Genomic DNA, 72089 nt, shown 5'->3' with positions numbered 1-72089 from the left:
TACCGGTATGCAGTATGTCAGATGGGACATAATTACTGAGTTGAAGTAAAGTTTGGCTGTTTCCATGTTGAGGCAGTCTCGGATGTATTTAAAGTTGGCTATGTAAAATGTTACGGCCTGTGTGACTTTTTTTACCTGTTTTTTGAAGGTGAGGTTTGAGTCCAAGGTTATTCTGAGGTATTTAAAATCTTTGACTACTTCAAGCCTCTCTTTTGCTGCAAACACGTCTGGGTCAGGTGTTACAGATGATCTTTTTTTGAAGAACATGCAGACTGTTTTCTTTGCGTTGACGTGGAGAACGTTTTCTGAGAGCCATTTTACTATGCGTGGCATTATTGCGTTCAGTTTGTGTGCTGCCTGGGTTTTGTTGTTTGCATGCATGTGAATGAATGAATGAATGAAAACTTTATTTAACAGATTGCAGAATGGGTACAATACAGTACGGCTCAATACATACAATTGTTAAGGGGATGCAGACCTGAGAAAGACGTTTGTCTTGTTTCCATCAGGGTCCCCCATTTTCAATTCATATAGACATATATGACATACATGACATACAGATAGTCAGTACTGCTACATCTATACATTTATGACATACCAGATTTGCAAATACAGTACTGTTTGTGATACAGAAGGAGTCAAGAAAAGGGAGTATATACATTTGACGTAGAAACTGTACATTGGAGGAGGTTGGGTGGGGGGGGTTGGGTACATTGGGATATTGACAACCATACTGGGTAATTTACATTGGAGGTGGTAACACTGTACATTGAGGGGGGGGGGGAGGAGACACTGTACAAACAAACACAATTGTACATTGAACTATTGACAAAACCATACTAGGTAAATGACTGTACATTGGAGGGGGTTGGGTTAGGATATTTACAGGGGCCAGTGTTGAATTGCAGTCTCCCGTAGGTGTCCCTTGAGAGAGGTTTTGAAAGTGGGTAGTGATCCACATTCCTTTACAGCTTTGGGTAGGGCGTTCCACATTGATGTGGCATAATTGCGAAACGTGTTTAGTCCCTTATTTGAGCCGAATCTGGGTTTAACATGATTTGTGGAGCTCCCTCTGGTGTTGTGATCGTGGTATTCACTGACCTTTGGGAAGTATTTTGACATGTACATGTAAACCACTGTGTCGTCTGCATACATCTGTATCTGGGCTGTTGTGCCAGCAAAGACCGAGGGCAAGCCATTTATGAACAGACTGAACAACAAAGGTCCCAGGATCGATCCTTGAGGCACCCCGACATCATATTTCAAGGGGGGTGATGTTGTTAATCCTGACACGTTGTGTCCTACTCTCGAGATATGACATCATCCCTTTTATTGCAGTGGGTGAAAAGTTGAACCTGGAAAGCTTCGTGGTAAGTAGGTCATGGCTGATGGTGTCAAAGGCCTTTCTCAGGTCAAGGAACACCACTCCGACCACGCCACACTTAATGGACTCCAGAAAAAAGCAGTTTGCTGTTTCGGTTGAGTGCTTCGCTCGAAACCCGTTGCATGGGGTGGAGTGAGAAAGGAGTGTTATTAACTCTTTCTCTGCCATGCTGGGAACGGGATATGGCTATGTGCTGCCACGCATTAAACCAATGGGGTCGGTCACCTTGTTTGCAGGGCTATAACTATATTCTATATTATACTGTAGCTATGGATGCAAAACTATGGCCCATTTGACATAGAGTATTTATCGTTCAAGATGTGAAAAAGAAATAATTTTTCCATCCATACATTCCCGTTTTATACTGTGGTGAATATAAGTATGGTTTTAGACCGGTTTAGGGTAATTCCTGGGAGGCTAGTAATAGCCCGTATTATATTAAATCCATTGGCATTCCTACACAGGCTACACTTAAAAATTTAAATGCATATGATCTGTAGGGCTGTCCCCGACTAAGGATTTGGATAGTCGACTATGATTGGACGAAATTTGCTGTTAGTCGACTATTAGTCGACCAAAAAGAAAAAAAAGAAAAAAAAAATATATATATATATTTTTTTTTTATCATTCCATTTGGGCTGTGGGGGGTGCTTAATGTCTGAAGGAGTCGACTGAAGGCTTCTTGTCCTCTGCAAAAGCATGCAATTGGTCCACTGATGGATACATCTTGATATTTGTCTAGTCTAGTGTGTTCATTAGATGGGTGAAATCCTCTTTCAGTGCCTCTGTGCCTGTTTTCTTAGGCAGTTAGCCTCTGGTATGCGTGGCATTCTAGGCCTCTTTTCTTTTGGAAAGAATGATTTAAAAAAATATATATATATATTATAATTTTTTATTTATTTATTTTTTACTAAGAGGTTGGCAGTCGACTACGGCTCCTTTCGACCGATAGTCGAATCGACTAATAGGGGTCAGTCCCAATGATCTGTATTATGTTCCATCATGAATGCATGAAAGGGGGGGGGGGGGTCATTTCTGATTAATTGATTGTCAATAACGGCATTCGTTAGTACAACCCCATACACTGATCAGGGCGATGGCTATGAAAACAAGGCACAATCAAGCTGAAATGTATGTTAAATTGCTCTTACCTGTGGCCGGTGGGATTCCAAAAAGAATATTCCAATAATTTTATTGCCATCTGGTAGATCATATGTCCATTTGGCTCACGACATAACCCACCACATAATAAATCGGGGGTCCCGAAAACTATTCAATGCGATCGGGTGAAGCCCTTGATCCAGGTTACTAGAAAAGTCCACTCGGAGGAATTTCATCTACGCACAGCCCCATACACAGAGTCTCAAAGGAAGTGCAACATCAGCCGCATACCACCAGGCAGCGGTATTGGACTTTTGCGATCTCAGACTCATTCCCTATGGTAACACAGGCTGCCTGGATGGATAACGAATGGAAATAGCGAATAAAAGAAATAATTATCAAATAACGTATATATACATGGTTGGCGTTCAACGATTTGCGGACAAACACGCATATAAAATCGTTTTTGGCAGGGAATGAGTTAAGGTGAGTGATGAGTTGTTCTGCTATGCACTTCTCTGTTATCTTTGATACTACTGGAAGAACGCTAACAGGTCGGTAATTGCTAACCTCTGTAGCATCCCCTGCCTTGAAAATCGGAGTGATAATGGCTGATTTCCAGGCCTGTGGGAACATGGCGTCTCGAATGGATTGGTGATGGGGCTCACTAGAGACTCTCTGCTTGAGGAAGGAGGAATCCAACCCAAACACATCTTTAGCTAATGAGCTTTTGACTGCTCCTAGAATTCGGAGCACCTGGGGTTCTGAGACTTCCTTCATGGAGAAGACGGGTTGTGTTTTATCAACTGGTGTTGTGTGTAGAACATCAGTGGGCGGGGAACTGGCTAGTGTTTTTACTGACTCAACAAAGTAGGTGTTAAAAGCTGTCATTACTTGTTCGAGGTCTTGTGTTACACAACCGTTTATTTTATGTTGTAATATTTTTCCAGTGTTTTTTCGGTCTTTCCTTGTCAGTTTCTTTATGTTATTCCATATCATCTTATTATTTCTTATTATCACCTTAGGAGAGTGGATTGTTGGTGTCTGTAGCACACACAGTTTTTCCTGTCACATCAGATGGGATGACAACATTGTGAAAGATCTCTATAGAGTTCTCAAATGGGAAAGAGACAAAAAGAGAGATAAAGTGGTTTTATTTACACTAGCAACTTTGCTTTAGCTATGCTACCTGCTCACACAGTTACACCCTCTCACACCTGGGAGCTACCTACTCTCTACTGTTGCCCACTGGAACAGTTCCATTGGAGCAGTTAGCGCCTTGCTCAATGGCACTGCATTGGTACACTGTAAAAGAAAACGTTTTTAAGTTACATCTTTGCATTGGCTTTTCTGTTGTTGAATCAAGTAACTATGAGTGATGTAAGCTTGATATTTAATATAAGGATACTGTTAGAGTCCCTGTGATCATAAATCACAAAAGCTCAAGTTAAAAGGATGTGTATCAGTGATAATCAAACCGTAAACAAAGAGGCCTATTAAGATGTTAGATCCTAATATGAAACACTAGGTGATTTAATGTTCTATTTATTTCTTTATTTCTTTATTTCAGATCCCCATTAGTCACTGCCTCAGCAGCGACTATTCTTCCTGGGGTCTGAATCCAAACATATAAAATTAAACAAGAATAATCAATAAAACAACATAAAAACAAAACAAATATCAATAAAACACCAATAAAATATACAAACAATTATAGAACATTAAACCAATCAAAATCAGACATACAAACAAATATGTATGGGACATTTTCTAACCCTTTCACTGCCACGCTTATGTACATCCTTATACCATCCTCTGCCAGCTCTATTTGTCTATGGAGAAGTTCCCCTTTTTTGCAGGGCTATAACTTTTTAAATTGTATTGCTAAATTGACATTACTATGGCCCATTCAACGTCAATTATCTCGTTCAGGATGTAGGAACGTTATTCTTTTTCATTCACATATTCATACTAAAATACGGTCTAAAGTATGAATATGTTTTTATCGTTTTCTGCAGCATTCTGCAGAACGTGATTTATAGCCCTAAATGCATTATATTGATGATCAAATACAGTTTGATAGCGATCGGCGCGAGATAAAAAAATTCAAATGGACGTGCTTCTAGAAGTTACTACTTATCATCTGATGTTGACCGGATGGGGGGGGGGTCGTTTATAATTCCGTGGCCAACGTTAGATGATTCATCTAGTGTGGGTGATATGATCATTAGAGCAGTTTGTATCGAACACGGTAAAAAAAAACACTGAAACTTACCCCAGTCTCCTCGGGCCGTTGGGCGATGAGCGTGGAGCAAAAATATTCCTATTATGGGATGTTGAAATATGCGATCCATCTCCAGGTTGTATAATAGTATATACGTCCAAATCATGTTGTTTATCGAGTTATTGGTAACGGATCGCTATCCATTGTGTCGAGCTCGAGTCCCGGGACATATAGCGAGTGGTCGGACCGAATTAGGATGAGCACCAGTTTCCGTTTCCGGTTTCCGGTTTGGGCGGTCCGCCGATCGGCCACCAGATGGCGCTCTTGAACCGTTGGAGAGTTGAGAGGGGATCAACAGTAGATCTCAAGTCTCTGCGGGAGAAATATGATTGCGATCACAGATTTTTGAAATATTGATCTCAATGACGTGTTACGCCGTCATTGGCAGAATTAGCATGGCGGGGAATGACGTGTTAAGGCGTCCTTGGCGATTATAGTGCTAATATAGAACAATAACAAATATCACTAAAACAACCAATATCGGTAGCACTTTATAATAACACCCTGTTATAATACATTTATAAGGTATTAGTGGATAATGAACTAATCATGAACAAACCATTTATATACATTCATAAATTATTATTAAATCATTTATAACTATATTTGTATACCATTTACAAAGTATTTATAACGCATTAGTGGATAATGAACTAATCAATCTCTTCTTTCTTGTTTTGCCATTTTCCCCGAAACACAGGATGGCTGGGGCCTGGAGAACATATAAGGAGAGGTGTGGAGACTCAGAGGTGTGGAGACTCAGGGGGAACCGCACAGAGCAGTCACTTGAAGACCACCTGGCATCATTGAGTGGCTTGCTAGAAAACATCGTCATGGTCCCCTAGGCCGAATACTTCATGACATCAGAAAAGTAAAATACAGATAGTCAGAAGAGAATAGTCTACACAGGAGAGAAACCATGTCAATATGAGGACTGTTACAAAGCATTTAGTCTTTTAGTTAGTCATAAAATAATCCACACAGTAGAGAAAGTGTCAAAAGATGTGAGGAGTGTCAAAAGATACACATTTTCTTTTAAATAAATAATAAATAAACAATGTGTATTGGTATTTTGTTTTGCTTTGTTTGTGTTAATACAATTGCATTTATCTATAGTCCTAATTCTGTCACTGTTTGATGTCACAAAGAAGGGTGGATCCGAAAGCTGTCTAGAACATTTATAACATGTGATGAAAAAGTCAACAAATAATGAACAAACTGTATTACACATTTGTTAATGATGAATAGTGTTCACTTTAGATTAGGGCACACAATAGCATCTGCAAATGATTTATAGATGTTTCATGAATGTCTAAAAAATCATTTGTTAAACATGAAAAGACAAGTCTGGTCTTTGCCTCGTGTCTATATTCATAAAAGCCAGATCGTTCATAACAGGTGAGTTGAAAGTCAACAAATAATAAACAAACTGTATTACACATTTGTTAATGATGAATAGTGTTCACTTTAGATTAGGGCACACAATAGCATCTGCAAATGATTTATAGATCTTTTATGAATGTCTAACAAATCATTTGTTGAACATGAACAAATAAATGGAGGTATAGTCGTTTTTTCATATCCATTTTTCAAAGCATCTACAAATGTGTTACTACCAGTGCATGTGAGCGGATCGGAGCGTGAGCGGCGCGGGGCGCGGAGCGGCCGGTTTTGACGTGAGCGAGGAGTGGGTTTTAAAATGAGTCGGCGCGACGTCCGGAGCGAGAGTTCTCCTCCGCTCCAATCCACTCCAGGCCGCTCACAGTGGTTTAACACTGATGTAATATATACATGCAGTACAATGCCAAAGCAACAGATGGCGATGTACAAACATGAAGGCCATTTTCAACCAATGAGAAGGGTGAACCTGTGATAGGCTGTTCGTTCAGGCTTTGTCACTGTAGAGACGCCCACACTCACTCCAGTTAGAATTCGACGCCATTGTTGTTGACGTTAGCTTACATGCTAACGTTAATGGCAGCGACCATAGCATTGTGGCTCGGCTAGCCTATCATCGCTTAATAGAGATAGTGAATGGATAAACAACGTTATTTAACATTGCAGAATGGCTACAATTACAATGCGGCTCAATACAAACAATTGTTAAGGGGCCCAGGGGGTGTAGACTGTTGTAGTTTGAGCTCATTTACACCATGCTCCAAAAAAAGAAGAAAAAAAACTGCCGAGCGATCTGGCGCGGGGAGCGGGGAGCGCTCGATTCAAGGTGAGCGGGGAGCGAGCGGAGAGCGACTTGGGGGCGGGGTCAACATGAGTGATTAGCGGAGCGGACCAAGCTTTAAAGAGCGAAGAGCGGATTTCTCGGCCGCGCCGATCCGCTCACGTGGTCTGGTTACTACACATTAGATATCATTATTAAATGTTGCACTAATAATGAACAAATAAGGTTGATCATGTGGAAACAAGTTACCAACAGATCGAATTTTAAACGAGTACATTTACAAATGATGTACTAATCAGTTGTAAATGGTTTTGTTCATGATTAGTTCATTATCCACTAATGCATTATAAATACTTTGTAAATGGTATACAAATATAGTTATAAATTATTTAATAATCATTTATGAATGTATATAAATGGTTTGTTCATGATTAGTTCATTATCTACAAATACCTTATAAATGTATTATAACAGGGTGTTATTATAAAGTGCTTCCCAAATATCAATAAAACAACAAACAAAGACATCTCAGAGGAAACTAAAACGTGCTCAAAAACAGCACGACATTCCATACACTCATACTCTAATACTCCTCATAACCACTAGACCAGGGGTCGGCAACCTGCGGCTCTTTAGCCAATCAGCTGCGGCTCCCCTTTTTAATAAATTTTTTGTTCTCTTATTTTGGAGATCGATGTCATACTGTGACACTGAAATGAAAAAATATTTCATCAACTAAAACATTTAGTCAACAAAAATATTTCATCAACTAAAATATACTCTCCCTGCCGTCTGCAAGTAGCTAATCTTGAGTTTCCGACCCCCCAGTAAGCTAACCATGGATAAATCCAAAAAAAGGAAAGTCTGAGGAAAATAGAGGGTTTAATTCAGCGTGGACAGATTAATTTGCTTTCACGACTAACGATGCAGGCTTACCTGTATGCCTGATATGTTGTGCGAAATTTGCGAACAACGAAAAATGTACTTGTTATGGTTTGTAAATCGCACAACACAAGACAGGTATGAGAGTAAGCCAAAACAGGGCATTTATTCATTACATAACAAAAAGCGGCACTGTCCCTTTAAGGGAGAACACAAAAACACTGGAGTCAAAGAAAACAGGGAAAATGCGGCACTGTGCCTTTAAGAGGCGAACAGGCTAAGGGACTAAGGCTAAGGGACAGGGCCAGGGCAAAATGTCAAGGACCAGGACCAGGGGCACTGGAGAGGGGGACAGGGACAGAGGCCCGGAGAGGCGGGCTGGAGACAGGGACAGAGAACAGGGTTAAGGCCTTGGACAGGGCGAGGGCCAGAGCTGCTTACAGGGATGAGGAAAGGGTTCCGACGGCGGAGGCCTGGCATGGGAACCAGGGGCCCGACGGCGGAGGCCTGGCACAGAGATCTTCCTCGGATGCTGCAGATGGGCAGCGCAGAACACAGGGGAAGGATTCCGACGGCGGAGGCCTGGCATGGGAACCAGGGGCCCGACGGCGGAGGCCTGGCACGGAGATCTTCCTCGGATGCTGCAGACGGGCAGCGCAGAACACAGGGGTCCCAGGGGACCGGGGCGAAGAGACGCATCCTCCCGTGGAACTAGGAAGCGATGCGCGCCGGCTTGACGTCTGGAGTGGGGGCGCGCCGGCTTGACGTCTGGAGTGGGAGCGCGCCGGCTTGACGTCTGGAGTGGGAACACCACTCCAGGCCTGGCACGGAGATCCGCCTCGGAAGCTGTAGACAGGCAGCGCAGAACACCGGGGTCCCAGGGGACCGGGGCGAAGAGACGCATCCTCCCGTGGAAATAGGAAGCGATGCGCGCCGGCTTGACGTCTGGAGTGGGAACACTGGAAAACCTCCCGTAGAGAATTAGAGAGCGCAGACGGTGTCCCACTCCAGGCAAACGGCGACAGGTGGTGATGGCTGGCACGTCGTCTCACGCCGGAGACGTGGCAGGTGATGGTAACGTCCAGGACTCCATGAACACTGAACACAGATAAAGATACAGAGTCCAGAACACAGAACCAGCATACAGAACGACCCGACAAGGACTGGAGGGGAGGTCCAGGTATTTAAAGCCCTCTGGGGCGCTAATCATAAACTATCACAGCTGTGAAAGGTAGTCCAAGGGTGGGGGCTGGTGAAGAGTAGAGGAGAGTAAAACATCGCAAGGGTGGGGGCTGTTGAGGAGAGTAGACAGGGAAAGTCCAAAGGTGGGGGCTGGTGAGGTGAGGAGACAGGGAACAAAGGTCCAGGGAACAGGCGAATCCTCACAGTACTTTTTATTTGATAGATTTTCCACAAATAAGGGAAGGACTCAAATAGAGCTGCATAGTTCAGGGTTTTATTTCAAAGTAGGTCTACAGATGCCAGTGTTTTTTCTACTTTTCTGTGTTTTATTTCAAAGTAGGTCTACACATGGTAGTCTTTTTTCAAAGTGGACTACTTTTTATTTTATAAATGTTCCACAAATAAGGGAAGGACTCAAATATACCTGAATAGTTCAGGGTTTTATTTCAAAGTCAGTCTACAGACACCAGTGTTTTGTCTCCTCTTCTGTGTTTTATTTAAAAATAGGTCTACACAGCCAAATTTTTCTTTTTGTTGCTTTATAATTCCATTAATGCAACAAACTGTGTGCTATAAGTATAAAGTATGATAAATCGCAAATTACTTTGGGTATGCAATTGTCAGGCGTTTTATGCTAAATGTGGGGTATGCTTGGGGATATATAAAACGTTATACACTGTGTTATCTTCATTTTAAGGGTAAATAGGTTGTGCGGCTCCCTGAGCATTTTATTTTGTGGGAGGGGGGAAAAGTGGCTCTTTTGATAGTAAAGGTTGCTAACCCCTGCACTATAGACAAAGACATTCCAAATCAACACATAACCCAACACAAGAACCCATTCATTAGACACAGATTAGACCCAACCAAAATCAATCTCTTTCTGCATTACAGCCACTCTTAGTCTCCTCTTGAATCCCACCTTACTGGTAATTGAAACCAAATATTGTGGAAGTCTATTCCAGTAGGACATTGCCCTGTACATTACAGTTTTCTTTAAGGCTTCAGTTCTGGGTCTCGGCAGGGCGAACCGACCCCTCAAGGCTTGTCTAGTGCCATAGCCATGACCATCACTAATAAGCACCAGCTGCAAAAAGAGGCACACAGGTTTATGTAAAGTATAAATATTTCTCATAAACAAAATAAGACTACACACTAGTCTCTCATTGACTCTCATCCATGACAGTTCCTTGTGCATTTTTTCAACACTGTTTCTAATTGAGCTATGCAATGCAAGTCTTGCAGCTCTATTTTGAGTAAGCTGTATTTTATTTAAGTCTTGTTTGGATGCATTTGACCAGATTGCTGGACAGTAGTCCAGATGTGACAAAACTAGTGATTGTATGGCTTGCTTGGTAGCTGTGTCAGTTAAAAAATAGGCATTCCGTCTAATAATTGAAATACTTCTGCTCATTTTTGTTACAATATTGTGAGTTGACCAAGAGAGTGTTTCATCTATTATAACTCCAAGCAATCTGGCCTCCTTAACTTGTTCAATATCTGCACCCTGCAAAGAAATATTTAATCTGTGATTCTCTCTCTGAGCATGCTTTGAACAAATAATTAGACATTTTGTTTTGGATGCATTTAGTTGTTCTATGCCTTACATTGACTCTGTCTGCTATATATTTTATACTTATTTTATGTCTGCACTTTTTTGTAAATGTTGTGTTCATTTTATGCCAATTTTGTGCTCATTTTATGCCTGTCTTTTCTTTACTGCTGTGAAGCAAATTGGCAATGCATCGAGAGTCGGTCACCAACCCCATAGCGTACAACCTCCCAGGTGTGAGATATGTTCTGTGAATAAAATTACAAACACAAATTTTAAATAAAAACATCCACAGAGCTTTTAGAAAGATGCAGAATAAAAGTATTGATTTCCCCCCCCAAAAAATATTGATTAACCTCTTAAGCCCTAGCCATATTTTCAGAAAATGTGCCTAAAAGTACCCAAGTAAATGGAAGATTGCTCCACTTCTACAAGGTCCATTTGCATGTTCTTGGTATCTAGGGACATATATGGATCTCAGGGAATGTATTCCCACTGTCAGAAATACTGTGTCTGTTACTATGCTTGAGTAAATTGTAATAAACCAAAGGAGAATATACATCTATGGGTCGGGCCAAATCTCCTCTTTCCAGAGTTCAATCTGGATTTAGTACCACCAGGCGCCCGGTATAGGGCAGCAAAGACCTTGAATGAAATCTACTGTAAGTACAGTTACTTTTTTATAATGTGAATAGCATTTTTCATCAGATTGAGACACCTTTTTTTTTTCTAGATGTTCACAGAAAGGTAAAGAAACAATCTATATTGTATTGTATGGCATTAACATTCAGGTTTGTTCGACCCGTGAGATATAATCACGAAAATAACGTCAGAATGAAATGATATTTTCAGCAGCTTTCACAGAGGCTGGTGTGAGCCGGGTAGTGTAGTTTTATGAAATTTCGATGTCCATTGAAAGTCCTGCGTCTCCTCTGTCTTAGGACTACAACGGTTTCCTGACCCGTTATTTCCTCGCGTCTAATTCATCCAGTTTCCGCCTGGGATGCGCCAAGATATTTCTAAACTCTAAATATTTTTGTAATAACACGTCATCATTGATAAACAAAGGGTAGTGCTGAAAATATACACTTTGACTGCTGTTTTGATAAGGTTAGGCGTTAGGGTCTTTAGGCTACATTTGAAGAAAAAAACACAACATTAATTAATACGGACTGTATTAATCTATTTATGACGTGATATTAATTTCGGCCCTGTACCGGGCACGTCAGGCTTAAGGGATTAAAGAATTTATCATGTACAAAAAAAAATTGCCGTTTCCAAGATGAATGTTGTTCATGTTGTATGCATATACTTCCCATTCCCCCACATGGAATGCACTTGATTGGATAAATTACATGCTGGCGCACTGGTGTGACATCTAGTGGCTGAATGTTATCTAAAGCAGATAATAAAATACATCAAGTCACACACACACACACGCACACACACATTCATACATACTGACACAAGCATAGTATGCCTATTCTGAAACAGCATTTACCTTTATTTATTGGCCTACAGCAGGGGTTCACAAACCGTTTTATACCAGATTATTTTTAATACACTTTAATACTTTTTTAATACACTTAATGTATCACGTAATTTCAACGTGGAATTAAGGAATATCAAAATAAAGGCACACGTTGTTGAACTTGATCATGCATATTTATTAGACATTTGTATTACAGCACTATGTTATCAATACACATTTATAAAACGAGGCATATTTAGCCAAAATATGTTGCCAGAACATAAAAAAAAGTAATGCTTTGCAAGAGCAGACCTGCTCTGAATGGTTTCCATATAAAACAAATACAATTAAGAGATTGCAGGATTGTGACGCTGCATTAATTTAATGGTGAATTAATGTCCATTTATTACCGTGACATTGGCATTTGTTAAATCAATTCAGAATGCAAAAAAAATTCAAAGAATTGCATTGTGTGATGTATTAAACAAATATTGTAACTCAAACATGGTTTGATGAGGTTGTTATGATTAATAGGGGTGAAAATCACCTGCAATCTGAGAGTCCTGTTTGACTCCCCAAGCCCCTTCTAGACACACACACACACACACACACACACACACACACACACACACAGCAGGGGGAGAGGGAGTGAGAACACATGATTTCCCATACATTTGCAACCTCCAGAAAATGGTCAGCGCATGCCTCAGCGTAGTGTCGCTCCTCTGTTTTACTCACAGTTAACGCAAATGACTGCAGAGTCCACTTACAGGTTTAGTTATTTGCCCACGAGCACCACACTCCAGCAGCGTAGATTGGCGAGGCCCCGTGGAGGTGTTTTGCTTTGAGATGATACGCCAAAGACATACTACTTCTATTTGCTATTTAATATTAAAAAATTGTTTTACTAGTATTCTTATGCTGACCCGCCTGGCATTTTCATCCAGCCCGCTGCCTCACCGAGGAGCAATTCACATGGCCTGTGATGGAAATCAAGTGCACCTCGCGACCGGCAAACGCAGAGCATTATCTGCACCGGCATCGTGTTTTTGTAGTTGAATACGGCTTTGCAAAGTGCGCAAATTACTTTACATTTCTCCAACGAGCCGCCTGGCAACTTTTTAAAGTGAAACTTTCCGCCTAAAAGTCCGCTTTTGTCCATCTTCACAGGTTAACCCTTTACTATCACACAACCGACGGTCGCCATGTGGCAGTGAAAGGGTTAACCAGCTGTTGTGTGGCAGTGAGAGGGTTAACCTTCTGTGAATTGTCGCAGTGAAAGGGTTAACTGTTTTCGTAGTCCGGCGGTGAAAGGGTTAACGGCATTAAATATTTTTTTACGTGTTATATAATTTTAATTCATCTCAAAAGTTAAAGCGTTAATTTTGACAGCACTAATATTTATACCTCCTCATACTATACTTGTCATCTGTACTTGTCTCTCTCTCTTTATTCTTTTTTAGCTGCTAGAAACTGGAGGCGTGGCCACTGTGCATGTGGCTTTGGTGTAGTTGAGTGGGCACTTGAGACAGGTTTTTCTGTTAAATACCAGCTTTTTCTCTGTTGAAATCATTCTGATGACAGACAGCAGAGAGGGTAGGATCATTTAACTGAATAATACTTGTGTACATCATTTTGAAGTGTGTGACTAAGAATTGTGTTGTGGAAATTGTTAATTGTAAAGTAGTTTCACCCAGCTGATAGAAACTGGAGGCGTGGCCACTGTGCATGGGCCTTTTGCTGCAGTTATATTTCGTATGGCTTATCGCGTCCCGCTCAAGCCTATTGAGATACCCCTTATCTCCTGTACCTACTGTACTCCACCACGAAACAACTTGTACACCCACACCTGACCGGGTCCCGCCTCTATGGAGGCGTAGCCTATAAGACCATGGCCCTGGTCACCAAACACCCTTCCTCTATTTTCGTTCCATCATATTGGATGCTGTGCACCGTATGTAACTAGTAGTATGAAAAGATTAGAGAAAGTTCGTAATGTTGAAGAAAGCTTACCGGAGGTTTGCTTTTCCCTGGCATCTTCGGAGCATGTTTCAGCGACACATTGGGCCTGTGCTGATGTTTCCTCGGCTGACGGCGGCAGACCGAGGGGCAGCGTACAAGGTTTGGCTATCAAGTCGGCTTGTACAAAGGTAAGACCTGTGTCATTAGGCATCAATGTCAGTATTGGTAATGCTGTGGAGTATGTTTCGGCGCCAGGGCCGGGGCGGCTTGGTGATCGTTCCACTGCAGTGGACGTTTTCCTGGCAATCCTGGAGCACGCTGCTAACGTTAATGCTACTACTGCTACTTCTGCTAATGCTAACGTTGACGCTGAAATGGGTCGTTGTTCTAATAATCCCCGCCGCGGGATACCGCTTTTCGCTCCTCTTACCAGCTTCATTGATGAAGGTCAGTCGGTGGTTGATGTGGGGGGTTTCGCTGAGTCCTATTTACCTTTTTTACAGGTGAACGGGCTAACAACAGGGTGCAGGCCGGGTGTAACGTGGCTAAGTAGCCAGGTAGTGTTGTTCCTGTGCCCCGGCGGGGATGAACGACGTCCCGCCCGGCCGATGCTTGATAGCGAATCGGCTCGGAGGGTGGCAGTATGGACGGATGAGTTGTATACTGCTACAGGATGGTATTTGGCGGCGGCCAGTGTTATGGCTCAGCTGGCTAGTTTCCTATCCACATTGGCGTCGGGTAGTAGGACTTTGTGTCCAGCCGACATTGTAAACATGGTTCATGTTTGTGGTGTTATGGAGATCTTGACTCAGTCGCAAGCTATAACTGCGGGGAGGATTAGGATGCTATCAACGTTGGTTGTTAGGCATGTTTGGTTGGAGCAATCTCCTCTTGGGGAAGAGGATAGGTTTTCTCTCCTCACGACTCCTTTTTCCACAGATAGTCTTTTTGGGCATTCTGTGGAGGCGCAGGCGGTTGTTGATCTGGGTCCTACACCGCCTCACGCTGTGCAGCCAGAGGTGGGAGCACGGTCTCGTCAACGACTGTGGCGAGATCCTCGACAGGCGGCCATGTTTCCCCCGCCAGTGGTGCCCTGGGTGGAGAGTAAGGGTACCACAAGGCCGACAGCCTTGGCGGCCGAGGGATCGGCCATTTTGGGTGAATTCGACCTATACTGGATCTGTCCGCGTTCAATCGGTTGATTGTAGCGAGACCGTTCAGAATGTTGACCGTCAAACTCCTTCTGCTTTCTGTCAGGAGGGGAGACTGGTTCACCTCCATAGACCTGAAGGATGCGTATTTTCACATCCCCATTTACCCTCCTCACAGGAAGTTCCTACGGTTCCTGTTTCAGGGCGTAGCGTACGAGTACCAGAGGATGCCGTTCGGTTATTCTCTGGCTCCCCGCACATTCACCAAGTGCGTGGCGACTGCGCTGGAGCCCTTACGTCGTCGGGGGTTACAAGTTCTATTCTATCTCGATGACATTCTACTCCTCAGTCGTTCGGAGGAGGTTGCCAGGTCTCATACCAGGCTGGTGGTGGAATTCCTCACCAGCCTGGGTTTTGCTGTGAATTGGAAGAAGAGTACCCCTCTTCCCAGTCAACAGGTGGAGTACTTGGGCTTGACGTTGAGGTCAAGGCCCATGATTGCAACCCTCTCGGAGCAGCATCGGGTGGTTCTCCGTCACGCGCTCGGGGGTTTCCGTCTGGGAGGGACGGTCACGGTGCTGCAAGTGATGCGTCTGCTAGGCATTATGGCATCTGCTCACACGATGGTTCCTCTTGGCCTCCTCTTCATGAGGAGGATACAGAGGTGGTTTCTCTCTATGAGAATATATCCGGTGAGGGACAAAGGGAAACGGTTGACGGTTCCTTTGTCAATATGGGGAGATCTCGCCCACTGGAGGAGGCTGGGTATCCTCACCATTGGGGTCCCCATAGGCAGCAGGAGCTCACACGTCACGGTCTTCACCGACGCCTCTCTCACGGGTTGGGGAGGGACGTGTCGGACCCACGCAGTGGGGGGCAGCTGGACGGGTCATGCTGGCCCAGCTACCCCGCATATCAATGTGTTGGAGTTGAAGGCGGTCCTCCTGGTCCTCAAACGGTTCGACCACCTGGTGGTAGGCGAACGCGTTTTGGTCAGGACAGACAGTATGACGGCAGCAGCGTATATCAACAGGCAGGGTGGGACTCGTTCCATCCGCCTGCTCCGGGCGGCGGTCGAACTTTGGCTATGGGCATCCCGCAGGCTGCGCAGTCTGAGGGCGCTCCACATTCCTGGTACAGAGAATATGGGGGCGGATATGATGTCTCGGGGCGGTCCTCATTACGACAAGTGGGAACTCCGCCCCGACATAGTCAGAGAGATCTGGGATCGGTTCGGGGAGGCCTCGGTAGATCTGTTTGCGTGCCGACACTCTCACAAGTGCCCCTTGTGGTTCTCGCTCAGTCGAGCAGATCATCCCCCCTTGGGGGTGGATGCTTTCTCGACCTTTCCATGGCCGCCCGGTCTTCTGTACGCCTTTCCTCCTGTACAGCTGTTGAGTCAGCTGTTGGAGCGGATACGGAGGGAGTGCAGGACGGTGATCCTGGTCGCGCCGGACCGGGGCAAGTCAGTGTGGTTCCCGGTCTTGATCCAGCTTCTGGTCGCTCCTCCTTGGGTCATTCCTTGGTCGGCGACGGCCCTCTCACAGCACGACGGGTCACTGTTCCAGTTTCCGATGTTGGGCCAACGGCTGTTGGTGTGGCTGGTGAGTCTGGAGAGAATGGACCCTTCGGTGGTTGAGACCATCCGGAGTGCACATGCTCCCTCCACTGTCGCGGTTTATGCAGGCAGATGGCGTGCGTTCCAAGAGTAGTGTAAGGCGGGGGGCTGGGACCCAGTCTCCTGCCCCCTGGATGCTGTCCTGAGTTATCTCCAGTCTCTTCTTGGTAGACTGTCGGCTTCGACGGTGAGGGTATATACGGCGGCTATATCCTCCTATCATGAGGGAATTGAGGGGACTGTTTTGTTCAGCCACCCTCTTGTGAAGCGTTTCCTGCTTGGCGCTCGACGCGTTAAGCCGGTGCAACGCTCCTTGGCTCCGACTTGGGATCTTCAATTAGTCCTCTGTCGGTTGTCCTTGGCCCCGTTTGAGCCGCTCGAGCAGGCGCCGTTGGAACGGCTGTCTTTCAAGACTGCGTTCCTGCTGGCTGTCACTTCCGCTAAACACGTGGGTGAGCTATGTGCTCTCTCGGTACGTCCAGAGTGCCTGTCTTTTCGGGCCGATTGCGGTGCCACTCTGCGACCTAATCCTGCTTTCATGCCTAAAAATATCCGGAGTTCCTTCCGCTCCCGGGATATTGTGGTTCAGGCGTTTCGTCCTCCTCCTCACACTAGTGAGTTAGATGCGGGCCTTCACCTGTCATGTCCGGTCCGTGCTTTGGGGATTTACCTCAGCCGTACTCAGGACCTCAGGGTTACCGGGAGCTTTTTATCTGTTACGGTGGTTCTCGTGCCGGTAAGGCACTGTCGAAACAGCGCCTGTCCCATTGCCCTCTGCTACACATTGGCTGGGCAGGATCCCCCTGGGGGCATCAGGGCGCACTCCACTCGTGGGGTGGCTGCCTCTGCCGCTCTCCTGGGTGGGGCCTCGGTGGAGGACATCTGTGCTGCAGCTTCATGGTCCTCCCCGGGCCCCTTTGTAAGGTTTTACCTCATGGACATGACCGGGGGTTCTGTCTCCCAGGCGGTTCTGGGGTCTGTGGCCTTTCCTGCTTCCCGTCCTTTGGTAGGGTAGCAGGAGTGTGTGGGTATGGGCCACAGTGTGTTAGGTCACACATGGTTCCGCCTGTGCTGTGTGTTCAAGGGGTTCTAGTTCCCTCTTGTTCGCACTCAGGTGGAGTTGACTGCGCCCCCCCTTCGTTAGGAAGGATGGGGTGACAGGGCTCCCCGCACCCCTTGATGTGGGCTTACGGGTCCTCAGGGGGTACATCTGTCGGGTCTCGCGTCCGCTCTAACCCATATCTCAATAGGCTTGAGCGGGACGCGATAAGCCATACGAAATATAACGATAGGTTATGTATATAACCTAGTTATATGAGTATTGGCTGAGCGTCCCGCTCTAAGCGGCCCTGAGTTCCCTTTTGAGGGATCTTTTACTGGAACAGGATTTTGGCGAGGAAGGGTGTTTGGTGACCAGGGCCATGGTCTTATAGGCTACGCCTCCATAGAGGCGGGACCCGGTCAGGTGTGGGTGTACAAGTTGTTTCGTGGTGGAGTACAGTAGGTACAGGAGATAAGGGGTATCTCAATAGGCTTGAGCGGGACGCTCAGCCAATACTCATATAACTAGGTTATATACATAACCTATCGTTATATTTCATATGGCTTATCGCGTCCCGCTCAAGCCTATTGAGATATGGGTTAGAGCGGACGCGAGACCCGACAGATGTACCCCCTGAGGCCCTGTAAGCCCACATCAAGGGGTGCAGGGAGCCCTGTCACCCCATCCTTCCTAACGAAGGGGGGGCGCAGTCAACTCCACCTGAGTGCGAACAATCCTAGTGATAGTGATTTAAAGGCTCCAAACTACAAACTTAAGACCACTCCCAGAACTGTCACTCTCCTCTCTCGAATATCATGCAGTATCTGTCTCTAATCCTTTCAATCTCACCATTGTTACACTCTATCGCCCTCCAGGTCCGCTCGATCACTTCACAGATGAGCTGGACATGCTTCTAAGCTCCATACCGGAAGATGGTACCCCTCTCCTTCTATTGGGCGACTTCAACCTGCCTGAGTCCTCTCAGTCGGTCCCAGTGGTCTCCCTCCTACAATCGTTTGACCTGACTCCCACTGCCATGCCTCCCACCCACAAAGCAGGCAACTCCTTGGATCTCATATTTTCCCGTAACTCCAGCATCATTAACACCACGGTAACTCCCCTACATGTATCTGACCATTCCTTCATATCCTTCTCACTAACTCTCATGCTTAACCGAAAGGTCTTCACCCCAACTCAAACCGTCTCACTCAGACGCAACCTGCCCTCCCTATCCCCCTCCACCCTCTCCTCTGACATACTATCCGCTCTACCTTTGAGTGACACCTTCTCTGCTCTCCCCACAGAGATGGAAACCGCCACTTTCCTCTCAGCCCTTGCAACCTCCTTCGACAAGCTCTGTCCCCTCATTGAGAAACCTGCCCGCCGTTCCCCACCCAGTCTATGGCTGACAGATGCAGTGAGAGAACAAAGACAGGTCTTGAGAGCGGCTGAGAGGAAGTATAGAAAGTCACGCCTCACTGCTGACATCGACACATATCACAACCTCTTGTTAACATTCTCCATAACCATTACTAATGCCAAAGCTTCTTTCTTTCACCATAGGATCGAGGCCTCTGCCAAGAATCTTCGCAAACTGCATGCTACCATGTCCTCCCACATCTTTCTCTACCGAAGACTTTGCTATCTTCTTTGAGGACAAAGTGGAGCACATCCGCAGCTCCTTCTCCCAACCCCCACCCATTCCAAACACTGAATCGAGAACCTCATCCTTCACTTTGTCATCTTTCTCTCCCATTACAGAAGCTGAGACCCTGACACTGGTAACGTTGAACCGTCCGACTACATGCCAGCTGGACCAGCTACCCTCCCCACTCCTCCAGACCATAGCACCTGACATCCTCCCATTCCTAACTGCAACCATCAACTCCTCACTCAACTCGGGGGTGGTCCCCACCTCCCTAAAACAAGCCAGAGTCACGCCCCTCATAAAAAAAAAACCTGAACCCCACCGTCATAGGCAACTATCGTCCTGTCTCTCTTCTCTCCTTCCTTTCTAAAACACTTGAACGTGCTGTATCCAACCAACTTACTGCTTATCTCTTACAGAATGACCTCCTAGACCCTAATCAGTCTGGCTTCCGGACTGGCCACTCCACAGAAACGGCCCTCATTGCGGTCACAGAGGCACTTCACTTAGCAAAAGTGAAAGGCCTCTCCTCTGTCCTGATTCTCCTAGATCTATCTGCAGCCTTCGACACAGTCAACCATCAGATCCTCCTCGCGGCCCTCGCAGGAATGGGAGTGGCTGGCTCTGCGCTGACATGGCTGACATCATACCTCAATGACCGCTCCTACCAAGTGTCATGGAGAGGGACCCTGTCGGCCACCCGCCCCCTGCGGACGGGTGTCCCCCAGGGCTCGGTCCTAAGACCCCTTCTCTTCTCCCTCTACACTAAATCACTGGGTAACATTATCACGTCTCATGGCTTCTCGTATCATTGTTATGCCGATTATACTCAACTCTTCCTCTCCTTCCCTCCCTCAGATATCCATGTCTCTGAGCGGATCTCGGCCTGTCTGTCCGACATCTCCGCCTGGATGACGACCAACCACCTCAAACTGAACCTAAGCAAAACAGAATTGCTCCACCTGCCGGCCAAATCCTCCCCCCTGACCGACCTTTCCATCACAGTCGAGAATGCAGCTGTGACTGCGTCTCCGACCGCCAAGAACCTTGGTGTTGTCCGCGACGAACAGTTGAACTTCTCTGCTCACATCGCAGCGACAACCAGAACCTGCAGATTTCTCCTGAGCAACGTCAGAAGGATCCGCCCCTTCCTGACAAAAGAAGCCACCCAACTCCTCGTCCAATCAACAGTCATCTCCCGCCTCGACTACTGCACGTATCCGCTTCAAGGCCCTCAACCTAGCATACCGTGTGGCAAAGGGAACCGCTCCCACCTACCTCCGGTCAATGGTCTCTAACTACACACCCTCAAGACCCCTACGCTCTGCATCTTCTGGCCGCCTCAGACCTACTACTATCCAAGCTCCGGGAGGATCATCAAAGAGAAGTCGCCTATTCTCAGTCCTTGCCCCACAATGGTGGAATGAACTACCCACCCCAGTCAGGACAGCCGAAACCCGTCCAATCTTTTGCCATCGACTAAAGACGCACTTCTTCAACCATTATCTGAAATAATAATAATAAAAAAAAAAAATCTAACCCTAACTAACCTTACTGTCATGCACTTGTCCTAATAAACTAACCTACACTGTAACACGCAACACTTTGATGAACATTGTTACTCACCTGATAGAGTTGTACCCTTCCTGATGACTTGTCGTACAGAACTTGTAAGTCGCTTTGGATAAAAGCGTCAGCTAAATGACTAAATGTAAATGTATATCAAGTCCTAGGTTGATTGGATCAACACATTCGGTTCAGTTCGACCCTTTCTCTCAAGAAGGTTAGTTCGGTATCAGGTTCTAGGTTGATTGGATCAACACATTTGGTTCGGTTCAGACGTCTCTGAGGTTATCACTAGCTAAAAGCTAGGTTTAAGGTTGGACATTAGATGTATCCCTTTTTCGTGAGTAACTCATTATCTTTTCTTCTGCAATTGCAGATCAGTAAACTCTATATCAATTTATCATTTCAGTAAACTCTATATCAGTTTATCATTTCAGTAAACTCTATATCAGTTTTATCATTTCAGTTCGGTAGGTAAGTATTTAAACATATTAATTTAAACCTTTAAAGGAAAACTCCAACATGTTGGGAAATTAGCTTATTTGGCATCTACCCTGGAGTTAGACAAGAAGATACATACCTTTCTTTTTCTCTGTGCATGCAGTAGGAGTAGGAAGACACGCACCGTTAGCCTAGCTTAGCGTCAGTCACTGGAAGTAGGTTCCTCCATTAGCCTAGTTCCAAACGTCTTCCTACTCCTACTGCATGCACAGAGAAGAAAAAGGTATGCATCTTCTTGTCTAACTCCAAGGTAGATGGCAAACAAGCAAATTTCCCAAAATGTTGGAGTTTTCCTTTAAGTGTGCAGGGAATGCAAGTACCTTATTAGGTGCAATGACCCTTTAAACTCTTCCTTTGCAGGTGTAATACCAACAAAGTACCAATGGAAATATTCAAGGTTATAGGAATGCAAGTACCTTATTAGGTGAAATGACCCTTTAAACTATCTTTCTTTACAGGAGAACCATCAGCGATTCAACTATAATCAATATGTTATCAATGAGATTCAAGTATCTTACTGAGTGCATTGACCCTTTAACTCTCCCTCTTTACAGGAGAACATCAGTGGTTCAGGGGTTGGGTTGGCTCGCCATCTTGTGTCGGTCCGGCACACCGCCTCGTCCTGCGTGGGCACACGTGATGAGTGGTGGTCGGTCGGGACTCCTGGGAACTCTTCCCGGGGGTGGAAAAACCTGGCCTGCATAAAAGGCATTCAGAAAATAAAAGCTATTTATCATCTTTCATTGCTTTAGAATGGATAAGCTAAATTAGGCTAAAGTGCACTAGCACATGGAAACATTCCTCACATTCCATATTAAACTCTCAAAAGCAACCGAAATGTATATAGACCATGTTCTTATCATACAGCATATCAATACAATTATAAGTACTTCTGAAATGGTTTCTTTCTAGTTTTCATTTAACCAAATTGAGCTTGGAGTTTCGCTAGCATGACTCAGGATGAAGCTACATTATTAGCTAGCCATACAGTTCACCGACGTAGCTTGTGTCGTGCGGATAATGTTGTTAGCCGATTAGCATTGAGCTAGCGATTTTATACTTTCGACAATGAAACAGCACAATATTGATGAAACTCACCAAAACCGTCTCTGGAAATGGTATGTTCTTTAACAGCAACAACCTCTTCGGTTTTGTAACTGGGGGAATCTTTTATGACTGTTTGATGGTGCTAGTTCATTCCGGTTCTATCAGCATTCAGTATCTGCGTCAGTCTCCGTCAATCTATGATCTTCATCTGCGTGAGGCGAGGCGCGAACTGCTCACCTAACTCACGTTCTGAGGTAACTTAAAGGGGCAGTGAGGCAATTCAAAGGATTTGGTCAAAACGTTGTTAACCTCACATGAATATACATATAACCCAATAACATTAGCTGTTTATGTTCTTACACAATAGCATTAACTATTTATGTTCTTATTCAATGGCATTAACTATTTATGTTCCTATAACTAAATAGTTATGAATCTGAAACCTGGGTTATATTTCATATCTGAGATTGCGTCTCGCTCTGCCATATTGAGATATCATCTCCATGAACATATTGTGCACGTGAAAAAGATGACACATGCACGTCACTTGCACGTGACCACGCCTACTCCTGTGTGTTCCTACAAGACACAGGAAGTGGTCACGCGTACGCCCTTCCTCATCTTTTTCCATGCGTGGATTTGTTCATATGCACTTTCAACCAGTGGAACATTATTATGAAGAGAAGGGAGAAATTGAAGCATGTTGGACTTTCGCCAGAGTTCCCCAGCCCCCGGATGCTCGTTGGCGCGGCCATACGGAGCGGCGACCCTATACTGAACTTTCCTCGATTCCTAACAGTGAACCAAGGGACTTCGCACAGTGTTTGGCGGTCGAGCCACGCCGCGCACAGGTAGGGCCAGCATCGGCAACTCTTAGTACTAGCGTTTTCACTACTGCTCGTTGTCCCGTGAGACGACCGGGCGGTGTGATGGCGCGGGGGCTGTGTATTTGGATGAATGTGGTCAACATGACACGTTGTTAAATGTTTTTCCAATTATCATGGCACGCACAGCTACTGCTAATTCTGTTGTTTTTCAGGACGCCGCTCCCAGGTGTCCCGCCGGGGCTGTGTTCAGTTTTCCCACCGCTTAACCATTACATTACTGAAGGTCGAACGGTATCTAATGTTGCGGGTTTGGCCAGGGCCGGACTGGGGAAATAATTCATACCGGGAGATATAGCGCGAAATATAGCCCCAATCAGGCCACTTTTTAAGCGGGGGGTCTGGGGGTCCCCCACCAGGAAATGTTTTGTTACAAAGACTTAATTTCCTGCATTCTGGTGAATTTTAGTGCATGTGAACCCAAACTAATGCGCCAACAATTGCTTAGTACAATGTACTGTTATGGACCTCAAATAAAACTGTTGTGGCACTAGCAATGCTACTCTCTCCACCTTCAAAAAGAAAAAAGCAAGAGCACAACATATTTTTCTATTTACTATTATAATACAGTTAACCACTCTCTCCTGTAAGGGCCTTTCTTTTTCTTTGTTTTATCCCTCTCTCCTCCACCCTTTCTCTTTCTTCCACTGTCCATCTTGACATCAACGTTAATTGACTTTTGCTCTCTGATCTCTCCCGAGTCCCTCACTACCTGGCTCATTGCCTGGCTGTTATTCTGCATCTGAGTGCCGTCTGCCATTCCATTCGCCGCCTCCGCTGTCAATCAGTTGTATCGCCTGGTCCCGCCTCCACCAATCACAAGCGGCTCCATTGTGTGTTTGTGATCCGCGTGAGGGAGAGAGTCAGATAGTTCTCCAACTCTGTCGCAGACAGTGAAATCCTGGTTGTTCCCCACCCACCTAGGTTATCTAACTATCGCGCCGCGCCGCCGCCACAACTAGAAACAATGACCTGGCAAAAAAAAATATATATAATAAAACATTTTTTTTTATTTTTTTTTTTATATATAATAATTTTTTTTTAAATCTGTGCAGGCCAGGCCACCGGGAAAACTCCCGGTGCTCCCGATGGCCAGTCCAGGCCTGGGTTTGGCTGAGGCTTGTCTACCCTATGAATTTATGAATCTATGAATGAATACATGGTACATTTGGATAAAAGCGTCAGCTAAATGACTAAATGTAAATGTATATCAAGTCCTAGGTTGATTGGATCAACACATTAACTATTTATGTTCCTATAACTAAATAGTTATGAATCTGAAACCTGGGTTATATTTCATATCTGAGATCGCGTCTCGCTCTGCCATATTGAGATATCATCTCCATGCACATATTGTGCACGTGAAAAAGATGACACATGCACGTCACTTGCACGTGACCACGCCTACTCCTGTGTGTTCCTACAAGACACAGGAAGTGGTCACGCGTACGCCCTTCCTCATCTTTTTCCATGCGTGGATTTGTTCATATGCACTTTCAACCAGTGGAACATTATTATGAAGAGAAGGGAGAAATTGAAGCATGTTGGACTTTCGCCAGAGTTCCCCAGCCCCCGGATGCTCGTTGGCGCGGCCATACGGAGCGGCGACCCTATACTGAACTTTCCTCGATTCCTAACAGTGAACCAAGGGACTTCGCACAGTGTTTGGCGGTCGAGCCACGCCGCGCACAGGTAGGGCCAGCATCGGCAACTCTTAGTACTAGCGTTTTCACTACTGCTCGTTGTCCCGTGAGACGACCGGGCGGTGTGATGGCGCGGGGGCTGTGTATTTGGATGAATGTGGTCAACATGACACGTTGTTAAATGTTTTTCCAATTATCATGGCACGCACAGCTACTGCTAATTCTGTTGTTTTTCAGGACGCCGCTCCCAGGTGTCCCGCCGGGGCTGTGTTCAGTTTTCCCACCGCTTAACCATTACATTACTGAAGGTCGAACGGTATCTAATGTTGCGGGTTTGGCCAGGGCCGGACTGGGGAAATAATTCATACCGGGAGATATAGCGCGAAATATAGCCCCAATCAGGCCACTTTTTAAGCGGGGGGTCTGGGGGTCCCCCACCAGGAAATGTTTTGTTACAAAGACTTAATTTCCTGCATTCTGGTGAATTTTAGTGCATGTGAACCCAAACTAATGCGCCAACAATTGCTTAGTACAATGTACTGTTATGGACCTCAAATAAAACTGTTGTGGCACTAGCAATGCTACTCTCTCCACCTTCAAAAAGAAAAAAGCAAGAGCACAACATATTTTTCTATTTACTATTATAATACAGTTAACCACTCTCTCCTGTAAGGGCCTTTCTTTTTCTTTGTTTTATCCCTCTCTCCTCCACCCTTTCTCTTTCTTCCACTGTCCATCTTGACATCAACGTTAATTGACTTTTGCTCTCTGATCTCTCCCGAGTCCCTCACTACCTGGCTCATTGCCTGGCTGTTATTCTGCATCTGAGTGCCGTCTGCCATTCCATTCGCCGCCTCCGCTGTCAATCAGTTGTATCGCCTGGTCCCGCCTCCACCAATCACAAGCGGCTCCATTGTGTGTGTGTGATCCGCGTGAGGGAGAGAGTCAGATAGTTCTCCAACTCTGTCGCAGACAGTGAAATCCTGGTTGTTCCCCACCCACCTAGGTTATCTAACTATCGCGCCGCGCCGCCGCCACAACTAGAAACAATGACCTGGCAAAAAAATATATATATAATAAAACATTTTTTTTTATTTTTATTTTTTTTATATAATAATTTTTTTTTAAATCTGTGCAGGCCAGGCCACCGGGAAAACTCCCGGTGCTCCCGATGGCCAGTCCAGGCCTGGGTTTGGCTGAGGCTTGTCTACCCTATGAATTTATGAATCTATGAATGAATACATGGTCTGCATCCCCTTAACAGTTGTGTGTATTGAGCCATACTGTATTGTACCCATTCATTCATTCATTCATCCCTTTACACGGGTGGACGGTCTGATGATGGGGCTCAGGACAGGTGTGCCGTGCTTAGAGAAGCAGGTGGCATCTGTCCTTTGCCCTGACATGGTAGAGCGGTATCCCGCCCGGAAGCCGACGCCAAGGGGCGAGTCGGCCCGGCAGGTGGCTGAGTGGGCTGATGAGGCTTGTATCGCCGCAGTGCAGAATTTAGCAGCAACTAATAACATGCTCAATTGGCTGCTTTTCTGTCGAAAATGGTGTCGGGGTGGGGTCTTAGGGCCAGCCGACGTCAAAACCATCGCGTGAGGTTTTGAGGTTATTCAGCTTTTGACCGAGCAGCTGCAAGCTATAACCGCAGGGAGGGCTAGGATGCTGTCGACTCTTATTCACAGTCATCTGTGGTTGGAGCAGTTTCCCCTGGAGGAGGAGAGGAGAATTCTGCTCCTCAGGGCCCTCCCCCTCTCCGTGGATGGACTTTTTGGTTGTCAACGGAGGCGCGTGCTGTATTTGACCGGGGCCCCACGCCGCCCCACACCGCGCAGCCAGGCATGAGAGCACGGTCTCGCCAACGGCTGCTGCGAGACCCCCGACCAGCGGCCATGTGTCCCCCGCCTGGGATAACCTGGAAACAAAGAGAACAGGTTATCAAGGTGCCGACAGCCTCGGCGGCCGAGGGATCGGCTGTATTAGATGGGCACGCCCTAACAAACCGGGATTCAGGGCTCTGTTGTATCCCCTCTGGCTGCGGACCGCATTCTTCCAGTGAAGCGCAAGCGGCCCCACATGTTGCTTCTCATGAAGACAGGGACTGACACCCAGCTGCTGGCTAGGCCTGGGTCTGTCTATGAGAATGTTGTACTGTCAGGACTCAGGCTCCCGCACCACACGTCCTGCGTGTGCATTTGGTGAGCCTGGTGTTGTATGTGACGATGGAGCAGGGTTCCCTGTATCTAAACATTTTTGTCAGAGTGGGAACCCTAGGCCCAGGAGGTCACAGCGCGGGTTCCCCCAGCCCCGCCCTCGCCAGGCCGGGTATTACGTTAGTGCCTCCCCCGTCCGGACTTCCAATCCTAGCAGCGGTAGTGAGTCAGGCACACGTAGTTTGGGTGGTAGTAATATCACTACAGGGCTACGGTGAGTAGTGACTCACCTTATCGGGCAGCGTGGGGACCACACACCATGCATGTCCAGCCGCAGAGCAGGCTATCCCCAGCAAGCTACGGGAAGATGCTCAGCGGGGGAACTACCTCATTCACCAGGGGTGATGAGCGCTCCCCCCGTATCAGACCGCCCTTTCTGTCGTGGTCCCCCCTTGGGTGTGATTGCCTCGTTGGTAGAGTCAGGGTGCGATATCCCGACTCCGCGAGACATCTTGCTTGCGCGGTTGGCGAAACCAGGGTTTGCAATGCACAGCGGGAGGGACCGGGTCACCTATCTACGATTCTTAGCGGACCAGTGCCAGTTGGCGGCGGGGCGCTTTGGGATTTTTACCACGTATGGCTACAGAAGTGCCATATGTCGGCGTGAATGGAGAGAACGCTGAACACTTGTGTTACAGTTTGCACACCCCCACCCTCCGTTTTTGGGTTTGGTACAGACTCTATTGTCAGAGTCCGCGGTAGTGACAGCTCTGGCCGAAGAGATTCGTTCTCTGGTGGCGAAGCAGGCCATCGTTGTGGTCCCATGGGAGGACGTGATGAGTGGCATTTACTCTCGATATTTTCTGGTGCCCGAGAAATCGGGGGGGTGTCAGACCCATAATGGACCTGTCCCATGGAAGGTTCAGAATGTTGACGGTCAAACACCTGTTATGCGCTGGCAGAGTGGGAGACTGGTTTTATTGTTTTATTGTGGATCCCCATTAGTCTACACCAGGGGTAGGCAACCCTAGGCACGCGTGCCTGCATAGGCACGCGGGGGCATTTGCATAGGCACAGGGGGCAGCATTAAAATATTATAGTGAAATATTTTGCACTGTTGTCGCATTTATCTTGTTGAAATCCTCCCACAGGTTCTTTTTACTACCACATATTTAATTGAGACCCTTTATTTGTTTATTATTTCAATTTAACTGGAAATACATTGCTACATCATTCAGTAACATTTGCAGAGCCTTATAACAAAAACATTATTACGGTCACCATTGTGACCAGTGGGATTAATCAACAAATTGTATTATTTATCTTTCTATTTCATTGAGCATTGCACATTTTAAAAGCCATTTTTTTTACTCAAAATGTGAGTATTACCAAGTCAACTTGTGTTCTTAAAACAATGACAATAAACATCGTTTTATTAGGTTGAAATAATGTGGTTGTGTACTTATTTTTCTGTTAACTTATTATGGATTGAAAACTGAAAACCTTAATGCACAGTAACTGAACTCAATATTTTTAAGTTCTGGTAACTTATTATTATATTTTTTTTACAGTGTAGTCTTGCGATCAATCAAAACTTATTTACACGATATACCTCACATTCACCCTCCATTCACATCCTGGTGTTCTCCATTAGGCCTGTAGGTGGAGCTATGACAGCACACGTACAGTGTGTGATGTGTCCAAAAATGAATGGGCAAATGTGAGTGAAATGGTCGCACTGTATGCAGCTGTTTGTCTGCATTGCATCCCCCCCCCCCCCCCAACTCAGATTTAGGGTTGATACAACCATCATAATAATATTGTTAATAATAACAATAACAATAATGATGTAATAATGTAAAAATTATCATTAAAAAGACCTGATTATGAGAAAAACTAAATACGATGTGTTGTGAAGGATCAGATTAAACCGAATATATATATTTATTTATGGATATATATTTAATAGTATTTGTATATCGTTTGATATCCCTTGTGTATTCCTTGTACATATACACGGAATATCCCTTTATTCTACTACAGCCCATAGTAGTTCATTCTCTTATTGGACAAAAGGACCAGGCGCCAGGGACAAGCCCCTGGCGTTCAAGTTCAAAGGTACCGACGAGACATGCCCTTACTAGCCTCAGCTCCGCGCAGGAATACGGCTACCGAAAGCAGAGCGGCACTACTTGTCCACCGTGCATATAAATATGGCGCAAGAAATGTAGAATTCCTCTTAGTCCTTTACCCTTCTACCCAACTAAGTAACAAGACGTGAAGCCTCACCCCACGATACCGCGTGCGGTGTAGTACGGCCTGTTTGGCCTTAGAATAGCAGTGAGACCTCGTGCGAATTAATAGCTGAATTGCCAGAGTTTGGCACCGTATTTCTATTAAGTAATAATAGTCTATTATGTATGGTGCATCGTTCGGTTAGAGTTCTAAAGTGAGCAGCACCCCCATCGTTTCCTCGCGTTATCTAGAGTCTTAACCAAGTTGGGCAGACCACGCGTGGTGCTTTCATCCGAGGAGTTCTAGGCGAGGACGAGTGGACCTGCACATTGGATTACCTACCCCGACGACTGCTGAGCCCTATACGGCATGGAATATCTATTTGCTTTGGTGCTTTGATTTGTGGAGCGGATAATCGCCAACACCGGTGAGTGTTGGATTTACCCCGAGAGGAGCCAAGGTGAGACGGCGCTCAGACCAGACTGAGGTCGCCTCGCTTCTTCTCCGTTGTGGACCTAAAGCTACAGCTACAGCTATCGTCTACAAGAGAGCCCAAGTGTATTCATCTGCGGATCAAGGTTCTACGGGCACTGTGTTCTGTACCTGAACTCTCCCTAGAAATCGTTGACCAGACGGGATACAGCCGACGGCTCTCCTACCCCCCCTACTGGCTTACAACCGGCGGGACCCCTTCAGTATATTATCCAGCTATAATCATTAAGTGACCATCGCTATAATTCCCTAAGAGCCAGGTTGTATACTTGCTTCCTGTGTAACCAGAGATTGGACATTCAGTGTTGATTTGCCTACGAGTACTCATTTGCCTTACAAGTGCATTCAAATCATAAATGTAATAAGTAACTATTATATGTACCCTTTGCTATATATTAAATATTTGACTTATACCTTTGTGTGGACCTGATTTCATATGTGGGAAAGTGTTCATCATACTTAGATATCGTGTACTGTATGGCCAGTAATTAAAGTACATAAAGCGGTAGTGGTTTAATGATACCATACTTATCAATACAGTCAGGGAATTGTACCCCTCAGTTACAATTGGTCCTTCGAGCCGGAGGGTAATTAGTGTAATATTAATATAGTGGTATTAATATTGAAATGGCCTATGATGAACACTCCACGAAACGGTCCTCCTAAAGTAGAATGCCCGCAACGTAGACGACAGCCACCTCAGTACTTAGAGGATTACACTGTCAGTAAACTACCTAGCCTTCTACAAACAGTAAACGCAGTAAAAGTAGAAAGTAAAATTATGTCCGACCCTATCAACCAGGATACCCCGACCACAGAGGCCCTAGTGGGTTCTAATGTAACTGACCAAGCTCACGGTGGGGACCAGGAGGGAACTGACACGACTTTACCCCCCGCCAATACCGAAGAAGTAGTCCCCCCAGAGCTCCGGGAGGAAGACAACCCTCCAGAGGTGGAACTCTGCACGGAACAAGATGAGGAGAGCGCCGAGGAGATAGAGCTCCAGGACTCCCCAACGAGTACAGCCAGGAGCGGCTCACCTCTACAAGCGTCTTCCCCCAGCGAGGCAGAGAGGATGCTGTCACAGGCGTTCTTCGCCAGCCTGACAGCCTCTACCGAACGCGATCGACCTCAGGGTGAACGCGATCGACTTCAGGGTGAACGCGATCGACTCCAAGCACAGACGCTTAGCGAGCGCGAACAACTCCAAGCGCAGCAACGGAGCGAAGAAGAGCACATACGTCTGGAGCTGAGATGCCTTCAGACGGAAGAGAATATGGCAAGAGAACGGGCCGACGCCCAGCGCGCCGCTGCTGGTGCCCAAAGAGAAGCAGATCTCACCAAGCGCGAAGCCGAGCGCGACAGACTACAAGCGCAGCTAATGGAGCAGCTGATCACCAGGGCAACACCCCCTCCCTCCACAAGGGGTTCCAGAGCCTCGTCAAGACACACGTCAAGGGCACCCTCCCCTAACCGAGCAGGCGACCTTGAACTCGACCACCAGAGAGAGTCTACACCCCCCTCCGAACTCATTCCCCGACCGGTCCAAGTGAGACCCAGCTACAAGGAAGGAACAGCGGACACCGCGGAGAGGCTAAATAGACGACTACAGGATCTAGGTGACCTGGCAGAAGAAGAAGAGGGAGAAGAGGAGAGTCAAGCCCGACAGCAGCACATTACTCCACAGGACCAGGAGGTCCAGTACAGCCCAGGCTATACCCCCGCGGCTCTGCGCTACAGACCCCCGACTCGACTCACGGGTGAGCATGACGCACGACCAGTCCCGAGGAATAGCACCTGGACCAGCGGGCCATGGTACCCTGCCAGTACCAGCCCACCGAGAGGCGTAAGAAGAGACTCGCCCAGGAGGCCTCTCTTCCAACGCTCACCGATGTGCCAGCCATCCATGGCGTCATACATTGGCACACCGACGTTTCCAGACTTCACCCATGAGAATCGAGCACAGTACACGGAGCTCCGGATGTGCTTAGAGACAATGATGGTGGATGTCGCTGATGAACGCCACAAGTATGCAATATTATTGAAGCACCTGAAAGTGCCCCGAGCGCACAACATAGCGCTGGCCTATGCCACCTCTACGACCCCATACACCGCGGCTCTAGCAGCGCTGGACCAGAGATATGGACGTATATGGGATTACGTAATACAGGAGATAAGGCATATTGACCGCCTACCCCCAGCAACAGACAATCGCTCACTAGACGACCTGTCTATAAAAGTACAATCCCTGGTAGGGATGCTGGGGGCGCAACGAGAAAAGGGTATGCACGAACTATACGCAAACTCGAACGTCGAGAGGATTTTAGAGAAGCTGCCGCCCGCCCGACAGGAGCGCTTCAGGCGGCAAAGAGACCACCGTGATCCTAACGGTCCCGAGCCATCCCTCCTAGATTTAGCCGACTTCCTGGCGAGAGAAGTCAGCAGCCTACGGCTGGATACGTTCGTGCGGAGCACGCCAAGCTCCAGGGAGGGACCTAGGAGAGTAAACGATGGCCGAAGATCGGTGACTGTCATGCACCAATCAGAATCAGTACCGAGCAGCAAGAACCACAGTACCCCCTCGACGAAAGAGAAGTGGAAGATGGTGTGCCCGTACTGCGAGAAGGAACACTGGTTGTCACAATGTGACCAGTTCAAGAAGATGACCGCTGAAGAAGTAAGTCACTGGATAAAGTCCAACAGGCGCTGTTACAACGCGCAGTCACATGGCAGCCGAGTGCCGCCTAAAGAAGAGGTGTAGTCGGTGTGACGGAGCCCATCTGGATGTCCTACACGACAGTAACAAAAGAAAGCCTGCACCATCCAACAGCACAAAGGCAAGTGTTATGTACATTGACCCCGCTAGCAGCAGCGGCGCCCAGGTGCTCTTAAAGGTGGTCCGTGTAACACTGAGTTACCAAGATAAGGTCATGGACACTTACGCCGTCCTTGACGACGGGTCAGAGAAGACCCTTCTCCTCGCGTCCGCTGCGGCCCAGCTGGGGCTGCGGGGGAGCGAGAACCAGATGACGATTCGGACAATAAGAAGAGATCTAAAGACGATAAAGGGCGAGAATGTCTCCTTCACTATCGCAGCAAGCGGGCAGCCAGAGAGACGGTACAGGATTACTAATGCTTTCACCAGCCAAGAAATAGGACTATCGCAGTACACCTACCCCATCGCCAAGCTGATGGAGAAATATGTGCACCTGCGTCAACTACCTATACCGCTCATAGACGGTGCCACCCCGACCCTGCTGATAGGCTCCGACCATGCAGACCTCATAGTCCCGATAGACCGGGTCCATACAGGACCCAGAGGTTGCCCTGCAGCAGTCGAGACCCGCCTAGGATGGACATTACAAGGCCCCCTCGCCAAGTCTCTTAACCGAACAGCAGCCACTAGCTGCCTCCACTCCAGAGCGACAGAAGGAGACACCACACCCCTGCAGCATGTCGAGAGGCTATGGACACTAGAGACAATGCCCTTTAAGAACGAAAAGAAAGACATTCGTTCTAAGGAAGATATCTACGCTATAGCCCTCCTCGAGCACGGGACAAAGAGAGTCAACGTCAACGGAGTGATGAGATACGCAACTCCACGAGAGGGAATGCCCACCTTTCACGCCACAAAAGAGGCGACGGAGCGGTATCTATTGAACACAGAGCGGCGCCTAGCCAAAGACCCCGCTCAAGAGGCTGTGTACCGCGCTGAGATTAACAAGCGAATCACAGCGGGACACACAAAGAAAATTGACTGGCGACGTCGTGCGCTGCTCCGCGCCTCCCTGATCAAAGACGGCTTTGATCTCCGGCAGCGGGCCAGCAGCGACCCCCCAGCGAGCAGCGAGACCTGGATGGCGACCATCCCAGGAGAAGCCCAAGAAATGACACTAGGACTAGTCTGGCGCTTCAAAACAGACTCGCTCCATTATAGACACAAACCCCTGATCAAGGAGCAGGGAAGGTCGACGAGAATACCGACCACCAGATGGAGTGTATACAGAACACTCGCCAGACAATATGACCCGTTGGGATGTATTCTACCTTACACCACCAGGGCAAAGATGATTTTAAGAGCGCTATGGGACAAAGACCAGGGCTGGGACGATCCCATACCCGAACACCTTGCATCCACATGGAGAGAGTGGGAGACGGAACTCCGCTCACTCCCAGGTGTTAATATACGCCGCAGCTACTTCCCACCCACAGTGAGGCCAGAGACATGCAAGATCGACCTGCACGTATTCAGCGACGCCTCCGAAGTAGCCTACGGTTTGGTGGCTTACTTGCGTGCCCGAGAGGAGGGAGGAGAAATACATACTGCTTTCATCCTGGCTCGCTCAAGAATAGCCCCACGCAAGCAACAATCTATCCCGCGCCTAGAGCTCTGCGCAGCCCTAGCAGGAGCGCAGCTCGCCACGTTAATCCAACGTGAACTCACCATCCCGGTGCAAAGAACAATCTTGTGGTCAGACTCCACGACCGTACTCACATGGATCCGGTCTGATTCGTGCAGATACAAGGTCTTCGTGGGAGTCAGAGTCACCGAGATTCAAGAGTTAACAGAAGTAACCAGCTGGCGGTATGTGGACACCAAACACAACCCAGCTGACGTCATCACCCGGGGAATGTCCCTGGATGACCTCACCCGTCCCAACCTCTACAGTGACGGGCCAGAGTTCCTCAAGCTCCCCGAAGAAGAGTGGCCTACACCCACCCCACGGGAGGCGAGCAAAGAGGAGGCAGAGAACAAGAAACCTATGTTCTGTGGGTTGACACACACACTCGTCCCCACAGACCCGGTTCTAGACGATTGCCTCACCCTAGAGAGTGCGCAGCTAAAGACATTTCTGTGGCACCACCCAGAGGTTCAGCCCACAACTGACATTTCAGCAGCTGACTACGAAGAAGCAGAACTCCTTCTACTACAACGAGCCCAGAGAGACTCGTTCCCCGATGAGCTAGCCTGTCTACAGGGAGCAAAGCCCGTCCCATCAGACAGCAGACTGCTTCACCTGGCCCCCGAGAGCGACGCCCATAATCTCATCAGAGTGGGTGGTCGTCTGCGGAGAGCCCCAGACCTACCGGATGACGTTAAGTACCCGATAGTCTTGAACAGCCGACACAAGGTCACAGAGCTGATCATAAAGAAATACGACGAGGATGTGCACCACGCAGGGGCAGAGAGAGTCTTCGCGGAGATCAGACGTCGTTATTGGATACTGCAAGGGAGAGAAGCAGTGCGGCGCTTCCAGCGAACCTGTCTAGACTGCCGTAAGTGGCGCGCGTAGCCCAGTATACCCCGGATGGCTGACCTACCTCCCTGTCGCCTCCGACTCGGCGACAAGCCCTTCCACTCCACCGGTATGGACTGTTTTGGCCCGCTGTATATAAAGAGAGGAAGAGGAACCGAGAAGCGGTGGGGTATTGTATTCAAATGCATGACCACCAGAGCGATACATATCGAACTCCTTCCAACCATGAGCACAGACTCATTCCTTATGGCCTTCCGAAGATTCACATCACGGAAAGGAAAACCGTCTACATTGTTGTCTGATCACGGGACAAACTTCAAAGGCGGAGAAAGAGAGCTGAGAGAGAGCTTCCAAGCTATGGACCCAGAACTTAAGACCCACCTCGCTCCATCCCAGATTGACTTCCAGTTTAATCCCCCGAACGCACCTCACTTCGGTGGAACCTGGGAACGAGAAGTACGTTCCATAAAGACAGCCCTGTACGCCGTGCTTGGGGCCCAGACTGTGGCTGAAGAAGTCCTAATGACAGTCCTCACGGAGATCGAGGGAGTATTGAACTCAAAGCCCCTCGGTTACGTCTCAAGTGATGTAGCAGATGTCGACCCAGTCACCCCCAACACCCTCTTGATGGGGCGGCTGGACCCCGCACTACCACAGACAATGTACAGGCCTGAAGAAGCGAACGGCCGAAGAATGTGGAGGTACAGTCAAGTACTGGCTGACAAGTTTTGGAACAGCTTCCTACTCCACTACCTACCGTCTCTACAGACCCGCCAGAAGTGGGTGAAAGAGAGAGACAATTTGACAGAAGGAACAGTCGTCATGATCATCGACCAGTCACTACCCAGAGCTATGTGGCCGGCTGGCCGCGTAAGCAAAGTGATCACCGGTGCCGATGGAAAGGTCCGAGCAGCTGAAGTGCTCGTCCAAGGACGGATTTACACCCGACCCGTGGCGAGGCTAATAGAACTGCCAAGGCTCCCTGATACTATTGATGACGACCATGACCCTATGACTTTGTGAGTTGACTGACCCTTACAGCGGACATTGAGTAGTGGACAGTGCGGTTAATCTGTCTCTGCTTAGCTAATTAGGTGGGACTAATTAGGGGGCGGCTGTTGTGAAGGATCAGATTAAACCGAATATATATATTTATTTATGGATATATATTTAATAGTATTTGTATATCGTTTGATATCCCTTGTGTATTCCTTGTACATATACACGGAATATCCCTTTATTTTACTACAGCCCATAGTAGTTCATTCTCTTATTGGACAAAAGGACCAGGCGCCAGGGACAAGCCCCTGGCGTTCAAGTTCAAAGGTACCGACGAGACATGCCTTTACTAGCCTCAGCTCCGCGCAGGAATACGGCTACCGAAAGCAGAGCGGCACTACTTGTCCACCGTGCATATAAATATGGCGCAAGAAATGTAGAATTCCTCTTAGTCCTTTACCCTTCTACCCAACTAAGTAACAAGACGTGAAGCCTCACCCCACGATACCGCGTGCGGTGTAGTACGGCCTGTTTGGCCTTAGAATAGCAGTGAGACCTCGTGCGAATTAATAGCTGAATTGCCAGAGTTTGGCACCGTATTTCTATTAAGTAATAATAGTCTATTATGTATGGTGCATCGTTCGGTTAGAGTTCTAAAGTGAGCAGCACCCCCATCGTTTCCTCGCGTTATCTAGAGTCTTAACCAAGTTGGGCAGACCACGCGTGGTGCTTTCATCCGAGGAGTTCTAGGCGAGGACGAGTGGACCTGCACATTGGATTACCTACCCCGACGACTGCTGAGCCCTATACGGCATGGAATATCTATTTGCTTTGGTGCTTTGATTTGTGGAGCGGATAATCGCCAACACCGGTGAGTGTTGGATTTACCCCGAGAGGAGCCAAGGTGAGACGGCGCTCAGACCAGACTGAGGTCGCCTCGCTTCTTCTCTGTTGTGGACCTAAAGCTACAGCTACAGCTATCGTCTACAAGAGAGCCCAAGTGTATTCATCTGCGGATCAAGGTTCTACGGGCACTGTGTTCTGTACCTGAACTCTCCCTAGAAATCGTTGACCAGACGGGATACAGCCGACGGCTCTCCTACCCCCCCTACTGGCTTACAACCGGCGGGACCCCTTCAGTATATTATCCAGCTATAATCATTAAGTGACCATCGCTATAATTCCCTAAGAGCCAGGTTGTATACTTGCTTCCTGTGTAACCAGAGATTGGACATTCAGTGTTGATTTGCCTACGAGTACTCATTTGCCTTACAAGTGCATTCAAATCATAAATGTAATAAGTAACTATTATATGTACCCTTTGCTATATATTAAATATTTGACTTATACCTTTGTGTGGACCTGATTTCATATGTGGGAAAGTGTTCATCATACTTAGATATCGTGTACTGTATGGCCAGTAATTAAAGTACATAAAGCGGTAGTGGTTTAATGATACCATACTTATCAATACAGTCAGGGAATTGTACCCCTCAGTTACACGATGCATGGAATATTGTTGAGGCACACTAGTTACAACTATATTTCAAACAGGCACTCCATGTCAAAAAGGTTGCTGACCCCTGGTCTACACCAAAGTGAGACTACTCTTCCTGGGGTCCAAACATTAAAAATACAAACACACACCTGGTTCACCTCCATAGACCTGAAGGATGCATATTTTCACATCCCGATCTTCCCTCCTCACAGGAAATTCCTACGCTTCCTGTTTTCAGGGAATAGCGTACGAGTACCAGAGGCTGCCTTTCGGCTACTCTCTGGCTCCTCGCACTTTCACCAAGTGCGTGGAGACCGCGCTGGGGCCTCTGCGTCGTCAGGGGATACACATTTTATTCTACCCTAGACAACGTTCTGGGCCTCAGCCGGTCAGAGGAGATTGCCAGGTCTCATACCAGGCAGGTGGTGGAACTCCTCACCAGCAATGTTCCCCCTAAGCTGCGCCCGTGCGCGCTGGCGCACATGGCAAAACGCTCCCGCGCACATCTGAAATCTGTTGCGCACAGAAACGTTTGTGTAAAATATGCATGTAGTTAAATTGACTGGCACGTTGCACCGAATACTACGGTAACCTGTTGCGTGTGACGTTACCAAGAGAAGCCTCGCTTTCAGTGCTTTGTGGGCGTCGCTACTGCGCTCTCACACAGACACACACAACAGAGCAGGAAGCACAGATCCGACCAGCATCGCTGGCTCCTCACAATGCAAACGCGAAAATGTACATTACAGATGAACTGCAGAGAAAATTCCCAATTTATCGTCCCGGGCGAGTTTAATTGGAAGCGGAGTGCAAAGAGTGCAAAGCTTGACCATATGTTTCTGTGTCTAATAAAGGTGCTGGCGATCTCAAAGCTCACATGGACACAGAAAAACATTACAAACAAAGCAGTGCGAGGCGAGAGTTTGATGGCAAAGTTGACCGAATTGATTGAAGAATGCAGCTATACAGAGAGAGAAAGAAAATAATTGAAAACTATTTTGATGCCTCAAAATGATGTTTTGGTTTGATAAGATGCTTATGATACAATCATTCTAAGGATTATGTGTGTAATAAATTAGTTTAGTACACTAATTGCAACAAATCTGAAACTGCATAGTGCACTTTTAAATTAGTATCTTTGTGAGATTACTGTTTTATAATATACATTACATTGAAAAGATACAAAGATATATTTTTTAAAGCTGGATTTTCTAATACAGAAGAGGTATTATTTAGAACATTACTTCATATTTATCTTGTTATTTATTTTGTCCAAAATATATTATTTTGTCATAGGTTGATTTTGTTATTTTCTTGAGATTTGTCAGATAGATTACTTTAGGCATAATACAGCATGTTGAGTAACTTTGGTTATAGAGAGATATTATTTTGTATTATAAAATTATATAAACAATAATTTTATATCAATACAGAGGAGGCATACTTTAAATATATTATAATGATAAGGCATCTTTGAGTAAACTTTGAGTATCATTAAGTATCTTGAGGCTGAAGGCAGAGTGTCCTCTTTAAAAAAAAAATCACAATAAGGTCACCCTTGAAGTCGCATTATAATTCACTTAATAAAATAATGACGAGTCAGCCTCTTAAAAAGACAAAAGTTAGTGACACGACTCACACCAAAGTAAGGACTTTGCTCTGTATCGTCAATTAGAGGTCAAATAAATATTTGATTAAGGAATATAATATGCCTTTTTGTATTATTTCTCTGTGTTTCAGCAAAATGTATATATTTTTATGTTAGACATTGAGGGAAATTAAGATTCTCAGATTTTTCACAAACTGCCGCTTATCAACTAACCGGTTAATTGGCATGTGACGTATGTTGCTCAGTAGTTGCTGATGTCTGCTCAGGAGGTTTGAGTGTTTGCTCAGACCGAAAATAAATTAGAGGGAACATTGCTCACCAGCCTGGGTTTAGCTGTGAACTGGAAGAAGAGTACTCATCTTCCCAGTCAACAGGTGGAGTACTTGGGCTTAATTCTAAGCTCAAGGTCTATGAGGGCAACCCTCTCAGAGCGGCGGCAAGAGGATATTCTCAGCACGCTCAGGAGATTCCGTCCTGGCAGGACGGTTACGGCGCTGTCCGTGATGCGCCTGCTCGGTATGATGGCATATGCTCAAACTGTGGTCCCTCCTGGCCTCCTCTTCATGAGGAGGATACAGAAGTGTTTTTTCAGTATGAAAATAGACCCTGTGAGAGGCAAGTGAAAGCAGCTGAAGGTTCCCATGTCAGTACTGGGGGACCTCGCCCACACATGCTACCCGGTCTGCACTACATATCAATGTGTTGGAATTGAAGGCAGTGCTTCTAGTCCTCGAACAGCTCGGCCGTCATGTGATGGGCGAGCATGTTCTGATCAGGACGGACAGCACGACGTCGGTGTCGTATATCAACAGACAGGGAGGAGTACGCTCCCCCCGTCTCCACCGGGCAGCGGTCGAACTCTGGCTATGGGCGTCTCTCAATCTGCGCATCCTGAGAGCTCTCCACATCCCCGGTAGGGAGAATGTGGGTGCAGATGTGATGTCGCGGGCCTGTCCCCACCCAGACGAGTGGGGACTACGTCCAGACGTAGTCAGGCAGGTCTGGGACCGATTCGGGGAGGCCGCGGTGGACCTGTTTGCAAGCAGTCAGTCCTACCAGTGCCCTCTGTGGTTCTCAGCAGTCGGAAGGACAACCCCTCTCTGGGAGTGGATGCCTTCTCGATGTACCCGTGGCCGCCCGGGATTCTGTACGCGTTCCCCCCCATACACCTGATAGCTCAGCTGTTGGAGCGGGTACGTCAGGAGCGCAGGACTTTGATCCTGGTCACGCCAGACCGGGGCACAGCTGTGTGGTTCCCGGCCCTGATTCAGCTCTTGGTGGCCCCGCCGTGGCCTGTTCCGTGGTCACCGCGGGCCCTTTCTCAGGCACGCGGAACACTGTTCTGCCTCCTGTTCTGGGGCAGCCTCTAATGGCTTGGCTGCTGAAAGAGTGAATCTGGAGGGGATGCGTCTTAACTCTAAATGTAATGTAACTCTACTGTGGTTAACACCATCCAGAACGCTCGCGCTCCGTCCACTACCGCAGTTTACGCAGGGAAGTGGCGTATGGTTCGAGAGTGGAGGGCAGAACGCTGTTCAGCCACCCTCTCGTGAGACATTTCCTGCTTGGCGCACGGCGTCTCAAGCCTGTGGAACGTGCTCTGTCTCCGAGCTGGGACCGCCAACTGGTCCTGGAAAAGCTATTGGGGGCCCCGTTTGAGCCTCTTGAGCAGGCGCCATTGGATCGACTGTCTTTCAGACCACGTTCCTTCTGGCCATCACCTCCGCTAAACGCGTGGGTGAGCTGTGGGTGAGCTGTGTGTTCTCTCGGTGCGGTCAGAGTGCCTGTCTATTCAGGCCGATAACAGTGCGACTCTGAGGCCTAATCCGGCCTTTGTGCCAAGGGATGTCCGGAGCTCTTATCGCTCCAGGGATATTGTGCTCCGGGCGTTTCACCGTCCTCCTCACGCTAGTGAGTTGGAAGCGAGCCTTCACCTGTTGTGTCCTGTCCGTGCGCTGATGGTTTACCTTAGTCGCACGCAGGATCTCAGGGCTACCGATCAACTGTTTGTTTGTTACGGTGGCTCTCACGCGGGTAAGGCGATGTCCAAGCAATGGCGTCACATTGGTTATGCGAGGGCTTTGCCCTCTGCTACAATTTGGTCGGACGGGTTCCCCCCGCAGGTGCCTGCCCTGCTTGGGGGGGCCTTGATGGAGGACATCTGCGCTGCGGCCTCCTGGTCCTCCCCGGGTCCTTTTGTTAGGTTTTACCTCATGGACATGACTGGGGGCTCGGACTCCCATGCAGTCCTGAGGGCCGGGACCTCTCCTGCACCCTGCCATCAGGTGGGCTAGCAGGTGTGTGTGGGTGTGGACTACGGAGTGCTCTGTCACACGCGGTCCCGCTTGCACTGTGCGTTCTAGGGTGTCTGGTCCATTTTTCGCACGTTGGTTGTAGTTGACTGCCTCCCCCCCCTCGTTAGGACGGGCGGGTGGACGGGACTCCCCTCCCCCCTGGTCAGGGGCTTGTGGGCCCTCAGGTGGTGCATTTGACGTTGCCACGCGTGCGCTCTGCCCCTTTTGATCTCAATATGGCAGAGCGAGACGCGATGTCAGATATGAAATATAACAAAGGTTATTCTATAACCCTAGTTATATGAATACTGACAGAGCGTCTCGCTCTTCAGCACCCTGAGGACCCTTGGATGTTTTTCATGCATGGAATTCAGACTTGGAAGGGTGTAAGCGTGACCACTTCCTGTGTCTTGTAGGAAGACACAGGAGTAGGCGTGGTCACGTGCAAGTGACGTGCATGTGTCAACTTTTTCACATGCACAATATTTGCATGGAGATGATATCTATTATGGCAGAGCGAGACGCTCTGTCAGTATTCATATAACTAGGGTTATAGAATAACCTTTGTTACATGTAGACTAATAGTGTAGGCTGCCCATAAGATTTTGTTGTTCGCTGACAATTCTCGAAGACACTCTGATGTCACGAGACCGCCGCCATCTTGGTATAGGGGGACCATACGGATTTCTACCATCAAATGCATGCGTTGAGGTCCGTTTTTATTACATGTTTTATCACATTCTTGTTCATTTCATAATATTTTCATACGATTTGTTTTGAAAATATTGAGGCCAACATGGCATTTCACTATTTCGAAAGCCTTTCTGGTGATTCTAAGGCGAGATATGAGTCAAAGATCTCCCCCTGATTGACTTGACATAATGTCCATACAAAACACCTGCAGACATGGCTATCTCTCGAATACCCAAATTGAAGCTGCTGTGTTACGTTTTGTACTAATAACAAACACAGAAATCCAAATCGCAAGTTTTATATAATACCAGCTGATGCATCACGGAGGAAAAAGTGGCTGGTGGCTAACGTTCTGCTAACTCGCTCTGTGTTGTGGTCATGGTAGCTACATGCTAAGCTAACGTTAATTACATAATATCGAACCGATAGGAGCTTATCTTATCTAATCTTGCGTGGTGGTACCACGTGTGCCACTACCCGATCAAACATCCACGTAAGATTAGATAAGATAAGCTCCTATCGGTTTGATATGATGTGATTAACGTTAGCTTAGCATGTAGCTACCACGACCTGATGAAATATGACACGTATCATGTAATTTTATAAGCGGAGACATTCTCCCATCACTACACTATATAAAGCTGGTTTTACGTCTCTCTCTCAGACAAGAGGACCACTCACAGATCAGTGACCTGCAGGCTGACCCCTGGTACATGGTACCGTTCCTCTCACACAAGCACACACACACGAACCCACACACACACACACAAACCTACACACACACACACACACCCTTGCTCTCAACACACACACACATCCACACCCTCAAAGCACATACATACACACCTACACACACACACATACCCTGGTACTGACCGGCATTAGATAAGGCCGGATCACATAAATTACCGGGATGTCACAAGCCGGTGAAATACGACTGGGTCATTCAGTGGTCACGAAGACCAGTCTCCATTAAATCACAGATCGTTATCTTAGACCCACACACGCACCTACTTACACGTTAACGTGCGATACATGCACTCATGCACGCCGGACATACAGGCTGCCCAATACACAAGACACACAACGTGCACTGAGGAGAGATACCACATACACACTGAACTATGGGATCGCTAATAAAGATCACCCCCAGAGCCAAGGGGGGACTTGACTTCACTTCACTTCACTTCACTTCACTTGACTTCACTTCACTTCACTTCACTTCACTTGACTTCACTTCGACTTTTTCTGTTTTGACTTGGACTGGACACAGACTGGAACGGAGGAGACATGCTGGACTGAGACAATGACTTGACTTTTATAATTTCCTTTAATATACTCAACCGGCCGGTTGTAACAATCTAGATTTCAAATTGTACCTTGCTATATTCACCTTGTATAAATACTTTGCTTATTCACTTTTATATTACATTGCTTGTTAAACTTTTTATAATAAATACCTTCAAAAGTGTTTCATCTCTTATATCTTTAAGTATCTTTTACAACTTTCATGTTTGAGTCTAAAACGTGACAATTTGGCGTTCCTGGTGGGCATTCAATCAGACTTACCGACCTAGCTATTTACGGACGATATTGACTGGAAGACATCCACTCAGACAGAGGATCCACTTTCAAAGGTAAGCAGATAAGCCTGTTACGCAAAAGTCGAAATCTGCATAGTTAAAACAGCCGTTATGAGTGGATGCATTCTCAATTATTGTCTTGTAAATAGGTGGCTAAAAATAAAAGTAAAACCCATTGAATTGTGTTGTTGAAATGGATATTTGCAAGGTGCAATTTATAACTAGAACTTTTTTATTTAATTTTTTTTCCCACTCACCACTCTCTCTTTTTTTTTTCCTTCTCTACACTAGGCTAGAACCAACCCATTTATTTAAGTTAAGGGTAATCAGTTATTGAGTATAGACATAAAGTGGATTGCAGGTCTGAAATGCGGGAGAATTACGCCCATATTACGATTAAAGGAGCGATCGGCCTTTTCTTAGTCCTGGGATAGTGTCTCATTTGCATCAGTCGACTGCAATCCAAGTCTTCAAGATAAGCTTAGTCAAATTGCCAAGTTAGAGCAATAAGGGTTTGATTGTGTGGATGTGCTCGATGAAAAGCAGTGTGTTTTATATTCTGTCCTTTTTTCCCCCCTCTGCTGTTGTTGTTGTTGTTTGTGTTGAATGGTAAGTCCTTCTCTGAAAGGCAATAAGTACTGTCATAGGTTAGAATGACCCATTTTATTTAAGTTAGGGTTGTTTGTTTAAGTTAGAGCCACAGTGTACAGGGGCTTGAGTATGGCCGGAGTGGTTGAGTAGACAAACCATGGGATTGTGTAGGGCTGAAGTGCGCGGGAATTACGAACAGTTTACGATTAATGGTTGATCAGCTTTAATTTGTCCTGATTTAGTCTCTTAGTTGCGTCAGCCAGCTGCAATCCTGGCCTGCAAGATAAGCCATAGTCGATTGAAAAAGTTATGAGATACGATGGACCCATGAATGTGGTTAGCGTATGAGTTATGTTATACCGATATTTTATTCCCGTATTTTAATGTTGAATATTGTATTGTACAGGCTTCTTAAAATTCTGTGTGTTGAGTAGTAGAGAATGGTATATTGTATTGAAATTAGTGTACTGGTGGTAGGGGGGCCATGTCCTGCTCTGCGAGGAGGGGTACTGGTTCAGCGGACTTTTGAACCTTCGCAGCGGCCGCGCGAGGGAGCAGGTCTGTGGAACCAGAATCTATTGAACCCTCTTCGCATTGCAGTTTCAGACTATGCATTGACGATTAGATGGATGTATCTAGTTCATTAACGATAGGCGGGTGTTATGTTATATTATATTGTTATGTTATGCTATATGAGCAGTTGTAGGAGCGGGTATTATATTATTGTATTGTGCTATATAGGAGGCGTGGGTACCTGACTTCTCGTCGCGACCACTCTGAAAACCGCCATGCGCACTGCTGGCCCACCAGCCACCACGGACGCGCGACTCGTGGGCTGGAAGCAATCGTTTTAATTTTGGTTGGATACAGAGGCGTGCACCACGCGCATATTCACAGGAATATTATACACTCGATATCTGCGTTATTACCACACTTATAGATGCTGTTGAACCAGCAAGCTTTATCTTTTCTAATGCGGATTAACCATATTGTGGGGTACAGCCGCACTGATCATCATTCTATAATGAATTGCCTGATTATAGTTACACGCACGGTGTGCGGACTGCGTGACATACAAAGGGGGGAGAAGGACTTTCGTCTTGTTTGCATCAGGGTCCCCCGTTTTCAATTCATCATAATCATCATGTTGTTGTTTTTATTATTATTATTTCTTTGGTCCGAGGCGCGGGGACTGTTAGTGCCGCTTGCGGTATATAGTAGATGTGTAATGTTGCAGGACCACGCACATAATTCACACAGGACTGCATTGATGAAGACGCACATGTTGGAATATAGAGCATACAATACTGGGACGCGCCGCCTATTTTATTGGAGCAACGTGCGCTCGATCGAGGCATGTTCCTGCCGGCGCCGGGGGCAACGGAGAACCACCGCGGGCTGTTGTTTTCTCCCGGACGATGTGCTCGGTTCAGCCGACATCCACGTCTTATTACCCGGCCCGGGGAAGAACGATATGCGCCGGGCGCGTTGTCAGGATGGGGGGTGTGTGACATTGACAAGCGGTCACTGCACTAATCGTAGAACGTTATGTTACTGGGATTGGGATAAGCGGCTGCGATTATTATAAATTAAGAGGACCAGAGGTGTTTTGTGTTTTTTTTCATTTGATAAATAGGTGAAGTTTTGGTTTGTGCTTGCAGCGCCGCCACGCTCCGATGCGAGACAAAGCATGCGTTTCGCTATCTATATAACGGCGGATTAGTGAGCGACCATGAATCATAATTTTAGTAATTTGACCCATTATTTGATTTTATTAGTCTTCCTGGGGTCCACCAGGAACAGTAATTATTATTGCAATTCTTTGTTTTTTGGAGACAGTACCAGACGCATATTGCATGATGATGATATCGGGTTGAATGAAATTACGTGCGTGCACGGTGGCGGAGGAACAAAAGTGGACAGGTGAATGAATGAGTGAATGGGAACTTTATTTGACGGATTACAGAAGGGGTACGATACGGTACGGCTCAATACGTATAATTGTTGGGGGGATGCAGACCTGTGAAAGGCGTTTGTCTTGTTTCCATCAGGGTCTCCCACATATTTTGTATGCTTTATAATAACAGTATGGCCTGTGTTCTTTGTGTGGTTCTGCTAAAAAAGACACAATGTAAACCTTTCTTTGTTTACTTTCAATGAAACCATAAAGCAGCCCCCAGAAGACCGATACGATTTGATAAGGGACTTAAAAATGTCCAGCGCCTGTAATATTCGTTTTACATCATAACCATAAGATCTGTTTTGTGTCGTCACCCGAGTGAGAAGACGGGGTCTGGGCTAGAACGCTAATACATTCCACGTTTGGTCCTATGGAAGTAGATAGAAGGCGTGACTGGATATCTGAGCAATTGGTATGGATGTTTACAATCATAGTGAATATCGTCCTTGCATTGCTCCCAAATCATGGACAATCTAGTCAATATAATCATGGACATAGTATATAGGCCTATAGCCTCTGCGGTCACATTGATTGGTTAGCGCGTTTTATTGTTGGAAGTACATCTAACGCAATGAACCCATATTCCCCACGGGGACAGTACAGGTGTTATTATTCTTGACGAAAATTGTAATTTAGATTTGGCTATTATCCCTGTGATGGGAACTCAACGTGTATATACACTCATAAAATCGAATGGTTGTTAGTCAACATCCAGCGGACGTTGCTGTTTTGGTGGAACTTGTTTTTAGTGGGTCTTAAGTGTCTCGGTATATATTTTCTTTGCAACTTTGATTCACTGATAAAACGATTTAATCACGACATCGCAACAGGACGCAAGCATGCGTGTATGGGGTTCAAGAATGTTGATATTTGTTCCACTTGCACGTATTCTAAGTGGCTCTGTCGTCAGATGTCTGGATTCTAAATGCGACTGTTGCCTTATGATGCCTCGTGAGGTGGAAAGACAGGAAGGGTTTGCCGTATAGGATATGTATATGAAAGTTGTATTTTAGTCATAAGTCTTCTGAGGACGGAAGTAATTACGGCAGTATGGTTTCTTTGTTGACAGATGTGAAGCTCGTCTGATTGCTGTCACTGTGGCGTGCTGTAGAAGGTCCTATAGTCATATGCGCGCGTGTGTGTTTACCGTTTGAATAATTAGGCATAATTCTAATGAGAAATTAATCCTTGTATATTACTTATTCATTAATTAATTTATATTAATGAATGTATTGTATGTTCGGTCTGTCTCTGATGCTGAAGGCAGGTCTGTCTTCTAAGAGCGGTTTTGATCTCCATATAAGACTGGATATGTTTATAGCAATAAGAAAAAAAAAAAAAAAAAAACACAGATCGGAGTTGCAAACAACTTTTAAAAAAAGCATAGAGGATAATGGGAACACATATTAGGCCTGTATACATTATGCACCCATACATATTATATACGTTAGGGGGTATTTTTAAAGTGAATCTACTATACAGCGGAGGTTTTGAGGCAGGTTATTCCAAGGGGTTAATGCTCTACAACTAAAAGATCCCCTTAAGAGCGTTGGTTTTAGGACCTGGCAATTCGAGCTGCCCACTACTGGGACCTTGAGTGTAATACTCATGCACAGTTTTGCACAATCGGTTCATGTATGGGAACAGGGGTTTTACTGCTCAGGACCAATTTAAGCAGCAAGGCCAAGAGAGGCGGGCATGCATGTACGGCTCACATTGGACCTTGGTCAGCGGCCCTTAGTACCAACCGTGCTGCCCAGTTCGGGGCAGCCTGGAGTTTACAGAGGTCACCGCTTCTATCTGACATGAGTACCTCTCCTGGGAATACCGATTGCTCTTCCCATTTTTAAGAAAAATAAAGACGATAATTAAAATACTGAGATTAAGACAGAGTGCTGTCCAGCTTCACTCCAAAGAGATTAGTACTTTCGACTTGTTGAACTGCAGAATTACACGAGTTTAAATGAATCTTTGGATACTTGCAGAGTCCTGGTTTCACCCCCCCCCCCCTCCTCCCTCTCTCTCTCTCTCTCTCTCTCTCTCTCTCTCTCTCTCTCTCTCTCTCTCTCTCTCTCTCTCTCTCTCTCTCTCTCTCTCTCTCTCTCTTTCTCTTCCTCTCTCTCTCCCTTCTCAAACTCAGCACAGAGGACACAGCTGTCCCGGGTGGGAAGAGGAAGCTGAGACATTTTTAGCTAGCTGCTCCTGTTTTCTGGGAGAAGTTAAGAGTGGCTATGGAGATTCCCCTGGGCGTTCCGATGGCTCCTGGTAGCAGTGCCGAAGGGACTAATCGACGCCTGCACCCGTTGGCCGTACACCCCACGGCCCCACTGGGGGCTATAGGCCTTACGTCTAGGTCAGGCATTATAGCTCAGCTACAGTCAATGGGCGCGGAGAGATTTGTGTCAATATCAATCCGTGACCTAGCTTTCTTTAAAGAAGGAATGTTGCGAAATAGGGCAGGAGAAGGAAGGGTGATTTCGTTTCCCCCCCTCAATCCCCGTTAATCTATCTTGTGTTCCCTCTCTCTTAGGCCTAAGGGGGAGTGGGTGTAGACTGGATTTGGCTGAGATTGAGGGTAGAAAGGGAGGGAGCCGCCACTATTTCGTATTTGCCTAAATACGATACTAAGTGCATGTCTGTCTGTGGGTGCATGGTTCTGCGTTTATGATTCCAACTAAAACATTAACTAATTTTGTTTGTCATGGTTTATTGGGGGGTGCATGGGGTACATGTGTGTCCTGGAGTATGGGTGTGATGCGTATGCTTGGTTCGATTACTGCATGTTTCTATGATTATGGTGGGAGACTGGATGGTGTTGCGTGTTTCTTTTTCTCCCCTTTTCCTGCTCTCCTTTAGGGAGGCCGTGACCCATCAATCATGCTGGTGTATACCCCTGGTCTGTAAAATGCTGTATAACTCAGTAGAATACTGTATACTCATTAGAATATATATACTCGGTAGAATACTGTATATACTCATTGGAATGTATATACTCATTGGAATACTGTATGCTCGGTAGACTACTGTATGCTCAATAGGTTAGACCAGCGTTGTGGACGCTGTTATTGTCTTGTCTTTTATAAATGTTTTTTTTGTCCCACGATTTGTGTCAGGATAGATCAATCAATCAATCTACAAGCCCTGACGCACACGCTGATAATCTCGCTAGCACACGCCCTTACGCTGGCGCCACGATCACGACACACACACACATACATACACACACGCACACACACGTTGTCTGTACGCACACACAACCTAATACGAACACAGGCACACACACACACACGCACTCTATACACACACGTACACTGGCACATGAACACACAGACTCTGATACACACCGTTTTGCTCTCTCTCCCTATTTGGTCCTTATTTTACGTTATTTTAATTTTTTGGGTGTGGATTTTGTATTTTTTCTTTTTACTTTTTTTGGGTTTTGAGTCTGGTTCATTTTAAGTTTGCCGTTTTATTGTAATCTCTGTCTGGATGTCGTTTTAATGTGTTGGATTGATTGGTAATGTTGGCGGGGAGGGCCGCTGTTCTATTCTTCTCTCTCTCTCTCTGTGACTCTGGGACGGGCAGCGGACTTGATCCCACACGGACCCAATACTCAGCCATGGATATCCTCAGTCAAGGGGGGACGGGCCATGGTGGGACGGGCCATGGTGACTGTGGTGACAGCTGGACCACACTGACAGCATGGAGGAGAGGAGGTGGAGTATGAGACATTGGGACTCTAAGTGGTGACGTTACATCCCCCGACGGCTCTGTGGTCGAGGTCCTGCTGGGCCTGGCGACCTGGGGTCATGGGCTGGCACGGAGCAGTGGTACAGAGGACCCCCCGCTGTGAAGCCATGGAGCGGTTTGGGCGAATACGGGTCTGTCTTTATCGGATATGTTTGTGTCGCTGACCATAGTGCTCTTATCATCCTGAAGGGTGGTTGCTGCTGCACTTACCGAGGACAAGGACTCGGCCGTTGGGATGGACGCTCACTGAGGTTGACAGAGGACGTGTGCCGCTGCTACATCTCTCTGTATCCTCCTGGACAGGCGTCTGTATCCTCCTAGGAAGTCATCTCTCAGTATTCTACCAAGAGCCATGGCAGTCCCCACCACGGTGCTATCTCTCCTCCCCTCTTCTGCTCCTCCTCCCCCGTTTATCCCCCACTGACTGTGCAGGATGTGGGGCTGTCCGTGACTGTGCAGGAAGTGGAGCTGTCCAATGCCACGTATTACCAGGTCGTGATATCCAGATATGGGAGGAAGCTGTGACTGGTCTCTCCTCACCGGATGACACCGGGGGGAGAAGCCTCATATTATAGGACTCTGTCTCCTACTCTCTCATCTCTCTGTCCCTCTCTTGACCGCACCAAATTCTCTCTCTCTCCTCTGGGCCCCCACATGTATGTGGTCACACTCCACAAGTCCGACAAGGTGTCACACTCCACAAGTCCGACAAGGTGTCACACTCCACAAGTCCGACAAGGTGTCACACTCCACAAGTCCAACGAGGTGTCACACTCCCGCAAGCCCAACAAGGTTACGTATAGGTCTGATGTATTAGTGTTGGTCATCCCATACGCGCCGGAGAAGGAGCCTCATGTCATAGGCCTCTAGCCTTTTCTATCTCCTATTCTACTCTCTCTCTCATCTCTCTATACCGCACCAATTCATCTCTCTCCTCTGGGCCCCCCATTGTATGTGGTCACACTCCACAAGGTTGCGTACAAGTCTGATATGTAGAGCTGTGATCCGTCGCGGACGTCGGGCGGCGGTGAAGTTTCGTTTTTCTTTTGTATTTTTCTGTTTTTTAGGGGGCCTTTTGGCGCCCTACGCCCTGGTTTGGGTTAATACACTGTTATGTTTTGTTATACACTGTTATGTTTTGTTATACACTGTTATGTTTTATTATGCACTGTTTTGATATCCACTATTATGTTTTATTATACTCTGTTGTGTTTTGTTATACACTGTTGTGTTATTATTATGCACTGTTATGTTTTATTGTGCACTGTTATTGTACGCTGTTATGTTATGTTTGACAAACTCACAGTGAGTCGGATGTGCTGTGAGCTGCGCCAAGGGCCGTTACCATAATAGCGAGACTATGGGACGATGTGTGCCTTTTATCCTCCAGTTATGTCATGGTATTTAAGCATGTTATTATTCATGTGTTCTTTATTGGCCGTACATTCTGGGCCGTTTGTCTCGGGAGGTTTTTTGGCCACATGCAGGACTCTGTTTGATGAAAACAGTAGAGAGGTTGATGATTGTGCCATTTCTCTATTGACTCTTGTGGGTCGGCCGGTTGGGTGTATTTTTTATTATGTGGTTGTTTGTTGGTAATTTTGCTTGAGGTCCCCCTTCTATTTCATTTTCTCCCTACCTGTGGGTAGGGAGAGGGGGGACTGATGAAATATGACACGTATCATGTAATTTTATAAGCGGAGACATTCTCCCATCACTACACTATATAAAGCTGGTTTTACGTCTCTCTCTCAGACAAGAGGACCACTCACAGATCAGTGACCTGCAGGCTGACCCCTGGTACATGGTACCGTTCCTCTCACACAAGCACACACACACGAACCCACACACACACACACAAACCTACACACACACACACACACCCTTGCTCTCAACACACACACACATCCACACCCTCAAAGCACATACATACACACCTACACACACACACATACCCTGGTACTGACCGGCATTAGATAAGGCCGGATCACATAAATTACCGGGATGTCACAAGCCGGTGAAATACGACTGGGTCATTCAGTGGTCACGAAGACCAGTCTCCATTAAATCACAGATCGTTATCTTAGACCCACACACGCACCTACTTACACGTTAACGTGCGATACATGCACTCATGCACGCCGGACATACAGGCTGCCCAATACACAAGACACACAACGTGCACTGAGGAGAGATACCACATACACACTGAACTATGGGATCGCTAATAAAGATCACCCCCAGAGCCAAGGGGGGACTTGACTTCACTTCACTTCACTTCACTTCACTTGACTTCACTTCACTTCACTTCACTTCACTTGACTTCACTTCGACTTTTTCTGTTTTGACTTGGACTGGACACAGACTGGAACGGAGGAGACATGCTGGACTGAGACAATGACTTGACTTTTATAATTTCCTTTAATATACTCAACCGGCCGGTTGTAACAATCTAGATTTCAAATTGTACCTTGCTATATTCACCTTGTATAAATACTTTGCTTATTCACTTTTATATTACATTGCTTGTTAAACTTTTTATAATAAATACCTTCAAAAGTGTTTCATCTCTTATATCTTTAAGTATCTTTTACAACTTTCATGTTTGAGTCTAAAACGTGACAACAGCAGAGCGAGTTAGCCGAACGTTAGCCACCAGCCACTTTTTCCTCCTGATGGTATAAAACTTGCGATTTGGATTTCTGTTTTTGTCATTAGTACAACGCGTAACACAGCAGCTCTTTGGCATTGTGAAGGACTGAAGAAAATTCCGCTTGATAGTCTTTAATTTGACGCTTTAACGATCCGTTTCTGCACTAAATGAACCGTACACAATGTACCAGGTGGGGCAGTTTCCCCCCACGCTGCAGTTGCCTAGCAACAACAGACAGGAAGTTGACTTCGAGAATACAGTTTAATCTAATTTAATCTAATCCGATATAGAGCAGAACATTTAAAATAAAAAATTTAAGCATAAGTCTCTTCTACAAATTTAAATTGGCCCATGTTCAAGTTTAGTTTCAAAAGTCTATCATCTAATGCAGTGTTTCTCAACTGGTGGGTCGCGACCCAAAAGTGGGTCGTGGGGCCATCTTGAGTGGGTCGCGGATGTGTGTGGAAAAATAATTACTAAGGAAAATGTTGGGTCCCGAGGCTAGATAATTTGAGAACCACTGATCTAATGCATTATTCATACATAAGATTGCTAAATAGCCTAAATATGAAATTTGTGGGCTGATTTCCATACGTGAGGAAGGATACCGCCCTGGTTCCAATAAAATAGTTTTCAGTGTCATAAAACTGACATGACAAGTGAAGGCTGCTCTTAGTGCAATAACTTAAGAGAGGAGAGGCGGGGAGCGCGCTGTGTATCTCAGGTTGTGATGAAATAGGTACAAAGGAGCATACACACGCAATAAATATTATTAATTGCACATCACAACTCATGATGACGATTTAAGACCAGACAAACTTTCAAAAACGTAGGGGAGACCTTGCTCGTTTATACAAGCCGAGATACGAGAGAAAACTTCTGACGCACAACTTTCAAAATATGATTACTGTGGGTCCAAACGAAGTGACAGGGCAGACCTACAGATAGAGTTTTTGAGGGCAGAACTATAGGTAGTTTTTGGCGGCGAACAGATGGTGTGCCTAGGCGGAGTGTGTTGCATCAATGGAGCTCATAACATAAACAATCTTTTTTCCCAAATAATAATATTAATATCGCTGTAATAAAAATATCTCATTATCCATTCATGTATCATGATTCGGGCTCATCCCTCATCAGGTACCAGACCAAACACTTATTGTACAGCTCACTACCAAGGTACCAGACCAAACAGCTCTCTACCAAGGTACCAGACCAAACAGCTCTCGAACTAGGTACCAGACCAAACAGCTCTCGAACTAGGTACCAGACCAAACAGCTTACTATAGGTACCAGACCTAACAGCTCTCTAACTAGGTACCAGACCAAACAGCTCTCTACCAAGGTACCAGACCAAACAGCTCTCGAACTAGGTACCAGACCTAACAGCTCTCTAACTAGGTACCAGACCAAACAGCTCTCTAACTAGGTACCAGACCAAACAGCTCTCTAACTAGGTACCAGACCAAACAGCTCTCTAACTAGGTACCAGACCAAACAGCTTACTATAGGTACCAGACCAAACAGCTCTCTAACTAGGTACCAGACCAAACAGCTCTCTAACTAGGTACCAGACCAAACAGCTTACTATAGGTACCAGACCAAACAGCTCTCTAACTAGGTACCAGACCTAACAGCTCTCTAACTAGGTACCAGACCAAACAGCTCTCTAACTAGGTACCAGACCTAACAGCTCTCTAACTAGGTACCAGACCAAACAGCTCACTATAGGTACCAGAGCAAAACAGCTCACTACCAAGGTACCAGACCAAACAGCTCTCTAACTAGGTACCAGACCAAACAGCTCTTTAACTAGGTACCAGACCAAACAGCTCTCTAACTAGGTACCAGACCAAAACAGCTCACTAACTAGGTACCAGACCAAAACAGCTCACTAACTAGGTACCAGACCAAAACAGCTCACTACCTAGGTACCAGAACAAACAGCTCACTACCTAGGTACCAGACCAAACAGCTCACTACCTAGGTACCAGACCAAACAGCTCACTACCTAGGTACCAGACCACACAGCTCACTACCTAGGTACCAGACCAAACAGCTCACTACCTAGGTACTAGAGCAAACAGGAAATAATCATTTGTTATGCCACATCCAGTTGTTGTTGATGGAAGGGAAGCAGTTGTTGTTGCTGTTATTATTGATGATGTTTATCATGATGCTTTTCTTCTAAAAGAGCTAAAAATATGTCAATGCCATGCTTGTTCTCTCTCATTTCCTGTTATCTCTCTTCCTGCATCCTCTTTCTCTCCCCCTCTCTCCCTCTCTCTCTATAAATACTTGCAAGGCTACGGTGCTCCTCAGGTGGGGGCAAATGAGTGAACAGGGCAGGCTGGCCCAGAGATGGATGGATGGAGGTGCAGATGGGGGAGGGATAGATGGGTCCCGGTGCAGAGGGAGGAGAGACAGATGGAGACACAGATGAGGAGTGGAAGACGGTAAGGAGGACTTACACACACTCCTCTCTATGAGGGCGGCCATGACAAACAGTTGCAACTGGTCTACAAGATACACTATACGACCGGGGTGCCCATGTACATGTCAAAATACTTCCCAAAGGTCAGTGAATACCACAACCACTACACCAGAGGAAGCTCAACAAATCATGTTAAACCCAGATTCGGCTCAAACAAGGGACTAAACACGTTTCGCAATTATGCCACAACAATGTGGAACGCCCTACCCAAAGCTGTAAAGGAATGTGAATCCCTGCCCACATTCAAAACCGCCCTTAAAGAGCACCTACGGGAGGCTGCAATTCGAAACTGGCCACCGTAAATGCCCAAAACCCCCACCACCTCCTAATAGACAGTCTCCTCCCCACCGCATGTATATATTCCCTCCCCGCCGTATGTATATTTCCCTCCCACCCACCCACCCCCTCCTAATGTACAGTCCCCTCCCCATCATATGTATATACTCTGTCAGGATCTAGGGGTAACAGTACTGTATATTTGAATACCGCCTATGTCACAAATGTCTATATGAATTGAAAATGGGGGACCCTGATGGAAACAAGACAAACGTCTTTCTCAGGTCTGCATCCCCTTAACAATTGTATGTATTGAGCCGTACTGTATTGTACCCATTCTGCAATCTGTTAAATAAAGTTTTCATTCATTCATTCATTCATTCAACTCAGCCCACATTGAGGCAGGGCTGGGGAGAATAGGCACTCTCTCTCACACACACACACACACACACACACACACACACACACACACACACACACACACACACACACACACACACACACACACACACACACACACACACACACACACACACACACACACACACACACACACACACACACACACACACACACACACGCACACACATACACACACATACAGCATGCACAAAAACATACAATTGCAAGTGCATGTGTGTGTGCGTGCGTGCATACAGTACATACACAGAAGCACATAATTACACATACAGGTACACACAGATTCATACACTCACGTGCACATATTTAACACAGAAACACACATACAACACGTACACACACAAACACACACATGCACTAATCCATTGTATTTGGTCTATATTTCCTTCCCATCCCATAGAATACAGGAACCAATGTAATAACAGCAGTGAGCAGCTGCCATGTTAATCAATGCTACACCGGCAGTGCACGCTGCAAAGTGTCCAAGCGGCACTGATTGCTGAAGTACGCTCCCATCTAGTTTTTTGTGGTCATGGTTTAGTTTAGTTTAGTTTAGTTTATTAGGATCCCCAATTAGCTACAGCAGTGCAGTTATATATCGTATAGCATCGCGTCCCGCTCTGAGCCTTACGAGATACTCATATCTCCTGTGATACCTAATGTATCTCCCACGAACAAAAACACATGCACCCCACCTGTATGGGGCCCCGCCCCTTATGGTGGCCACCGCCCATATAACCATGACCCTGGTCATGAAACACCCTTCCTCTATTTTCGTCCCAGCGTGTTGGATGCGTGCACCATACGAGCTAGCGGAATGAAAAGATTAAGGAAGATTAATAATGTTGGAAGCTTACCGGAGGTTGCTGGCCCCTGGCATCTTCGACGCATGTTTTCGGCGACACGACGGGCCTGTGATGTTCCTCGTTTGATGACTGCACATCGAGGTTCAGCTGTACAAGGCTGGCTGTCGGGCCAGCTTGTACTCAGGTAGGCCCTGTGTCTTCAGGCATGGGTATTAGTGTTAGTAATGCTGGTTTGTGTTGTTAACACAACCTTGTTGTGTGTTGGCGCCAGGGGCAAGATGGTTTGGTGAACGTTCTCTGCAGGGAACGGTTTCCAAGCTGTCTTGGGCGTGCTGCTAAAACATCTAAAGCTATGCTAACATGCTATCGCTACTGCCGCATGCTATCACTACTGCTAATTGCTATGCTGTTTTAATGTCTCCGCCGTGAGATGTTGTCACTCTCCCGCCTCTTGCCCGGTTCATCAATGAAGGTCAGTCGGTAGCTGTTGTGGGGTTTTGAGTTCTATTTACCTTTTTCGGGTAAATGGGTTGACAACAGGGTAGGCCGTGGCTAGGTTGCCTAGCCAGGTATTTTACCTTGTGTTCCGGCGGGGTTTGTTGAACGGTGTTCCCATCTGGGTTGGCGTCGGGTAGTGGGGCTATGGGTCCAGCCGACATGGTAAACATGTTGCGTGTCTGTGCACAGGCAATTGTTGTCTTGGGTTCCACATTGCCTGGCGTTAGGCTGCAGTAGTATAAGGGCAGGGCCGCTTGGGAGAAATGTGAGGCCCTGTGCGTTTTTAGACGCGAGGCCCCCCATCTCCTGGGGCGGCCCTGTGTAGGGGGCTATTGTTTCATTTTGTCACTCTGCTATGAGAAGCTGTCTTGCTACAGCTTTCTCTCCTCTCAAACCATTCATACTGACGGTCAATCGGTATACTGGGGGAGTAGTGCGGGGGGGGGGCTTTGTTTACCTTTTTTGGTAAATGGGCTAAACTAGGGCTGGTGTTCTGTTGTGAATATTTTGAATGAAGACGGGTCTGGTCCGTCTCCCCTTAAACTTTGTGTGTATGGGTTTGCTCATTCTACAGTTTTTGTGGTTTAGCTCTTTTATTCATTTAACCTTTTCATGGTCCACACCACAGTGGAGGGTGCTGTTTGCAATCACCACTGGTGCTCCATGTTAACGTCAGTCCTTTGTTTTTGATATATTGAAACAATGCCCCGCCCGGCCGACACCATGGGTCGGCCTGGCGAGTGGCTGGTGGGCTGTTAAGGCTTGTACCGCCACGGTATGGAATTGGCAACGGTTAGAACTGTGTTCGAATTGGTGTTTTTTCTATTACAGAAATGGTGTCTGGTGGAGGGGCCTTGAGGGCCGGCCGACGTCGACACATCGCGCACGGTGTTGGTAAACCACTCCGTCGAGGATGTTGACGTTATTAGCTTTGACCCAGCCGCAAGCTATAACCGCTCAGGGTTCCCCTCTCCGCAGGGGATTTTGGTCTTCTGCTGGAGCGCGGGCGGTATTGTCCTAGGCCCTACACCGCCTCACACCGCGCAGCCAGAAGAAGAGAGAGCACGGCCTCGTCAGCGGCGATGACGGGGCCCTCGACAGGCGGCCATGTTTCCCCCACCAGTGGTGCCCTGGTTGGAGAATCGACAGGGTATCGCGAGGCCGACAGTCTTGGCGGCCGAGGGATCGGCCATTTTGGGTGATTTCGGTGTTGGTAAACCACTCCGTCGTCATTTTGCCGCGAGCAGCCCGCTCCCCGTTCAATCCTCTCTCTGGTATCCCCAGAAGCGGGGCTCTGAGCGTTCTCCTTTGGCTGCGGGCCGCGAACCTTCATTGAAGCGTATGCGGCCCCATTCTTCGCTTCTCATGGAGACAGGGGCTGACACCCAGTTGATGGCTGAGCCTGGGTCTGTCCGTGAGAATGTTGTGCTGTCAAGCGGCTCCCACACCTTGAACTGTGTTGGTTGAGCCTGGTGTTACGTCTGTCAACTTAAGTGTTGTCAGCAGGGGGGCTCGAAACCTTTTGAGGCACACAGTGCGGGCTTCCCCGGCCTCGCCTTCGCCAGGCCAGGTATCATGTTGGTGCTCCCACTCCTGGAATATTGGCAAGTGGTCGCAGCTCACATGGTTTGGGGTGGTAGTGATATCACTGCAGGGCTACGGTGTGTAGGAACCCATGGGGGCCTTACACCTTGCATGTCCGGCTGCAGAACGACTCCTTCAGCATGTTCTGGAGGGGTGTTCAGTGGGGGGGCTTTTTTGATCGGAAGCCCCCCGTATCAGACAGGCCCTTTTTCTGTCGGGGTTCCCCCTTGGGTGCGATTGCCTCGTGGGTGGTGTCAGGGTCAGGTGTTCCGACACGGAACGCGCTCCTCGCACGATTCCAGGGTTGTCTTCGCACAGCGGGGGGGACCGGGCCAACTATCTACAGTTCCTGGCGGACCTGCGCCACGTGACGGCGGGTGCGTTGGGAGTGTCGTCACATATGACTACGGCAGTACCATATGTCGAGGTAGATGGAGAGAATGGTGAGGCGGGGACTTGTGTTTACACAACCCCACCCGTTTTCAGGTTTGGTACAGACCCTGTTGTCGGGGTCTCCAGCAGGGACAGCTCTGGTCGACGAGATCCAATCTCTGTGGACGAAGCAAGCCATCGTCGTGGCGTTCTCCTCCCGGTGTTCTCTGCCCGAGAAGTCGGGAGGGAGGGGTGTAAGACCCAGGCTGGACCTGTCCCATGGGAAGGTTCAGCATTTTTTGGATCGTCTCCTACCTGTTGAACACTGTCAGGTGGGGGTCTGGTTCTCCTCCATAGACCTGTAGGATGCGTATGCGCATCCCCGATCTTCCATCCTAGGGCTTACCTACGCTTCCTTTGCAGGGTTAGCGTATGAGTACCAGAGGCTGCCGTTCGGTTTTCTCTGGCTCCCCGCATCTTCACCAAGTACGTGGAGGCCGCACTGGGGCCTCTGCGTCATCCGGGGTTACGGAGTGTTCTGCCCTGATGGCGTTCTGGTCCTTCGCGGTCAAGGTGGATCGTCAGGTCTCGTACCAGGCAGGTCTCTACCAGCCTGGGGTTGCTGTACACTGGATGTAGAGTATTCCTCTTCCCAGTCAACGGTTGGAGGGCTATGGGCATCCATCTCGGAGCGTGTTGTCAACACGCTCGGGAGGTTCCGTCCTAGGACGGTTACGGCGCTGTCTCACGTCACGTTTTCACCGACGCCTCCCTCGCTGGTGATGCGTCGGGCCAACGCAGTAGGGGGCAGCTGGCAAACCATGCTGCCCGGTCTGCGCTATGTTCAATGTGTTGGTGTTGAAAGCGGTCCTTCTGGTCCACAAATGGTGTTGATCAGGACGGACGTTACGACGTCAGTGTCGTGTATCGACAGACAGGGAGGAGTACGCTCCCCCTGTCTGCACCAGGCGGCGGGCGGCTGGCTATGGGCGTCCTCCATCTGCGCGGCCTAAGGGCTCCCCACATCCCCGGCAGGGAGAATGTGGGTGCAGGTGTACTGTCGCGGGGCGGCCCTCATCCTGACGGGTGAGGATTGCGTCTGGACATGGCCAGGCAGGTCTGGGACCGATGCCGTGCCGCCAGGGATTCTTCCCCATACATCTGTTAGGTCAGTTGTTGGGACGGGTACGTTGAGGGGCGCAGGTTCTTGATCCTGATGGTGTTACCATCTGGACTGCACATGCTCCCTCCACTGTCGCGCTTACGCGGGCAGATGACGTATGTTCCAAGTGTGGTGTAAGGCGGGGGGCCTGGACTCAGTCTCCTGCCCCCTGGTTGCTGTCCTTAGTTACCTCCAGTCTCTCCTTGATAGACTGTCGGCTTCGACGGTGAGGGTATATGCAGCAGCTATATCCTCCTATCATGGGGGTTTGAGGGGATGTCTTGTTCAGCCACCCTCTTGTGAAGCGTTTCCTGCTTGGCGCTCGACGCGTTAAGCCGGTGCAACGCTCCTTGGCTCCGACTTGGGATCTTCAATTGGTCCTCGGTCGGTTGTCCTTGGCCCCGTTTGAGCCGCTCGAGCGGGCGCCGTTGGGACAGCTGTCCTTCAGGACCGCGTTCCTTCTGGCTGTCACTTCCGCTAAACGCGTAGGTGAGCTCTGTGCTCTCTCGGTACATCCAGAGTGCCTGTCTTTTCGGACCGATTGCGGTGTCACTCTGCGACCTAATCCTGCTTTCGTGCCTGAGAATATCCGGAGTTCCTTCCGCTCCCGGGATATTGTGGTTCAGGCGTTTCGTCCTCCTCCTCACACTGGTGAGTTAGATGCGGGCCTTCACCTGTCATGTCCAGTCCGTGCTTGGGGATTTACCTCAGCCGTACTCAGGATTTCAGGGTTACCGACCAGCTTTTTGTCTGTTACGGTGGGGCTCGTGCTGGTAAGGCACTGTCGGAGCAGCGCCTGTCCCATTGGTTGTGCGAGGGTGTCTGCTACACGCTGGCTGGGCAGGATCCCCCTGGGGGCGTCAGGGCGCACTCCACTCGTGGGGTGGCTGCCTCTGCCGCTCTCCTGGGTGGGGCCTCGGTGGAGGCCATCTGTGCTGCAGCTTCATGGTCCTCCCCGGGCTCCTTTGTAAGGTTTTTCCTCATGGACATGACCGGGGGTTCTGTCTCCCAGGCGGTTCTGGGGTCTGTGGCCTTTCCTGCTTCCCGTCCTTTGGTCGGGTAGCAGGAGTGTATGGGTATGGGCCGCAGTGTGTTGAGTCACACGTGGTTCCGCCTGTACGGTGTGTTCAAGGGGTTCTGGCTCCCTCTTGTTCGCATTCAGGTGGAGTTGACTGCGCCCCCCCTTCGTTAGGAAGGATGGGGTGACAGGGCTCCCCGCACCCCTTGATGTGGGCTTACGGGTCCTCAGGGGGTACATCTGTCGGGTCTCGCGCCCGCTCTTCCCCATTATCTCGTAAGGCTCAGAGCGGGACGCGATGCTATACGATATATAACGATAGGTTATGTAGATAACCTAGTTATATTAGTATAGGCTAAGCGTCCCGCTCTGCGCGCCCTGAGTTCCCTCTTGAGGGATCTTTTCCTGGGACGGGTTTTGGCGAGGAAGGGTGTTTCATGACCAGGGTCATGGTTATATGGGCGGTGGCCACCATAAGGGGCGGGGCCCCATACAGGTGGGGTGCATGTGTTTTTGTTCGTGGGAGATACATTAGGTATCACAGGAGATATGAGTATCTCGTAAGGCTCAGAGCGGGACGCTTAGCCTATACTAATATAACTAGGTTATCTACATAACCTATCGTTGCTATTCTTCCTGGGGTCCACAAAAAAACATACATTGTGACCGTGCAACATAATACTTACATCATAACATGACATTACAAGTAAATTGGACAAAAGACTAGTACACACACACACAGACATATGTTACAAAGGACTAGTATACGCACACACACAGAGACATAATACTTATATCATAATATATAACATTACAAATAATCAGGACAAGGACTAGTACACACACACATAAATAATACTTAACTTACATCGTAATATATAACATTACAAATAATCAGGACAAGGACTAGTACACACACACATACATAATACTTACATCATAACATATAACATTACAAGTAAACAGGACAAAGGACAAGTACACACACACATACATAATACTTACATCATAACATATAACATTACAAGTAATCAGGACAAAGGACTAGAGACTTGGACTAGTACACACACACAAAATACAAGCTCCAATATACAATAATCCAATATACAATAATCAACTATGTGAAATAGCTAAGAATACATAACTGTACACAACTATAATGTCCACACATTTGTTCATACACGCCTAATTTAACAGCTAACTAAGTTGATGTTGAATGATACATAATGATGTTGTTGCAATGCATGAGTCCCAATGCAGGTTGCGGTGCAGGTTACCTTGCAAGCTGGAGGATACATATGACAGTAGAGAGCAGGATGACTGCCACCTCTATTCAAGAAGCTCATACCTGATGAACCAGGGAGCAGGATGACTGCACCTCTATTCAAGAAGCTCACACCTGATGAACCAGGGAGCAGGATGACTGCCACCTCTATTCAAGAAGCTCATACCTGATGGACCAGGGAGCAGGATGACTGCTACCTCTATTCAAGAAGCTCATACCTGATGGACCAGGGAACAGGACGACTGCACCTCTATTCAAGAAGCTCACACCTGATGAACCAGGGAGCAGGATTACTGCACCTCTATTCAAGAAGCTCACACCTGATGAACCAGGGAGCAGGATGACTGCACCTCTATTCAAGAAGCTCACACCTGATGAACCAGGGAGCAGGATGACTGCACCTCTATTCAAGAAGCTCATACCTGATGGACCAGGGAGCAGAACGACTGCACCTCTATTCAAGATGCTCACACCTGATGAACCAGAGCAGCTTCCCCTGAGAAACTCAGAACTAAATTGTGATGTTTATATTACATTTACAGTCTAGTTTCTCACTCACAATCACTCTCAGTCAGTCAGTCAGGTCAACTTAAAAAAATAAAAATAAAAAATAAATGTATGTAAATGCTACATTTATATAGCACTTTTATCCAAAGCGCTTTACAATTTTGTTCCTCACATTCACTCATTCACTCACACATTCACACACTGACGGCGGAGTCAACCATGCAAGGTGCTCAACCTGCTCATCGGGAGCAATTAGGGGTTAAGTGTCTTGCTCAAGTGACACGCTGCCCGGGAGGAGTGGAAATCGAACCGGGAACCATCCTATTACCAGACGACCGCTCTACTTCCTGAGCCACTGTTGCTTTTTATGTAAAAAATTGTGTGCTGTAGATTTGTATTCAGTTCTCATTACGGAAATTGTCAACCTCATTTCCATAAAATATAACAAATCTGTGTTTTGGAATTCGACAAAGAAAAAGCATGTTGTGCTAATGAAATAAATAGTACTTTTTAATAAACATTTGTGTATGTAAAACAGTGCAGAACTGTAATGGCTTACATTAATATCCATAATATGTTAAAAAATATATATATATATTGCTGTAATGAGTATTTTACAGGCTGGTTCTGGAAACTGTGCTTAAAAGTGTGATAAATTGCCAAATTATGTTTCGATATTAGTGTTCCTAATAATTTCAGACCTTGTGTTTTATACTCCACAAACTTTATTTTTTAAATGTTCAAGTTTGATCCAGGTGAAATAGCCTTGCAGCCCTGGAAAAAAAAACGTCCATTGTTATAACGCTTTTGATTGTGAATATAGCAAGATTCCCTGGACTCCCTGGCTTGGGAGGCTGGAAGAATCAGCCGTATCTTTGGGGTGTATACCTGTTCTACAGAGTAGTCCTGCCATGCCCTACGCCCCACAATCCCATTCTCATCAATGCACCTCATCAATGGAGACTAATCATTAAGACTGATTAGGAGACATCTCAGTGTGAAAGGACCCCCTCCACCCCCCACAGCCCATCTATCACGCACACACAAACACAACACACACACACACACACACACACACACACACACACACACACACACACACACACATGCACACACACACATGCACACACACACACACACACACACACACACACACACACACACACACACACACACACACACACACACACACACACACACACACACAGGCCTCATCCATCACCCCCTGTGGCTGGTGTATCTGAAGGCTCCGTGATTAGTTGTCCTGCCTGGCTGAATTATGATGTTAATAAGTCACCATTAGCCCTAGTATCCACACCTACCACACACACACACACACACACGCGCACACACACATGTGCATGTGCATACACACACACCCTAACATACACACACACACACACATACACACAAACACACACACATACACACACAAACACACACACACACACTGATCATTCAGCCCGCTTCTCTCTACTCCTGCTTCTATATTCCTGTCCATAAGTAACCCCAACCTCCACGCGCACACACACACACACACACACACACACACACACACACACACAGACACACGTACACACAGACACACACACACACACACACACACACACACACACCTGTAGGCTACACGCAAATAATATCTCCAATTGCACTTCGACTTCTTGCTACTATTAAGAGTTAGTATTGATTAATATTAATATTAGCCTGATCACATAATGATTAGAAAATAATAAAAAAATCCATACACGCTGTTTGTCTAGGCACTATCTGAACAATAAAATGAATGATTTGATAGTACAAGGCATCTCAAAGGTCAGATTGTTTGGAAAGATCACCTGTGACAACAGCATGTTCAAGCCCCCATCAAGAATCAAAAGTGTACGACGAGTAGAACAGACCAGTCTAACAACACAATGACAACATGGTGAGCCCAGGATAGCGAGGAGGACAAGAGAAGACAATGCATGATTTCCTGTCCAAACTTCAGTAGAAAGTACCGAACAGGTGTCTCAGGAACAGGCAAGGCCAGATTAAGAATTCAGAGGCCCCCGGGCCAGATTCTTGTGGAGCCCCCCCCCCCCCCACACCCACACACGCACAGTGGCGTTTTTATCACTTTAAAAAAAAAAAGCTGGATCCGTAACATTGTCCAACCAATCCTTTTGGTTTTCATGTTCAAGCACCGCCAGCGGCGGGCTGTCATCATCGCGGTCTGCCTCAGAGTCAGAGTCATTCGTGTTGGTGTTGGGGCTGGGCTGTGGAGATGCGGCGGGCGTATACGAACAGGTGGCAGCCACTGGTGGTGGTGGGCCGGCTGAACTAGAGGCTGCCGCTGCCTCTTCTCTGTCGCTAGCATCAATAATAATAACGTTAGCATTCTCGTCCTCTCTGCCCGCGGCGCCTGGCTCAGCCTCTTTAACGTTGCTGCTACTACTAGTGCTCAACACTTTGATGAACATTGTTGCTCAGCTGATAGAGTTGTGCCCTTCCTGATGGCTTGTCGTACAGAACTTGTAAGTCGCTTTGGATAAAAGCGTCAGCTAAATGACTAAATGTAAATGTAAATGTAGCCAGGGGGCTATCCTCCTCCTTACCTGACGGGGTGAAAAAGGTAGAGATAGTCGGTATGCTTTGCCGAAGTAACGCGCTCTTTCTGTCCCTTTCCTGTTTAGATTTTAACTTAGCAGCTCCGCTTTCCCACTGTTTAACTTTTTTATCCATGTTTTTTGAGTCTCATATGATCATACAGTACTACTCGAGTCTTAGCCTACTTGATCAACTTGCAAGTGCAATTCTCGCGGTCAGTGGTCACCTGACCTGACAGTGACCCCTGGACCTGGACGTCAGTGTCACGTAGACTCAACGTCTCTCACCCCTCATTATCAAACAATCAATCATATTTGTATTTGCAATACAAACCATTTAATAAAAATAGATAGAGAAGAGATGAGATGATACTAGTAGTCACTATAGATGCTGTGAAAGTAAATGCTGGATGAGGATCTGATTATATATATTTTTTTCGTTTTATTTTTTATTTTTTTAATAGTGTGTAGTGGAGGCCCCTAGTCACTAGGGGGAGCTCGATGATATCCGCTATCAGCACCGGCGTGTCTCTGCTGTCTGTCATGAATAATGATCCCAATCTGCCTCATTCATGTCGGGGCTGCGTCTATTCTTTTACCAACGGATTTCCAGTTCCGCGTTCGCGTTCTGCGATCTGATTGGCCACTGACGTTTCTGGTGCGATCTGATTGGCCACTGACGTTTCTTAGGCGACTCTTTCGAAGTTGGTTAAGGTTAGAGTTAGGGATGCACGATATTGATTTTTTGACACCGATACCGATAACTTTATGCTCCTCAAGCCGATACCGATACCGATAACAGATATTTATTGTATTATAATATTTTTTTAACTGTATATATATATATATATATATATATATATATATATATATATATATATATTATTTTTTTATCAAAAAAAAAATCTTTTTTTGAGTATTTATAAGCTCCGACGTCATCGGTACTGCTATCGGTACTCGAGAAATTATGGAGTTTTTTTTTGAGGAATTTAAACGTCGCAAACTAATCTTGTTGGCCGTTGTCTATATCTCTCCTGCCTCCCTGCGCGGGGAGCGGGCTGCCTGCTCTCTCCTCTCTTCCCCTCCCACACACACACACACACTCACTCACACACACACACACACACACCGAGTACAGACAGCTCTGCTCTCATAATGGCGGACAGAACGAAATGTTCAAAAGTCTGGGTCTATTTTACTAAAGTCGATGCTGACAACGCTCGTTGCCACAAGTGCAACAAGACATTTGCCAGTAATGTATAAGCGCTGGTACTTGTCAATGTGGCTGGCGGGGAGATAACGTAGAGTAGAGTAATGGCTGACAATCCGGAGGTAAATAAACGAACAAGAGCTTCTGATTGGTGGTAAGAAGAAGAGGTGGGTGCAAGCCGTGGGACGTAATTGGCAGATCGACTGTCTGTCTCCGAATGTAACGTGACTACGTCACAGCCAAGAAAGGGAGCGCTGGATTTGTGAAAAACTCCCTGTTCCTAAACCACACGCTATCAGTTTTACCACAGTACTGGCAAAACGGGAGGAGGCTATAATAAAAACAAGCGCCCTTCATCCAAATCCACCCACACCGGATTTCTTTTAACCAAAAAATGTATTATATGTTATCGGAGCTATCAATAACGTTATCGAGTTTATCGGGATGACGTCATAATTGCTGATATCGGCCCGATAATTATCGGCCCGATAATTATCGTGCATCCCTAGTTAGAGTATGGAATCAGGGCTGGTGTACTATCGCCCTGCTCTAAGACAAACTCTAACCTTAACCAACTTCGAAAGAGTGCCTAAGCTTAACCCGTGAAAGAAAGAGGCGTCACACGATTGGCGCTACCAGAAACGTCAGTGGCCAATCAGAGCGCAGAACGCGAACGCGGAACTGGAAATCCGTTGGTAAAAGTATTCAGGTGTCGGGGCTGGGATGTGGAGATTTTTTTTTATTGCTGTATTTACCTCAAACGGAAAACCTCAAACTCTTATGAAGAGGAGAAAAAATACTCAAGATTAGCCACTTGCAGACGGCAGGGTGTGACGTACTGTATATTTTAGTTGATGAAATATTTTTGTTGACTAAATATTTTAGTTGATGAAATATGTTTTCATTTCAGTGTCACAGTATGACATCGATCTCCAAAATAAGAAAAAAAAATTTAATAAAATGTGGGGCCTCTAGTGACGAGGGGCATCCAAAGTTTTTTAAATAAAAGTAAAAAAATAATATATATATATATATATATTTGGGGCCTCTAGTGACGAGGGGCCTCCAAAAAAATAAAAAATAAAAGTTAAAAAAATAATAATAATAATTTGGGGCCTCTTGTGACGAGGGGCCTCCAAAAGGCCTCTAGTGACGAGGGGCCTCCAAAAAAATTAAAAATGAAAGTTAAAAAAAAAATTGGGGCCTCTAGCGACGAGGGGCCTCCAAAAAAAATTCAAATAACTTTTTTTTTAAAAAGATTATTTTTTTTGGTCCCTCGTCACCAGTGATGCCACAGATTACTTGTAAAAGTAATCTGATTACTGATTACTGATTACTCCTTTAAAAAGTAATCTAAGTTACTTTACTGATTACTTGATTATCAGAGTAACTTAGTTACTTTGAAAGTAACTAGGTTACGAAGTCGTCGTCGTTCCCCCAACAGTTTTTTTTTAAACGCTTTATTGAAAGTGCATAAATTGTTTTTAACTTGTTTCTCTGCACATAACGTAAATTGTTAAACTAGTGCTTCAGCTTCTGTACCATCAAGTATGGTAAAGCAACAGTCTATGATGCTCACAGCATTAGAGCAGCCAGCCAGTGGTTTTACAAAACCAGTGTATCACATCTAACAAATGCAGGCTGAACTATTCAATTATATCAACTGTAACTATTAAATTGTTTTTATAAATGTCTCTCTATAAACATACAATCAGTCTCTCTTTAACATGTAAATTAACTGTAAATCTGGCAAATAAGAGCTTTTGCTCTGCCACCATCAACCCTCCTGTACCTAGTCGAAGCGTCGGCTAGTGTTGTGATTCCAGATGCTTTCAATGCAATTGGATGTGCTGTTTTTAGCGGTAGACAGTATTTTGTTTCCTCCGCCGTGAAGTAGTGACTGAGGCTACGTTTAGACGAGCGTTTTGGGGTGGAATTCTGAACAGAAACCGCAAAAGTCATCTTGCGGTTTCACTTTTAATTTTGCCAAGCGTTTTGGGGTGGAATTCTCCGACGACGGAGCCTTGCTGTCACACGATTGGCGCATATGTCACATGACGTGCTGTGAAGACCCGCCCTACTCTGCCTCTGATTCGCAGACTGTGGATGGGGAATGTGATTGGACCAAAGCAGAGTCACTCAAAGACAGAGGGACCAGTCACGCCGCGGGACACATTCTTGTATTTAACCCTTTCACTGCCACACCACGTCACTCCCAAAAGAAAAACAGCTCAAAATGTATTTTTGACTGTCGAAAACGAAATAAAATACTGCATTCCGCCTGCATTATGAATTTATAATGAGATAGTAACGAAATAGTAATGCACAGCCACTTGGACAAGTAACTGCAATCAGATTACTGGCTTTTAAAGATTAACGCGTTAGATTACTATTTTTGGGGAAAAGTAATCAGATTACAATAACGCGTTACTTAGTAACGCGTTACTGGCATCACTGCTCGTCACTAGAGGCCCACGGGCCGCGGCCCGGACGGCCCGGTCGTTAATCCGGCCCTGGGCACAGGGGTCAAGAGGTCAGACCAAGCAAGCCTTTGCTCCAGCGTAGCTGGGTCACCTAAAAAGGCCCCCAGCAATAGGGGCAAAAAAAAGCCCCAACCTGTCGAGTCTCTAGTCAGTAGCCTACTGGCCCTAGCCTTGCTCCTTATCTTAAAGGAACACGCAGACATTATGGGAAATGCACTTACCGTATTACTCCAGAAGTTACATCTCAGTGTGAGAAATACCAATTTCCTCTTGGTGCATTCTAGGCTGGTGGTCCATATCTGCTTCCATTCATTTGTGCTAAGCTAGGCTACCATGCAGCCGGAGAGCTTTCTACTGAAGGCACAGAGAGGAAATTGGTATCTACATTCTTGTCTGGTGAAGACGGTAAATGCATTTCATATAATGTTGGCGTGTTCCTTTAAGTCTTGAATGAGTTCTGAGTCACAGTGTCACTGTGTCACTGTTCACACCATGTGCTCATCCTGTTACAATCCTGTTGTTCGTTAGTGTATTATCGCAAATTGAGTCCATCAATGTTCTGCAACATTTGTCCATGTGGTGTAAATCCTGTGAGCCATCTACAGGTGTTAAGTGTCCTCTAAGAGTGCTGGTTGCAGTGTCTCTCTGGGGTTAAAACTAAAAGGAGGAGGGGTGGGGTCTGCGTGAGGCACCAAAGAGGTGGTTGTACCGGGAGGGGGGGACATCAGACAACCACCTTGTCTAGACACTGTCTTGGTTGAGAGGGGATGACCCTTCTGACATTCTCTAATGTGACGGCATGATACACTATCTGTCCACACATACTGATATATTAGGCCACCGCTGTCTGATTGTCTTAACCTCCAGATATCATTAAAACATATCCTGTAGGGATGGGCAAAAGATAGTCTTGGTTTTGTTTTTACTTAATAGCGAATATGAGGTAATCAAACAACTGAGTTAGCTGGCTGCTGTCATTGCTAACAGCTAGCGTTAGATATTTGGGAGTCGGACCAGGCACAACAATATTTCCGGGAACAAAAGCATTCATTCCGAAAGTTACATCATTGATGCTTGAAATGTGTGAGCTTAGTGAAACAAAGTGTAACATTGTCACCTGACCCCCACGGGAAGTATCCAGGTCTAAGGCTAAGGTGTGCACATGCACGGATACTCTTCCCAAAGGGGTCAGCCGACCTACCACCATGAATTTCCCCAGGACCACAAACAGACACGGGAGAATGCGCAGAGAAACAGTAAGAAAGCTTTTATTGTAGGAAAAATAGATATTTAATACAAGGGTTATACTTCTATATAAATAATTGGTCGTTTAGCCTATTTAAAAGACCCACGCCTCCTAGGCCTAGGGTAGTTAAAAGGAGGAAGCGCTCAATGCCCTGTAAACCCACCCCCAGACTGTTGCTCCCACCCATGCTACCTATCCCCGCCCCTGAGGCACTACACACGTGAAGAAAAAGGGTTTGCCCTGCACACGGGTCTATGACTATCAAACATTAGTCTAGAATCACACCACACCACACGGTTCACTGCAAACAGCCTAAAATAGGTATCGATATCACACCATCCCTCGAGGAGCCACGGCAAATGATTATAGGGAATATAGGTAGGTAAATGCACACTAAGTGTCACACAGTAACTAAGGGGGCTGGGATAAAATAGCGCAGGCTGCTCACCGCTAGGGGTAGGGCCTAGGCCTAGAATACTCCCCTCATATCCTAACCTTGGTTTGGGCAGTGGAAGCGCTGAGTTGACAAACACTACAAACAAAGGTTTTAAGTATGACCGGGGCCCGAAGGTGAGGGCCGGAAGGACGCCTCCTCCTTCCACTCCCGTAGCCCCTCCCGCCTTCGGGCTAAAACTGTTCTGTCCGTACTGGGGTGTTTTAGGCACTCCAAGCACCAGGCGTACAATAATGTCCTCCCGCCTGCAATGGAGGGCACAGTCAGTAATAGCAAGGTCCCCCCCGTTCCCGGGTTCGTCACAATGCACAAATTAGATATCCTCCATATGATTCAGCAAAGAGAGAGAAAGGTAGTTCACAGAGGATGGAGTGTCCACAATACTAGGTTCAAATCTTCTACAGTTTTACTGGCTTACTGCATGCCGTTCCGATAATCTTCAGCTTCACGCTACTAATAATATTCCTAATTCCAATGCAGTCACTGTTCGTCTATGTCTTCATTTACCACTCGGGAAACAGTTCGCTTGTCAGGCGCGTATTCTAATATCTTGCATCCTTTACTCACGGCGGGCGGTGTGGCGATAATGTCTCTCCTGTCTGAGGCTCCACCCGTTTCCACTGCGGGGGGAACACCGCAGTCGGCGATAGGAACTGGTTCCACTGGAGGAAAAGCACAACACAAAAGAGTTGCGTGTCCTCGTACTCCTACAGCCCCGCGTCCTCTGGTACCGTCCTCTCGACTCCCGTTTTCGTTCTGCTACTGTCCGTCATTGATCCTCCTTTCAGCAGCGCCAGTACTTCCGGGCACCGCCCCCGTCACGC

The sequence above is a fragment of the Notolepis coatsorum genome (genome assembly GCF_963971535.1).
Source record: "Notolepis coatsorum genome assembly, chromosome: 17".
Taxonomy (NCBI): domain Eukaryota; kingdom Metazoa; phylum Chordata; class Actinopteri; order Aulopiformes; family Paralepididae; genus Notolepis; species Notolepis coatsorum.
The sequence above is the reverse complement of the archived record's forward strand: the minus strand, read 5'-3'. Positions refer to the sequence as shown.